The sequence below is a fragment of the Mytilus galloprovincialis genome, chromosome 7 (genome assembly GCF_965363235.1).
Source record: "Mytilus galloprovincialis chromosome 7, xbMytGall1.hap1.1, whole genome shotgun sequence".
NCBI classification, from domain to species: Eukaryota; Metazoa; Mollusca; class Bivalvia; order Mytilida; family Mytilidae; genus Mytilus; species Mytilus galloprovincialis.
The window spans coordinates 46,117,744-46,189,832 of record NC_134844.1 but is presented as its reverse complement, the minus strand read 5'-3'; the positions used below and the strand labels follow the sequence as shown (position 1 = coordinate 46,189,832).

General features: G+C 31.9%; 1 protein-coding gene across 2 annotated transcripts; it reads right to left on the bottom strand.

Annotated features, from left to right (window-relative positions):
- Positions 1 to 12,232: 12,232 nt before the first annotated feature.
- On the bottom strand, positions 12,233 to 64,708 carry LOC143083111 (uncharacterized). Of its 2 annotated transcripts, none has more exons than XM_076259343.1 (9): positions 64,435 to 64,708; positions 46,387 to 46,526; positions 26,246 to 26,370; positions 25,006 to 25,460; positions 23,877 to 23,930; positions 23,052 to 23,190; positions 15,071 to 15,186; positions 13,912 to 13,984; positions 12,233 to 13,457 (listed from the first exon to the last, which is right to left on the bottom strand). In XM_076259343.1, the coding sequence occupies exons 1-9, from the start codon at positions 64,495 to 64,497 to the stop codon at positions 12,880 to 12,882; spliced, it is 1,743 nt and encodes a 580-aa protein (XP_076115458.1). In that variant the 5' UTR covers positions 64,498 to 64,708; the 3' UTR covers positions 12,233 to 12,879. The 2 variants fall into 2 exon arrangements, with proteins under 2 accessions (XP_076115458.1, XP_076115459.1); XM_076259344.1 differs by lacking the exon at positions 64,435 to 64,708 and adding an exon at positions 46,797 to 46,972.
- Positions 64,709 to 72,089: the final 7,381 nt, after the last annotated feature.

Genomic DNA, 72,089 nt, shown 5'->3' with positions numbered 1-72,089 from the left:
TTCAACTCCCTCAGGCAAAGTTGGCTTTAGATGAATTTGGCTATTTATTTTATGTATTTTTGACATAAAGCTCTTCAACGATTTTCGGTACTTATACATCTTCGGATTTCAAATGTTTGGCTTTGAGCGTTCCTGATGAAGGTAAATCCAGAAAAGCGCTTCGGACGCAATAAATATAAAACGTGTTGTTTTCCATTTTTTACATCACTGGGTCGATACCTCTGCTGGTGGACTATCAGTCCCCGAGGGTATCATCAGCTCAGTAGTCAGTGCTTCGGTACTGACATGATTTAACAAACTTTACTGAAATTGTCTGTTTATAAATTTTGAAATTATTATGAAACTAAGGTTTCAACTCCCTCAGGCAAAGTTGGCTTTAGATGAATTTGGCTATTTATTTTATGTATTTTTGACATAAAGCTCTTCAACGATTTTCGGTACTTATACATCTTCGGATTTCAAATGTTTGGCTTTGAGCGTTCCTAATGAAGGTAAATCCAGAAAAGCGCTTCGGACGCAATAAATTATAAAACGTGTTGTTTTCCATTTTTTATATTAGGACTTTGGCTTGGAATTAAATTGTATAACTTAAATGTGTTGGATTTTCGTGAACTGCAACAACTGGTTCCTGATATTGGTGACCGTCAAAGTGCAATTGTTTTTCTAATGATTTTACAAATAAAATCATGACCCCGTACCACCCCTATTGGTTACATATGGTGGAAGACCCGCGGCATGTTGACTTCTATGCTCAACAACGATTCCAGTATCTTTAATAGCAGCAAGTGAGTGTTCCCTGTTTAAAGAACGACTAACAACATGGATATAAATTTAAGACCGTAATGGAGCCTTGGAACTCTCCTAGTCAAAGACCTGTATGTTTTAAATGTGGAATATTGCACAACAGAATTTGTTTTGCAAATTTTAAAACTTGTTATAAATGTGGGAAAAAGGGACATTATGCAAGAATGTGTTACAATCGTGTACCACCAATGAAAACGAGAGAACAACAAATAACAGAAAAGAAGAACAAAGTCAAAAGTAAGAATAGAACAGAAAGGGACAGATCCCGATTCATTCAACATATGGAGAGAACACAACCAATGTTTGAATTACCATTTTCAAATATCAGAAAAACAGTTTTAGTAAGTGTTTTAGAAACAAATAATTCAGCAAAAGTGGATTTATTAAAAGATTAAAGAAAAATTAAAGGAGAATAATATTGACCGTGAACATTTAAGACATCAGAACAGTCAAAAAGATGAAGAAATCAGCAATCTAAAAGAGCAACTGCACACAATGCGGGAAAGAGCACAATTATATGTTTAACAAAATGAAGAATTTCGTGAAGAATTGGATGAATTTAAATCAACAACAGAAAATCTGAATATTAATGATCTATACTGGCAGAATGAATTATTAAGGGCTGAAAATTTAAGGATAATAAATGAAAATAATAATTTAATAAAACAACAACATTTAGAGTACAATGACATAGTGAAAACCCATCCATTAAACATAAATCTTCAACTAGATTACGATCAGTTGCAAAAAACAGTAGATATATTTAAAGAATCAACAAAGGGTAGAAAAGAAGAAATAGAGAAATATGAATAAAATATTTTACAGCTTGAGGTGCAGAATAAACAATACCAACAACAATTGCAACAACAACAGCAGTCACAACAACTACAACCACAAAAGCAGATGTGGAATTAACCACCGAATGTTTATAACCAAAGACAATTGTTTAATTCTAGTTACTACAGTAGGGAAAAAGAGGACGATTTGATTATCTTTTATTAACACGAGGGCATGTTTTTTGTTGAGGAGGAGCCATTTGTTACCAGGTTTAATTGGACTTAATTCTTATTTTATAATTTACTTAGGAATTGGACTTTTAGAAAACATATTATTTTACAAATTTAAATATCTACATGTATAGACAAATAATGTGTTAATCTTAATTAGTGGCATTTGATGTTCAAATAATTGTGACAGATTTATTTATTGAGTTAAAGAAATTAATATGAAAGACATTAATTCACATTAAAGGTGTGAACATTATTGTAAAGGAAAATTGAAAGAATGAGATTATATGAGTATTAGAATTATCTTTTATATTAATTAATGTGAATGTTGTCACTAATAGCTTAAAGTTATGAAATGTCATTTTAATTTGAGTATTGTCATGTTAATTGAGTATTGTCTATTTTCAATATTCATTATAAAACAATTGAGAGTTAGTAGATGCTGGACAGTTCGTCAAAATATCGTCTAATGTTTCAAATTTAGAGAAAAATGTCGAATACGTGAAGTCACTGAAAGGGGTCAGGAACTTTTGTCAAAATTTCCAGTTATTGGAATTGATGACGACTTTTAAAGAGCTCCAGCAACTGCTAATAGCAGAGGATAAAATAGAACAAGACTGTACTAATTATCACTAGTTGTTGTCATGACATGTTAGGATGATATAATACTAAACCCTTAATGGAAGGGATTGTGCTTGATTTTCATAAGATGACGGCGTTATCTGTAATCAGATCAATTGCATGTCAGTAACTGCTAGTTGTCTTGTGTTATTTAAAGAAACATTTTCATTTTGCTAAGTTGATTTTATGATCTATACTAACATCGGACTCGGACTTCTTTTGAACTGAGTTTTACTGTGTGTATTGCTGTGTGTATGTTTATTCTTCATTGGCTAGAGGTATGGAATATAGGAAGAGTTTATATATCACAAACAAGTTTAGCCCGCTGTATTTTTGCGCCTTTCCCAAGTCAGGAGCCTGTGCCCTTTGTTAGTCTTGTAGGTTTTTTTTATCTAGTTCGTTTATATGTTTAGGAGTTTAGTGTGACGTCCATTTTTACTGAACTAGTTCACATTAGGGGTTAGCTGAAGCCCGCCCATTGGAGCGGGATTTTCTCGCTGTGTTGAAAACCCATTGGTATACTTCGGCAGTTTTCTGCCCTTTGGTCGGGTTGTTGTGTCTTTGACACACTTCCCATTTCCATTCTTAATTTTATCTAGATACTGGTACATGTAACCTTTCAACAGATATTCGACTGTCATAATCAAGCAACACGTACAAAAGACGATGTGAAAGAAGATGCCATACACACGAACGTTCAAATGGAACTAGATTCAGCACGAGTAATCCGGAAAAAGGCCGAGCTAAAGGCCACATTCAACCTTCTCGATGCACAAAGTGGAGGTCCTTATCCTGAATTACGACGACAGCAAAACGTTTGGCGATCTCCCTTACGAAACGGAAGACCCACTCTAACGTGTTCATTTCGTTGATATACATATTGACCACCCTGTCGTACTGGTATGGTATGCTACTATGGTAGTTAAACTAAGACATTCAACACCAGAGTTGGTGCCATCTGTAGCATTGAACTTGCAGTTACAAACACCTGCTATCTTGTCTGCAGACGTTAAGTCACTATAAATTTCTTTATTCCCATATCTGAACGGTCACTAGCATACGAAACAGGGTGTTTTAGAGTAAATCCCTGTTGCACACAAAAATAAAGGGCGTTTAAGAGGAGATCCCTGTTGCACACAAGTGTATCAACCCGACATCAAAGATAACAAAATTTCTCTAACGCAAGAATCTGCTGTTCTCCCGGTTAACAAACAAGCTGAGTCTTTTCATGAATGAAAATCCAGTTTCAAGAACGTCATAGATGAGTTACAAGTTTCAGACTTCGGAACAGATAGATCTACTGTTCAAGTGGCTTTTACTTGCCATACATGGAAATCTATACCTTATCAACATGCTCCGGCAGAGTAGTAACTTCCGAGAAAAGAGGAAGAAGTTTTGTTATGGAATCAATAATGACAAGTTTGACCTGCCTGTAATTATAGAATGGGATTATATTCCTACCTGAAGTTATAATGCGTCATCCTCATTAACATAAAGTGCGTCCCTCTTTAATAAACTGACAACGCCATGGCAAAAAAAATAAAGACAAACAGACAAATAATAGTACAGAAATAGTATCTTCTTTGGAAACGCCTAGTTTACAAGTCCATTCTCCAGATTTTCCTCTTCGCATCTTTGGTGCATGTAACATATTCCAAACACTTCTTCCATTTTCCTTTGTGCCGACAAGTGAGCCAGACTTGGGGTCAATTACATTGGAATGTAATTAATTAAATTACACATTACATTGCAAAAATGATCAATTCCATCAATTACACATTACACAGTTTTTGAAATGTAATTAATTAAATTACAATTACTTTACTAAAGTAATTAATTAAATTACAGATTACATTTCATCATGATATTTTTAACAATATTTTACATGTATATATAATGCATGTGTAAAATATTCATGTAAGCATAGTTCAAGCGTTGCATTTGATAATCATTTAATTTAGTTATTTTAATGTTTTGTCATTTAGTCTGAATCTGTCTGCTCTGAAAACAGTAATTGTAAATAGTCTTTCGACATGAGCTAATGTGCTAGATATAGCTTGATGAGAACATGGAAGTTTTATGATTAATAGAAAATCATCATATTGATAGGATTGAGAGGGAATTTGTTCCAATTAACTTGCCATTACATCAAGGGGTATTTTGATATCTCAGAAATGAACTCATTTGAATTTAACATAATATGAATAAACATATATAACTGAATTCAAAATATTTTTTTATTTTACTTTAAAAATATTAAAAAGTGTGCTTGTCACAATATTGAAAATAATTTTTAGTACATACAATGTATATAATTGGTCTAAATATTAGCAATATTTTGCTAATTAGATGAAAGACATGTAATAGTGGCATTGCCCCTGGACATTTTAATCTGATTAATTGCTGTTTGTTTTTACAGCTGTTAATTTTTATTTCTATAATCCTTTTGTGTATACTTATTTGACAAAATGATTTTAAATTCTAAACAAACTGTCTAAGAAAGATGTTTTACAGTGACACATTTTTTTTTGTTTATGTTTAACAAGGTGATTCATTACTTATCAACCGATATAGTTAAAAGATCTTTCTTAAAAACTGAAAAACACTTATACATTGTATATGATTCTCACATTTTTTAAATCATAAGACTATTAAAAAAAAATCTGTAAGTCAAATAAATGATAAAAAAACTTCAGAATAAATTACAGACTTCATATATTAAAAAAGCATGTTATATCAATATTTGAAAAATACATATAATTTTTCATTTTATATTATTAAACACAAATCCTTATCTTTAACACCATAAAAGTACATGTAATTGAAATGTAATTCAAAGTAATTGAGCATTACATGCTTTTTTCAATGTAATTAATTAAATTACCATTACATGTTATTTTAAAAATGCTCAATTACACATTACATTCAATTACATGGAAAATTGTAATGCATTACACTTAATTACCATTACATTTTTAATTACCCCATCCCTGAAGTGAGCCAAACGCTAAACTGTCAAATGAGCCTTTTAATCCTTTTGCCTTGTTAGTTGAGTTTGGAACTAAAATAAGAAAAAGATAAGTAATTTGGAATTGAAAATATATGTGTATTATCGATACATGCAGTAATAGTACATAAAACACATATCCATTATCTAAGAAATTGTTTATTATGGTGCTTCTCCTCTTACAGATTCAAGTTACAAATTATAAATTCAATACTCTACTTGTAGAACATAACGACAGCGTTCATTTATAGTTAAGAACTCTTCAATTGGAATATATTTTTCTATACACTGCAGACTTCTTAACGGTATTCTATTCATCATACCTTCAACGAGACATAGTTTTTCTAATTGTTCCTGAAATGATAAAACGATACAGTACAATTGTACTTGTAAAGAACATTATATCCTCGTAACTATCGTAGAACTATGAATATTAGATATGAAATGACTTAGTTATGCTATTTACATTCAATTTAGCTGAAAGGAAGGACAATGCAGTCTGGCAGGGTTTCCGTAACAGTTTTCGTTTTCCATTATGAACACTTAACAAAACACTTAACAAAATTGTCGTTCACTTTGTTTTCAACCATGAAATATGACTTATCTTACGCCAGCTCATCTATACCATCTATGTTATAAATGATAATGTATTGAATAATGTGTACATTAAATGTAATTATTATACCTCAGGTATCTTTATGAAATGAGTACACAATATTTTCACTATTTTTCAAAATTGCACGAGTTGAACTATTGGACCGGTCAATAGTTTTCAACTATTGGACCTCGATGAAACTATTTGACTCAAACGTTATTAGATCTCGCAGAATTTGAAATGAAGCTGCTGGAACAGAGAATTTTAAACGTACAGCGGCAGTTACGACGTAGCGTTTTACCTATTGTACCTAGAGTTGACGTCATTTCAGGATGTAGCCTTAGCATTTCATAATATTTATGAAGGAAACGATAAACAGGATGGCATGGTTACTGCTTTTTATATTACGATAGTTGATCTCCCCCTCGTTTGTTGTCTGTTGTCTTTTTCGATATAATAAAACAGTTACTGACTAGGTATTCGTGGACTAGTAAGTTTATCGTTCACTCGAATACAACTATTGACCTCGGCTACGCCACAGGGCAGAAGTTGTACTTCGGGGGCAATAAACTTACTATTCCACTTATACCAAGTCAATAAGTATACACAATGAAACGAGCAGTGACTTTGTTCTTATTTATTTACATGTAACTATTGTTTAATATACACCATATGTTTTTGCCGAATACGTATTATATGTAAACTTACAGATAAGAGATTGTATGAAGCCAAGTCAATGTTGATATTGTAGCATGATTTGGTTACAAACAAAAATCAAAAGATTGATTGGGTCATTGGAACGAAGACAGTAACAATCAAAACGAAGGAGTAAACAGAGACTCACAAAACCAAAGGACATTTACATCAACAGTTATAAATAATAATAAGAAACAACTCGAACTCCACTAATAACCGGGCTGAAATCAGGTGCTCCGGAAGGGTAAGCATTTCCTGCACCGTATACGGCACCCGTCGTGTTATTTCTTTTGTTCAGTTCGGTAATGATGGAAGGTTATTATGACTGAGGAAGAATATCAGATATGATTTCTGACACACTTTTGTCATAATGGCCAATCAGGTCATGACGGCGATCGTAAAATTTCTTGAGTGTTGACCTTAATTTGATTAATACATCGCCCTGTCTTAGCAACTTTTGAGAAAGCAGTATTCCTCGTTTAACAATATCAACGTACTTTGAGTTAGCTCTATAGAAAGTATCAATTGAGACACATATACTCCATATGCTGGTGCCGCTGAGATGTTGCTACCCAGAAATGGAAAGTTGACGATAGGAAATTAAAATCATTGCGTTTGACATAAATTTTGGTATTCAACCTACTATCAGTAGTCATTTCCAGGAAAAGGTCTAGATATGAAGCAGATTTATCTGTGTCGGTAGTATCTTTAATTTAAGTGATCACTCAATCTATTATTATTAAGAGACAGTACATCATTAATATACCGAAAGGTGAAATTAAAAGACTTGGCTAATTTCTTTTCTCCTTTCTGTACAAGCCCTTGGATAAATTCTGCTTCATAGGAATATAACAAGAGGCTGTCACAACGACAGCAAACCGGATTTATTAATATTTATTTGTGTCCTGGCAATATCACAAGAACCATTACTGATGAATGGTGAAAGTGAAAATCGTCAATATCAAATTTGACCTCCATTTTGTCATCAGTATCAACATATTTAAATTTGAAAAGCTTAGATTGAATAGTTCATGAGTAAATGCAACAACGTGAATGGAAACGCCATTTTACAATCTTTCAAGAACCATAATGCCTGAACGGTAAAAGTCAAAATCGTCATTATTGAACTTGACCTCTACTTTGTCATCAGTAACAACATATAAAAATTTCAAAAGCTTTGGTTGAATGGTTCATGAGAAAATGCACGGACACGACTGGAAAAACCATTTTTCAATCTTTCAAGAACCATAACTCATGAACGGTAAAAGTCAAAATCGTCATTATTTAACTTGACCTCTATTTTGTCATCAGTAACAACATATTAAAATTTGGGAAGCTTTGGTAGAACAGTTCATGCGTAAATGCACGGACACAACTGGAAACTCCATTTTTCAATCTTTCAAGAACCATAACTCCTGAACGGTAAAAGTCAAAATCGTCATTATTGACCTTGACCGCTATTTTGTCATCAGTAACAACATATTAAAATTTGGGAAGCTTTGGTAGAACAGTTCTTGCGTAAATGCACGGACACGACTGGAAAGTCCATTTTTCAATCTTTCAAGAACCATTTCTCCTGAACGGTAAAAGTCAAAATCGCCATCATTGAACTTGACCTTCATTTAGTTGTCAGTAACAATATATTAAAATTTTAAAAGCTTTGGTTGAACGGTTTATGAGTTAATGCACGGACAACATTTGATTGCCGCCCGCCCGACCGCCCGGTCGCCCGCCGTACATCCCCAAATCAATAACCGACATTTTTGTCACAAAAATCCGGTTAAAAACAAATCTGCAGAGGAGCGCAATTGGTACTCATTGGGATTCCAATAGTCTGTTGGAAGACCAAACCTACATATTCAACAAATATGTTGTCAATAAAAAAGTCCAGCATGGCAGTGATATCCTCTTCGGTGAAATGTCATTGCTTGGTAAAAATTGTATATTTCGCGTTTTTCCATTAAAATAAAAGAATCAGTGTGTGTGGCAAAGATTGAATGTTTTGTATCTGATAAATTGATGATTGATAAGTTATTTCATAGAATGCCGACAGCTTTTAGTGGATTTTCGGTTCGTTATACAGACTTACTCTTTTTGGTTTTAATGGATTCCTACCGAGCTCTCGTGTTTGGTATATCAGATATTGCAGGGACCAGTTTATTCTTGTTTACTAGACTTATAGATTTTATAGGTGTTGAAACAAATTTTAAGTTCCTTTTTAATAATACAACACAAGATATCCATAATAAAATAAGAATCTCCGTTGACAGGTTTCATGAGTTATCTAATTGCTATTTTTTTATAATGATAACAACTTAGAATTCAAAAAATTAATCTGACGGAATTGAGTAGTAATTTTGACCATTTTTTCCTTTATAACGAAATGTTTCGTACGTTTGATATCTAAATTATGCAGTCTATCCTTTCTCAGAATGTACTTATTAGGAGAGTGTTTTTCCTCCTCAAAAATGTATTCATTTTTTTGGTTGAGTGTAGCTAAATTTTAAATGTGTTCATACATAAAAATAAAACTCCTTAGCACTCTATAATCTGTCCTCATTCAATTTTTCAACTGAATATAGTGAAGCTACCTTTTTCACATAATCGCGTGCAATGTCAACAGATATTCTGTCTGGTTTATGGAGTGTTACATCTTATTTAATTATCGAAAAGCGCTAAGAAAGTTATGGTAGGTTTTTACATATTTCCAACATACTACGTATATAGCAAGATACTATCAGTGAAATTATTTGTTTTGGTCTAGATAAAATAAAAAAGGAGAGTCATTTTAGGTAACATTAAATTGAGTACCAATGATATATATGCATATTAATAGTGATTCAGAAGTTACAAATAACAGATGGAGATGTCCGAATACAATATTACTCATTTCGAGAATGGACAACATAACAAAATAGCAAACACAATTGTATAGAAATAAAACTAAAATTAGCCATAAAGAACAATACCGAAGATAACACAGAGGGGCGAAAAATACCAGAGGGACAGTCAAACACATAGATCGAAATTAAACTGACAATGCCATGGTTAAAAATGAAAAAGACAGACAAATAATGGTACACATAACACAACATAGAAAACTAGAAACTTAGCAACACGAACCCCACTAGAAATTAGGGGTGATCTCAGGTTTTCCATAATGGTAAGCAGATTCTACTCCACATGTGGTACCCGTCGTTTTGCTCATGTTATAACGAACACGGTAAATAGTCTAATTCTGTAGTTCACATTCATGAAAAGGGAAGGGGATTGTAGTTACGACGTTAAGAACATATCCGATATCATCTGTGAAACGGTTATTCCATAAAGGTCAACCAACTCGTGATGGCGTCCGTAAAGTTAAACGAAAGGACTATTCTATATTCACCATTTTGGAACTCTCGGTTTAAAAGCTTCCTTTTAAGCAGCAACCCTTTATCAGGGAAATCATGATAGAATATACAGGAATATTATATACAATGGGAGATATATACTCCGTATGCAGGCGCTGTTGGAATTTTGTTCCTTAGAAATGGAAAGTTCACAATTTGGAAGCTGAAATCATCTCTTTTTGTGATTTGAGAATATAGGAATAAAGAGCGGGGTTGTCTTTAATTAGAACATATCCATAACAGTCAACCAATTTGGATGACGCCCGTAAATCATTCGACGGGTTGACTTCAACTCTATCACTAGGAACACTTGGTTCCATAGTTTCCATATAGAAGCAATCCTTTATTCCGGAAATGATGATGGAAACGCAAGCTCTAAGGTAGTGTAGCAACGGGGAAATTCATACAATGTGTGTAATGGAGGTGGACAAAGAAATACTCATAAACAATTCTGATTGGAAGTAGTTTGGTTTACTTCAAAACGGACCCACAAAGTAGTACTCCATAAAATTACAAATCAACAAAAACACATATATCAAAACAATTAATAACAAATAGATCGTGGTAGATCCATTGCATATATTCTTCCTTTTATCTCGATAAATTTTGGTAGAAGGCAGACAACTCTAGTGGAAAAGGGTAACTTTCCAACGGAACAGTGGTATTTGCTTCTACGTCACAAACCATGAAAACAATAAAACTCTGCTGCTTATTGACAACTAAACATTTGGTGAAAATAACTCATATACAAATAAATCAACTTTGAAAATCTGTATAGTTTTATTTGCATATATATGTGCATAGAAACCCTTTGTCGCGGTCGATCAAGTGTGTAGATACTAACAATGTAATAAGAAAAATTACTGAAAAACGGAGCTCCGAAGAAAATTCTAAACGGAAAGTCACTACGGAAATGGCATAATCAAAAGCTCAAACACATCAAACGAATGGATAACAACTGTAATATTCCTGACTTTGTGCAGATGCTTTCTTATGTACAAATGGTAGATTAATAATGAAAGGCAACATGCAGTAGTATACCGCTATACGAAAGTCATAAATAGATTAAGAGAAAACGAATCCGGGTTAAAAACCAAATCAAAGGAAACACATCATCTAAACGAGGGAAAAACCGAAACAACAGAAACACTGAAGTGCATAAAAACAAACAAATGACAATGCAAGACACACAGAAACGAACAATAAGCTAACAATTCCATTTTCCTGACTTGGTAGATGATATTTTAAGCAAAAAATGGTTGGTTGAATCTGGTTTTGTGGCGAGCCAAACCTCGCGCTTTTATTACAATGTTACATTTAACACCAAATGACAACAATACATGACAGAACTACAGTACAAATAAATTCCAGAACATTTAGGAAAGAGAAATATACAAATAAACAATACAAAAGTACATTTCGACATGCTTATAGTTATCAAAGGTACCAACCAGGCTTATAATCTAATACACCAGAAGCAATTTCGTCTACATAAAACTCATCAATGACGCTCAGATCAAAATAGTAAGAAAGCCGAACTAGTACAAAATCGAAGAGCATTGATGATGCAAAAATCCAAGAAGTTGTTTCAAATACGACTCAGGTTATCTATGTCTGGGGAAAGAAAAAAATAAATGTTTCCCAAGACTTGAGTATCAAGTATAACGCATTCAACCGATAAATGTAAAGACATCATTAACAGTCTAAGAACTTTGAATTTGTGCAAAGCCAAAATATAAGTAAACCGTATCGACTTAATATAGACTCATGAGTTCTAATAACTGTTCTTTGAAGCAATACATATTTATATCAAAGATGTTTCTGTATATCTTTCTCTGAAATGCATGTCACTCAAGTTACGCATAGCCGTTTTGTTCTCTGTCAGTCTTTCAACCACTATTATTTTAGCCACTAATACTGAGGGTGAAAAACGACCTTGACTATCAATGAAAGTCTGGCAAAGGTTCAAGTTAGCAAAAGTTGACTGAAGACGTCTCTCACTTTTTTTTCGTCAGCTTTTAAGAAATAAGAGAATGGAAATGGGGAATGTGTCATAGAGACAACAACTCGACCATAGAGCAGACAACAACCGAAGGCATTTACAACTCTTTCCCTTACACTTTCTAGAATTTTCGCTTTCCAAGTTTTCGATTTCTAGCCTAACCAATGGAAATAGAATTTGTTCAATGAAGTATTAAATAACAAAGGATTTCATTGCAACATTTTTATATGAAATATTTGTTTTGAACATCTTACTGATACAATATTAAAATCTAAAAATACTTTTGTCAATTATGAACAAGCGGTTTGTTCATGATCGCAACTTACAACGCCATTATTATTTTTATTTTTTTTAAATTTCTTTAATCAGTACATTTAGTTCTTTTTCTAATAAACGAATTTCATGAACAAATTCAGATCTGTCAAAATCACACGTTCACCTTGCTGCATATGTTTCATATCTAATGTCTATAGACAATAGATCATAACATTTTGATTGACCAGAGATCATTATTAAAACAATGAAACCAAACTAGCAATCACCAGTTGCGTTGCAATTATAATTAAAACATTCAGAGATGTACTTGGAGAATGAAACAAGGTTGCATACAATAAGTTGATGAACATCTCTCTAACTGAATATCAGCAGTTCGCAAGATTGTAAAAATCACTCTTTGAGATCAATGTATATAGGTATGAATATGCTGCCGGCATTTCATTTTCCTTATCTATAACCAAATAATTTATTTTTGTCTTTTACACGTCTTCGTTATCATTTGTTTTTTGGGATTGGTAGTTTGTTTGATCAATAAATTCTGTTGTTTCGTTGAGTTCATCGTCAGAACGCTGTAATTCAAATCCGATATTAATACCACTAGGAATGGAAACTCCAACACTGTCATCGTCGATACTACAGGTAGGTGTATGATTTGACGATAATTTATCGATAGTATCGTTTGATGAATACGATGACACAGTCTCTTGCCGTTTAAGAAATCGTTTAATTGCTTTGAATCGCGATTTCTTCTCCGCTGTTCCTGGATCACTTTCAACAGTAAATTGATGTGATAACTGTTGAGTTATAACTTTGTTTTTCTTTAAATTTTGTGTACTTCCACTTATAGAATTTTTATGACAGTCTTTAAGTGAAATAGTATCTTCTTTTGAAACGCCTAGTTTACCAGTCCATTCTTCCGATTTTCCTCTTCGCATCTTTGGTGCGTGTAACATATTCCAAAAACTTCTTCCATTTTCTTTTGTGCCGACGAGTGAGCCAAATGCTAGACTGGCAAATGAGCCTTTTAATCCTCTTGCCTTATTAGTTGAGGTTGGAACTAAAAACGATAAAATTATACGTAATTTTGTATTGAAAATATATGTTTATAAAAAATATGCAGTATGAGTAAATAAAAGTCCCACCAAAACTGTTAGTTGTTATTCATACTGACACATTTGTTCCATTACTTGTTTGTAGATTTCAAGTTGTAAAACATGAGTTCAATACTTAACTTGTAAAACATAATGACAACATACATTTATGATTAAAAATAAGCATTTTTGCTAGACTTATTTCAAGTTTTAAAGTTTTTTTTATAGTTCATAACAGAATATTAGAACTAGTCCAATGGTTTCATATATCATTACGTTTCTGTGTTTAAGCCAATTCCTTGCTCACTGTAAAAACTGTTCCCCCTTAATTGGAATAGGAACTTTCTTTACACTACAGACAGACATCTTAATGTTTTCCTGTAAGCCAAATAATGCACTCTAAACATTTATTGCTCTTACCTAGATTTTGTTGGACTTTCCATTCATCTATGCCCTCAACGAGACATAGTTTTTTCAGCAACTCTATTTGTTCCTGAAAATGATAAAATGGTACATTACAATTTTACTATTAAATAACATTATATCCTCGTAACTATTGTCGAACTATGAATATCGAATATGAAATAACTTAGTTATGCTATTTACATTCAATTAAGCTGAAAGAAAGGACTATGCAGTCTGACAGGGTTTCCGTAACAGTTAGGATTTCAAATACTATTGTATAAATTCAAAATGAATGCATAGTCAGTACAAGTTACTTTATATTTCGTTTTCTATAATGAACACTTAACAAAACACTTAACACAAGTGTCATTCACTTTGTTTTCACCCATGAAATATGACTTATCTTACGCCAGCTCATCTACAACATCTTGTTATTAATGAGAATGTATTTAATAATGTGTACATTGATGTAACTATGAAACGAGCAGTGACTTTGTTCTTATTTATTTACATGTAACTATTGTTTAATATACACCATATGCTTTTTTGCCAAATTCCAGTTATATGTAGACTTACAGATAAGAGATTGTATAAAGCAACTTTCATGTTGATATTGTATTATTATTCTATTCCAACAAAAAACAAAAGATTGATTGGGTCATTGGCACGAAATGTCATTGCATAGTAAACATTGTATATTTCGTTTTTTTAAATTGAAATACAAGTATCAGTGTGTGTGGCAAAGATGGTAATTTTTGTATCTGATTAGTTTTTAACATTTTATTTACTCTTCGAAATGCGTTAAGATAATTATAGTATGGTTTTACTTATTTCCAATATATTAATATCGTATATTGCAAGATGTTTTCAGTGAAACTATTTGTTTTAGGTTTGGAATAAAATAAAAAGTTAGAAAAGCCATTTAATGTGAATCGAGTACCAATGATATTTATGCAAATTAATAATCAGTGATTCAGAAGTTACAAATAAGAGATGGAGGTGTCCGAATACAATATTACTTATTTCTTTGTTAGAACCGAGAATGACCAGTATAACAAAATCGCAAACACAATTTTATGAAAATAAAACATAAAATTATTAATAAAGACCAATGCTGACAAAAAAAGTGTTTTTTCATACTTATTTATGCATATATTTATGCATATATACTCACAAGTAATTTGGCCTTTTCCTGCCTTAGTCCGTTGTTTTCACCGTCAACTCGTTTCTTTTGAGTGAACAACAATTTAAGTCGAAAACATTCATGATCCCGAACAGCAACAACAAGACCTATAGAAAAACAAATATTGCTAGGTTATTACACTCGTATTATTTGTAAACAAAAAATAACAATCATATGAAGAATAATGCAGAAATGAGATCATTGTGACTATATTACACAAACAGGCTAGTGTTTTTTCCCTGACATTCTGATCGTTTTACTTCAGTTTTATAATCAGCTACATTTTATCTGATTCATCAAACGTAACATATACTAGATAATTATATTGCAACACTTTTTTCTTGAATAATCATATTCCTTCAACTTTCACCTGTCATGGGAGTTTAAAATAAAGAATATATTGATTTAGTTCAAAGTAATCGTAATAAAACATGCAGACGTGTAGTCTTCAAAACTAGACATATCTACCAGATGTAGCAACGCCTAAATTGTCCAATAAGAAATAAGGTTAAAAAATACAATAAAGGAATAATAAACGTATACCAAACACTTGAAAGACAAACACATTCGAATTCATAGACGACTAAAAACAACAACTGACATTGATATTGGACAGGTGCACGAACAAATGAAGTCCATTTATCTCTTTGATAATGGATCAAAAAGGTTTACCCTTAGCGCATGAACACAGTGTATGTGTAGCTGATACAACATGTTTACTTATTTCTCAATCCTAGATGTGTTTATCACTTGGACTGACCTTTTGTTATTCCTTTAAATATCAAATGCAAAATTTGTTAATGCCTTACAATAGTGTAAAAAGTGTGTTGCTGGTGAAATAGGTGAAAATGACAACCATCAATCTGAATCATGTTTGTTAAACGTCCAGTTTGCCGTCGTCAATATGTATCAAATGTATCAATGTAGAAAAAGACCACTTAAATAGACATTCTAAGATAAGAAAATGAATGTCAACGAGACAAATCACCACAAAAGACCAAATGACGCAGTAATTAACAAATGAAGGTAACTGTATTGCTTCAACAATGCGTAAAGTCTTACTTTAAGCTTTAATCTTAATTTCACTGGAATGTATGAGATGGAAGAACACGTTTTTATGCATACAGAAAGGGTCCTTGATATAATGACAAACTACAAATTTCTGCCTCTATTCTATTTCGCTTTTAGATCCAAGACATTTACAAGAAAAGATTATTTCGAATTAGCTTTGTTATTCTTACTATTTTGATTCGAGCATCTGACATACACAATTAGAATCCTGGTATCTATGGTGAGTTAAAAATATAGTTTACCAACTTTCATACTATTATTAGACATTTTGATTTTCAAATAATGAAAATAAAAATCTAGAATTATTATTTTTGGAAAGATTTGCATGTGATTTATGTTTGAACATTTCCTGTCTCATGTCTCAAGGACTGTATGGTAACACCAAAATTATCCTTTGATATAAATGGGTGCTAAAATGCGAAAAATGTGATGTAATTTTAAGGACAGTTGCAAGAGATATAGCATGAAACAAGTTTTATTATTTTCATATCTTGTCTTCGTAGCATGTTCATATTAAATTAAAACCATGTTCCGTAAATATTTTCGACTGTTTAAAGACACCTGCTACAAGTGAATCAACACCTATAATTTCTTCTTGTAAACATGAAAAAGAAAAAAGGAGCACGTGTAGGACATGTAATATGACTCCTGATTTTACTGGTGACACATTAAAACATATTATACTAAATCTTTCGAGCCTCTGGACTGTTCCATGGACAATGTCGTGTACGGAATCGAATGTACTTTGTGTGGACTACTTTATGTTGGTGAAACTCGTCAAACTGCGTGAAAGAATGAATCAACACCGGTCTGATAATAAAGATCCGCAATTTAGGGTTCTTTATAACCATTTTAATCAACCGGACCATGATCATTCTTTATCTATGAAAGTACGCATCATCAAGAAAATGTATCACCACACAAATAGCCCTGTACTAAGTACTCCTTTCCGCAAAGATAGAGAAAATTTCTGGATAAGGGAATTAGGGACTGCAATGTCATATGGTTGCAATGATAATATCAAAAGAGTAGGAAATTTGTCAAGTCCTGCCTGCAGTGATGTTAATGTAATGAGTTTATTTGATAGTACCTTACGACAAGAACGTAGTCATGGGCAAAAACATTACCATCGGCCTAATGTAATAAACAGCTGCGCCATGAGCGCATGATACGCCCGACGCCTTGTGTGGCAGTTTTATGCAATAATCATAAGTAGTTTCTGAGAAAGTTTTAAGCAATAACCACATATTGTTTTTGAGATACGGAGTGACATGTGAACCCCAACCCCCCCCCCCCACACACACACACCTCTTTTGTTTTTTTTTACAAAAAACAAAATATTACTAAAATAATTTTTTTAATCAAAACCAAAATATATACAGATCTTTAGATTAGTATAACAAAGAAGTGTGTAAAGTTTTAAGCAATAATCATAAATTGTTTTTGAGATACGATGTGACATGTAAAAAATACCTTCCCCTTTTTTACAAAATACTCAATAACTCAAAAAGAAAATTTTGAATAATAACCAAAAGGTATACAGATCTTCAGATTAATATAACAAAGAAGTGTGCAAAGTTTTAAGCAATAATCATAAATCGTTTTTGAGATACGGCGCGACATGTAAAAAAACTCTCCCCCTTTTTTACAATATACTCAATAACTCAAAAATGAAATCACCAAAAAGTATACAGATCTTAAAATTAATATGACTAAGAATTATGTAAAGTTTTAAGCAATAATCAAAAATCGTTTTTGAGATACAGTGCGACATGTGGAAAAAAAAACCACACTCCTGTTTTAGTTACAAAGTGCCGTAACTCAAAAAGTTTTAATCCTATTTTCACAAAAAAGTATACAGATCATTTGACCATCATAAGAAACAACTATAATAAGTTTCATGAATTTGGATAAGTCGTTCTCAAGTTACAGTGCGACATGTTTACGCCGGACAGACAGACGGACAGACAGACGGACGGACACAGGACATTTGTATACCATCAAAATTTTGGGCGTATAAAAAAAGTCTTCCAAATCTAGATCATCCTCTTGGAGCTTTGATGACCTTCTTTCACATCTTCATCATCCACTAGGGTTACATTACATTAGAACTATTCTCTTTTCACTGCCAGATAATTTCTAAAACGTTTGAGAGATTATTATGCACTTGCGAAGGAGGCATTTTCTGCATTATACAGACTAGTCAATATTATTTGTGATGTAGCTCTTTCCCGTCTTTTCCAACCAGTAAGATCGGAACCTTAACATGAGGAAAAGAGGAAATTACTTCCTGTTGACTTTGCCAATAGAGGAATTGATGCAATCAACATCTGCAACGTTCTACATCACAAGGAGGTAACATCTAAAATTCCTATTTATTTTCAAAATCAGTCTGTTCCTATTGTATCCTACAGTTACACTAAAACCATTGCACCTAAAATATTTAACTATAAACAAGCATTGCAGGACCTTGACTTAGAACAATACCTAAACAAACCTCTGACATGTGACTGTTCCCACTCGCCTTAAAATTACAGGCCCTCTGGTTATGTTATAACTGGGGATCTAAACATAATTCAACATGAAAATCTCCGAAAGGTGATTTCTCATGGTCCTATGTTTAGAGAACCCCAACACATCAATTGGAACCATAACTTCAAAATAATTATATATTCCATTGAGGACTACACCAAAGCATATGCTAAGCGGGAAGAAGTTGAACTGGACACTCTGTCAGAATAGGTTAAAACTATCAAGTCTCTGATAAAACGTCTCATTCACAAGTTGAAAAACTGTGTGAACGATCGACCAAACTCCGTTTTCAGAGACAAAGGGGCCATTAAATGTCAATCATCTCTTCATGATAAGTATGTTGTTGTTCCTGCGGACAAAGCTTCAAATAATATTGTCTTTGTATATTAATCGTATTACTACGAATGTCTTGTAAAAGAATTAGGTATAAATGAGCACTCGGGTAATTCCACATACAAAGACATATCATTTGACAAGGATGAGATTTTAGCAAATTAAAAGTCCTTCATGGCTTCAATAACATTACATTGAACACCAAATCGGAGGACTTACCTTGTTTGTATTGGATACCAAAGCTTCATAAAATTCCGTACAAACAACGGTATATTGCTGACTCATCTTCATGTTCAACTAAAGAATTGTCCATTAGATTGACTAAAATTCTGTCCGCATTGAAAGAGGGTCGTCAGAAATACTGTGAAACTGTTTACTCGCGTAATGGTATTAACCATATGTGGATTCTTAAAAATTCTAAAGAACTTCTAGACAATTTTTAATCTCGGTCTTTTTATGAAATTAGTTCTATCAAAACTTTTGATTTTTCAACCCTGTATACCACCATTTTCTATGTGAAATTAAAACATCGCATAAAAGATATAATCCACAATGCCTTTCAATATAAAAATGGTAGCACACGCTATAAATTTATTACTTTGGGATATCATAAGGCATATTTCGTTAATAGTGACAAACAAAATGTAAAACATGCTACACAGAAGAACAAGTAGTCAGTATGCTGGAGTTTCTTATCGACAACATATTTGTTGAGTTTGGAGGTAGGCTTTTCCAACACATTGTCGGCATTCCTATGGGTACAAACTGTGCGCCTCTTCTTGCCGACCTCTTCTTATTTTCATATGAATCGGAGTTCCTCCAGACACTTGTCAAAAACAAGAGGATCAAAGAAGCCAGATTATTTAATTTCATTTTCAGATATATTGACGATGTTCCCCCAGAACTAGAAATTAAAGAAACAACAGACACGGCTTCCTCCGCCTCATTTTTAGACTTATTTCTCGAATTTGACTTACACAGTCATCTCAGTACCAGAATCTTAACAAACGAGACGTCTTTAATTTTCAAATTATAAATTTCCCCAACCTTAGTAGCGATATACCAACTTCACCTGCATATGGGATATATATTACCCAACTTATTCGATATTCAAGAGCTTGCAGCTCCTACTCATACTTTGTAAAACGTCATCAGTGTCTGAGTAGAAAGTTGATGAACCAGGGGTATGTCCAAGAACGTCTCGTTCTTTTTCTAAAAAAGTTAATCGGAAGGTACCAAGACCTTGTTGATAAATATTCCGTATCAACTTCACAAATGATACATGATGCTCTTGATGTATATATTCTGCGTACTGATGTTGTTTATCATCTTAACTACGTGTTATATTGTTCTTTCATTTGTCTTTGTTCTATTATTAATATTACTTTTACTGTTGGATTGTTTTATGTGACATCCGTTTAACGTGGCTCGGTACTTAAACATCCCGTCAATGTGTTTGTATTATCTTTTATTTTTTGCTGGTGTGTTTTGTATATGCGACTTTTTGTGTTTCTTTGGTTCTTATAACGTGACTCTGTACTTTAAAAGATCATGTCAATATGATATTGTTCTATTATATGTCATTATGATATACTTCTATTATGAATTAGAAAATACGTTGAACCACAAACGTCAAAATTATTCAATAGTGTAGTGGAATGAACTATTTGTGAATTCTTATAAATTCTATATAACTTTGGGACTATTTTAAAGCTCGGTCTAATTTCTGAAATTAATTCTTTCATACTTTAATTTTTTAACCCTGTATGCTAACATTGTCCATGTGAAATTTTAAAATTGTTTGCATATACATTGAACGACAAATTTATGTGACGTATAAAATTTTCTGACGTCAGACACACGAATCAATGAATGTGTTTGTAGATAGATGTTTTTTTGTGTTCTGTTAAATTGTTCCTTTTAAAATTGTTACACGATGATGCCTGCTGTACCCATATTTTTACTATTTTATTAATATGTCTGTTTAGTTTACGCATCATTGTAAATATAACGGAATTTAATGAGACTGTCATCAAAGTAAGAGGTTTAGCGCTTTAAAACCAGGTTAAATCCACCATTTTCTACATTTGAAAATGCCTGTACCAAGTCAGGAATATGACAGTTCTTGTCCATTCGTTTTTGATGTGTTTTGTCATTTGATTTTGCCATGTGATTATGGACTTTCAGATTGGCTTTTCCTCTGAGTTCAGTATTTTTATGATTTTACTTTTTGCCTGTTATGATGATTGTGAATTTCACAGAACAATAGAAAAGTAATTTATTTGTCATAGCCTTTGTTCATTGTATGTTTAACATATCACAAATGCTTATTAAATAAATCGACGATAGTTAATGAGATTGGTAATGTCTTATTATGTGGTCAGTGATGTCATAGATTTTAAGATGGTTTATGAGTTTGGCGATGCCTTAGGAATATACAAAAGACACTTGCTAATCCTCACAATGCTATCCCAGGTTTTATGATTTGATTGACCCTGCTGCTGTCGTTTTTTTTAAAGAAACAAACATAATGAGCACACAAGTGTAGATGAGATATTTTCTGCTTCCTTTTTAAGAATACATCTTGACCATGGTAAGGAAGAACTTCTTTGCTACTGATACATCATGACCACATGTGGGTCCAGTTGAGTAGTTTCAGCTTTCTTACCATGTAATCATCATGGTCATATTAGTGTAGATTTAGAAGTTTCAGTTTCCTTTTCCATTTTTACTTCCATTACCTGATTAGCATTTTGTGATTTTGCCAGCTTATATAGCAGCTAATAACTTGACAACACTACATGGAGATTTTAAGAAGGAAATCGTCAATCATTCTACATTCAAGGCAGGCAGTTGAATTGTGCAGTAAATGGAAACTATAGAGACACACATTCAACTTCTCTGTGATATCAATGAATCAATTATGATTTAAAATAATTATGGAAATGTAATACGTCGGTCACAGCTACAATGGTAAATTGGGAATTCACAAGTTATCTATGATTTTTATTAAAACATATAAATGTCATTGATATATTTTTTTTAGATGATTAGATCATTTTCTTGACATTGATAATGACTAAGATAGACATCTAGTTAGATATTTGATTCATTTGGTTGTCTTTTGGGAATAAGTATGAAGCAATATGCATACACTTTTCAATTTGAATTCTCTTTAATAGCCTAAATTAATTTCGGCTTAAGGGAGGAATAAAATAATTATATAAACTGAAATTAAACCAAAAGATCAATTACAACATTCGATTTTAAAGGACCCGCTTTTGTCATAATGATTGTTTTAATTCAATGGTGTTTCCTCATTTCGTTATTCATTATAATAAGAAACTTTTTCCATTCCATGATTTGACAGAAGTTGTCTCTCTTTGAAAAAGGTGACGCAAGGAATTTTATAATGTTAATTCACATATGTATCTTTAATATAATATTTGTCGTATAGTTATTGTTATAATCACTTGCGTTAACCATATTAACGTATGTGCCATTTTGTGTGTGTTTAATCAAATTGAAAAAATCTAGTCTGAACCAATATTCTTAAAACGTCAATAGATATTGACAATCGTTACAGTACATGTGTATTATATTAAAATAGAAAGTGTGTTTTTGAGTGGTGTTCACCAACAACCAGCGGTAATCCTAATTGCAATACCAACACAAATTGGTAACATCTTATAACAAATCCCTTTACTTTACTTAACTATTGCCTTGTTTAATATAATATGCACCTATGAATGTACTATACTTCCTGTAATGCATGCACCAAGGACATCGAATAAAATTATGAAATAATGTTTGATTTAATGCAACTGAAAATCAAATCTATCATAAATCATTCATTTGTAACAAGCGCCTACAGTTCAATACAAGTTCACGTATATCTTACTAGATACTGTTTATTTATTCTGAAAAACAATCAGCAACAATTTGACTTGACACTCGCAACTTATACTACCGTATCAATCTTATATAATTAGATTTATCAGATTTATTGGAAATATAGAATACACAATTAACTTACTGTTAACTACTCGAATGACTCCCCATGGCAACATAAAGGCTAATATGAAAACAAATTCCTGAATAGTATACACGGACAGGCCTTTTAGGAAAACGAGATCAACCACAAAGGACAATGCAACAATACAGGCATCGAAAACCTACAACAGAAATGGAAAAATTACTTTATCACATTGTATCAATAACCCTGGTTAGTTCAATACGAATTGTGATTTATGTGCAAAGAATACATATTACTTAGAATCTACTGAATCATATTAGTTTTCTGAATGTTTATCGTCATTCGTTACAACTCGGCCGATTCCGTACCTTCATCATACAAGGAGAGTATGCTATATCTCTTAAAATCGGATTGCTGTCGTTCAAAAATCTGTTGTTAAAAGGAAAATATGAATAGAAGCTGGCATGTTTTAGACCAATTTAAACGATTTATAGACAGATAAAACTGTAAATGATATTCTGGACATTTTATGCAGAAATTAAAAACAAAAACGTAGCTTTGAAAGTTTCATTCAAATAATATTTGTCTGTCTAAGAACCAGTTTGTCGCAAAGATTTCAAATATTGCAGTTTTTTTTATATTAGACTTTAATGAAATTAATACGAATACTGCAAATGTAACTAGAATTTAGATTCCTTTGCAAGTATTTTAGTCAGTTGTATAACAGTTTTATTTCTAATTTTTCACACCTGTCCGTTTGATATCATTCCTCTATAATATTATAATAAAAATTATTTGATAAATCTACAAGTTTCTTATTTTTTATTACCAATTTCATTGATTTGTTTCTAAACAATTATATATAGGTATAAAAACCATGCATACCTCTAACTTTTTCTCAAAAAAGTGTTTTCCAAAACATATAACTTTGAATATTGTCTGAAAAATAAATATATATATATATATCTCTAACCTCTCACATACTTATTTGATCAATTTAAAAAACAATATATATTATAATCAATAAGAGAACATAATCTTATATGCAACTTATTCAAATATTACGTCCATCTAAATACTGCAGTTTAACAAATAATTCTGTTCCTATCAAACAAATAAAAAGAATCTATTAAAAAAAGATTGTTTCAACTAATAGTACACGTAGTAATAGACATAAATATGATTTAAACAACATCAAAAGAAAATGTCATAACAATATTGAAAAGTTATACTATTACTAACACCTTTAAAACAAAAACTGCGTAAAGGTAGATCGTTTCAACTAATAGTGCATGTAGTAATAGACATAAAAATGATTTAAACAGAAAATCACAAAAATACTGAACTCCGAGGAAAATTAATAAAGGAAAGTTCCTAATCAAATGGCAAAATCAAAAGCTTAAACACATCAAGCGATTGGATAACAAATGTCCTATTCTTGACTTGGGACAGGTATTTCCTTATATATAAAATGATGGATTAAACAGGAATTTATAGCTAGCTGAACCTCTCACTTGTATGGCAGTCGCATACAATTCCAAACTAAACAAGACCAAAAGAAAATGTCAAATCAAATATGGAGACTAAAAAGAGGACTATTTGAATAGTTCAATAAACCCTATTATGATACTTTGAACTTTTAAAATACCGGTTCCTATTTTTATATGCTTTCTTTTGTATGAAATGTTTTATCCTGAAGCGCTAATATGTACTGCAATACATTTTATCAGGTTTTTTAAAGGAAAATAAATTCATTCAATCTCAACCATAATGTTACCAGATGACGAGTATTTACAAATGTTATAAAAACATTAAATGCACTGTGACATTAGTAGTCTTGTCTGTTCAATTTTACTGCACCAGATGCGCATTTAAAAAATTAATGACTCTTCATTGATGCTCCTACACAAAACAAAATTGAACATGATGTCTTCTAAATTACAATAACGTGTCCGTTTACTATATCTCATCAAGATTATTACAGACTATTTTATTAATTTCGAATTTATCACACCTCTGTTAATAAGATGAGCACAATACCAATACTAGTTGCATGGAAACCACGAGCAATTTGTTCTTCTGTGCTCTCAGGAGTACTATGTTTGTGGTCTTTGTCCTTTGATGAATTAATATTATCACTTCCAGACGACCTCTTTGGCCTATGTTGTCCGGAGTAATAGTGACCTCTATGTCCTTTGTATAACCTTTCATTTTTGGTTCCAACTTCATTGGTAATTTTGATATCTTCGAAAACAAATCGCCTGACTTTGTATCCAATGTAATCTTGCTTGACAGCTTTCGGAACAGGGTCACTTGATGTGTCATTTTTCCATTCAATATCCGCCTTAGATAATTTTGAGTATATTTCTCCAAGATAAGAAAGATCAGTATATTCTATTTCATTTGGATATTTATTTTGTAGGTTTTCAAGGAATGTTGCGGAAGATTGTTCAACATTTGTCAGTATATCTGAAATAAAATTAAAACTACAATACAATATATTGTGTATGCCGTATACCCTTCCATCACTCACTTCTAAGTGACATTCCGTTATGAATTGTACTTGGAGTTAAGTATTTTTGTTATTTTACATTTTTTCAATATACCACGAAAGAGCACACGTAATGCGAAAAGGAAAACACTGTCACAAACTTTCGTTCTCTTTGTTTTGGTTTTTTAGTTCCCTTAATTTTCGCCTTCATGTCTTAATCTTTTCATACTAGACATTTCTGCATTGTAAAAATAAAAAAGAACACTTGGCTGATTTTTCTTCATTTTAAGTACAGAAAAAGTAATACGTAATTACTGACGTCATCTTAACAAAAGTTATATTTTAAACATATTTTGAGCAAAAACAAATTTCAATGAGAGTAAACAATAATGAATAAATTTTGTGTGGTATGAAATCAGATCAGATTTTTTTTTAATTTTGTTGTTACCATTACAATATCGTTCATGTTTGTAGTAAACAATAATGGTAAATTGTTATGTGTGATAAGGACACATTGTTATTTTAATTGGAATTATTTTGATCGTTCCTATCATGTACTGGCTGCCAAACATACCCAAACATTAATTTATTACACTAATAAACAGAGTAAGCACATTATTAATTAGTAGATACAATGTGTAATGTTTCAGATTGAAAGGCAGAGCAACATAATCACACAAATTAAACGTTAAAGAATCTGATGTACTTAAACTATGTTGCAATTTATAAACAATGAACATTCCCTTAAATAAATATTTATAACCTTTCACATGATGAAGATCAAGTATGAGTTCACCAAGAACTAGTCCGCAGTCAATTACGTTGAGTATCACAATCATCATTAAAACATTTTTGCTGCGGAGCAACTTCCGGCCTTTATGGAGAAACCTGTCGAAGAAAAGGAAGAACTAATATTCCAAGTGCATCTGTTAATGGAAGAGGTTATTTATTTTACAGAAACATTGAGTGCATACCAAACAAACTAAGACGTTTTCAATTTCATTTTCCCTGGCTTAATAACTAGACGAAATAAGCCTGTACTTTCTAGTTATACAACACTACCAGATACCTTACATGTCTTATAAATAGAAAGCAATGTTAAACTCTCGTTCAGACATTTTACTGCTTCTGAAGTTAGTTATGATCGAGTTGAAGGATAAAAAAGAATTAGACGAAAGTGAACAAAACTAAAATGTATTATGAAACTTTTGTTTGTTTTTTTACTTAATTTGAATAGCAATTCCAATAAAATATTTACATCTTAGACTGTTTTTGTAATGCTGTCAAGATGAAATGTGAAATTGAAAATGTTCTACTTTTTATTACAGTTCATGTCAAGGATGTTTTTCTGTCCTGTGTAGATCATCGCAAAATGAGACGGTTGTCCCTTTTAAACGGAAAATTTATTTCTATTCCTAACCAGTGAAGTACATGACCTTTTTGTTTAATGTGATTATGTAAAACTCTTTGTACTGTTATGTTTTCTATTGTGTGTCTGGCCGTTTTCTTTTATACATTTTATTGCTTGCCACTTTTCTCTAAAAATCAACCGTTACTCGCGTGATGTCTCCTCCTTCCCTTTCATGAATGTGACCTACCGAATTAGACTATTTACCGGATTTGTTATCACATAAGCAACACGACGGGTGCCACATGTGTAGCAGGATCTGCTTACCCTTCCGGAGCACCTCAGATCACCCCTAGTTTTTTTGGGGGTTCGTGTTGCTTATTCTTTAGTTTTCTATGTTGTGTCATGTGTACTATTGTTTGTCTGTTTGTCTTTTTTCATTTTTAGCCATGGTGTTGTCAGTTTATTTTCGATTTATGAGTTTGACTGTCCCTCTGGTATCTTTCGTCCCTCTTTTTTGATATTGCACTGCAATGTAAAATTGTTGTGTGGTATCCAGAACTATAAAATTGATTGTATCAATAGGTATTAAATGATGTATGTTTACTTTATGAACGTGATCGCCAACATATGTAATTTATTACATTACAACTGATAAAGCTTATCATCACGTGCAATATTCGTCCATTTACTTTCTAAACATAACAACGAATTTTAATTAATGTTTCTTGTATCTGTATATAATCTCAATTTACCTACATCAGAACAATAACCTGATGATACAGCACGATTTCATGTTTTCTAAGGCTACATTGCGCATTTTAAGTCTAAATATTCTACGTGTTCCATAGTCAAAATACCTAAAACTTTATAAGCAAGATAGTAAATGACAATGAAATAGTATAATATTTAAAACCAAATGAAATAAGACAAACGTTTGGAGAGTGAAAGTAGTTCTAAAACACTGCACACAATTGGGCTGCGTCGAAAAGAAATCGAATTTATGCAAATGCTATACATGTACATGTATAAGACTTTCATTCATTTTCGGAACATTCAAATACGAAATTAAAGATGATTTTGGTCTGTTTTGTAGGGTTCTTATATCAACCCAATTATCAAACGGTTAAACTGCGTAGAGATATTTCAAATTGAAAAAGGTTAACAGACGTATTGATATTCATTCGCATATGGTTGATTTCTGTCCTAAGCAGCTCAATATATTATAAACTAAACACCTACATATCGTGTATAAACCATTTCTTAATATATACCATGACGATTTTAAGTGCATGTCAATATTTTGACGATTTATTATCGCGATAACTATAATGACTAATCTCCGTAACTGACATTGACATGTTTGTTCTGCACAAATACCATAAAATCACATTAAACTAAATTCATTTAAAATTGTAAGTGTTATTAGACTGTGCGTGATGTTCGGTTTGCTTGACTTTGAACGAATTCTATGGGGAATAATATAGACAGATATTTCGCGGTTGTGTTTTGCCATGGCTTTGTTTGGACTTTTTTGTTTGCTTTGTGGCCTTGTATGTTTGTCCTTAATGTTTTATTAACTGTGCATTTGCATTCAGGTATCGCAGATCAAATTTATTCGTTCATAGTGTGTTAATTTACGTTTTTTGATTGAGTTAAGCCTTCCAATTGATATTTTATCGTGTGGTTTTATATGTTGTGATGTTATGCTATTGTTTCAGAAAAAGGGAGAAGGTTTGGTACCATTAAAACGTTTAATCCCGCTGCAAATGTTTGCACCTGTCCTAAGTCAGGAATCTGACGTACAGTAGTTGTCGTTTGTTTATGTAATTTATACGTGTTTCTCGTTTCTCGTTTCTTGTTTTTTATATAGATTAGACCGTTGGTTTTCCCGTTTGAATGGTTTTACGCTAGTAATTCTGGGGTCCTTTATAGCTTTTTGTTCGGTGTGAGCCAAGGCTCCGTGTTGAAGGCCGTACATTGACCTATAATGGTTTACGTTTATAAATTGTTATTTGGATGGAGAGTTGTTTCATTGGCACTCACACCACATCTTCATATATCTAAGTACCAATTACTTCCGAGTGTTTTTGGCAATCAGATGTAAAAAAAAAATGATATACCAAATCCATTTGTTGTAAATTAATTTTTTTTCTTTAATGGTAATCTTATACATAAATAAATATTTGTCCATATATCATGCCATCAAGATTAATCTTTCCGTACCCCTCCACCTTTTTCAGTCATTCTAAATTTATGTTCCAGTTGTTCACATTCAAATTCTTATCCGAGACAGTAATACGGCTATACTTCGTCGGCTTCAGTCCTTTTGTGCTAATTTCTACTTTAAGATATATCATTTGCAGCAATTTAATTTATATTCTATTCGTTCTGCTTATTTCTCGAACTTTTCAGTTTTGTTTCAAGAAACTATTTATTGGGTTGTATACTTCGAAAACTCATTCTACACTTGTGGCTCTTCTGAGCTTCATTAATGTAATGTAATTATAACACATGTACAAGTTAATGTATACTTGAGTCATTATTTAAGTTTTTAAGAACATTTTCTTTTTTGAATGGAAATATAAGATACAGATATCTAACAATGATGTGACATTCTGTGTGTTATTTGTTCTGTTCATTACATACAATGGAATGTTCCTCATAATGACGGCATTATTGTTACAGTTAACAAAAGTAAAGTAGCAAAATGAATAACTACTTGGTAGTCAAAAACATCATAAACGATAATATTTGATATTTGTATTTGTTACCAACATATGACTAAGAACTCCTGTGCAGAAACTAAGGTCAAATAATAGAACAGTGATCTGATAAATCTTATGGTATGAAGATCTAATTTGCATACTTCAGGTATCGGTAAAAACTCATTACTTCAGGTATCGGTAAAAACTCATTAAAGATTTTATTACACCAATAGACGCGTCTCGTCTACATAGGCGTAGTGTATATTGCATGAATTGAATCCGTTAAAGTGGGACAAACACATAGTTGCAAAGCGTTCAAACACTAAACATGACGAGCCAATTTAGGTTAGAACATCTATATAAAAATAATTATCGGTCGTCCAACTGTCTATATCAATCTGCTCAGCTCTTAATAAAACTCCATATCACGGGTTTGTGACGTCAAATACGTTGACCTGGCCTTAATAACTTTGACCCGGACATATCAGTGACGTCATAATGTTTGAACCAACGTTGATAAGTTTGACCCGAACTTATCAAGTCAACTTCCGGTTGCTGGTGAAATAAGACAATACTTCCAAAAGACGCAAATACAGCCCGATAAATCGATTATCAGGTTATCGGCATATTAATATTGTAAAATATCAGCTGCTCGACATAATATGAAGGCTTTTTGATCTCGTTCGCTGCGCTTACTCGACAAAAAGCTTCATATTATGTCTCGCAGCTGATATTTTACGATATCAACATGCAGACAACCTGATAATCGGTACGAAAATGTGGTTTGCCTCGACATAGAAAAACTGTAGTGTTTTGAAATTCGATTTTTACATTTTATGAACTGTAAATTACCGAGAGGTTTAATCATAAATTCAAGATAGCATATGTACAGTATTTCTGATTACTGGTTAGGTGATGCCCTTGGTTAGAAAACATCAATAAACAGTGGCATGAACACACTGTTCGTCAACAAAAATACCGGGCTAAAAATTAAATACGCCAGACAACATATTGGTAACTGACTCATCAGTGGCACTCGAATCGGAACAGTTGGAAAGGACACCAAGTTGACTAATAATCATAAATATTAACAACCCAAAAAGTGTGCCTATATACTAAGGTAATGTTTGCCTTGAGAAAAGTAACCTTACCATAGTTTCGAACTATTTGAAAATCTAATGAAATCTAATACTATAGAAATGAAAGAGCGCCAAAATTAGACCTGGGCTTGTGAAATATAGGAGACGAAATTCAACCATCGGTGGTTTCAAGTTATTTTTTTGTCAAAATTACCAGGCTTATATTTTTTGATTACATCAAACATATGTATTGTTTACATAATACACATATATTGTTTAAATACTTGTCCTACGTCTTTTGTTTACTTCATTATCTCGACAAATGAACCTCAGTTTGTCGTTTGTTTGTAATTAGCATTGATCACAGTTATTGCACGAAGAAAGACCAAACTATATGAACACGAAAACGAAAGAAAAGGAGCCAACCAAGCATAGTATGATAGATTTATGATACCAACGACATGATGACAAATGATACAGTTAATCTGAAATGCCATAATGTTATTCATGTTAACTTGAATGAAACGGTGAGCAATAGTATGATAGTGTGTAGACGATTGCAAGCAAGATATTTATCATCTTTACCCTAAATAAAAATGTAAATGCTATGTTATCCAGCACAAAGTCTATCGTCGATTAATGGAATATTATCTATTGAACGCAAATTACATAATATATGATGGTAAACACAGACTAAGATGGGTCATTTTTGTGACTATTTCTTATGATATATTTTTTAATATCGGACAAGTACTTTTACAGATAATAATCTTTGTGACAAGCCAATAGTTCCGAATTCATCAATATAGATTGCATAAAGAGTATAATGGTCTTATTTGCTCATGATTCATTTCACAAGATAAAGGCCTTGTCTAAAATTAATAAGATCACTACCACAAGTTACACTTTGAGATAATGGTAGAACTACGTCACAATTCTGAACATAAAATCAAGTAATTATAAGTTATATAATTCGCTACTGGCCCCTACGGATTCATAGAGGGTGAGTAAAATCCGTAGAGGGTAAGTCAAATGCCTAATATCCTATTGATTTACTAATCCTATGAAAGTACGGTGACCGAGTAAGGAAAAGTCGCTTATTTAATGAGTTTAATTGGCATTCGGACTATACGGCTATAAATCACAGTATTGGTAGTTCAAAGGTTAAACTTTACATATTGACTTGTCGTCAAAAAATCGTACGGTCCATTTTTGTAAAATGGGCTTTGAAGTACGTTACACTACAAACTCCTCAGAGTCTGAATTGACCAGTTTTTGTGCTCGACCAGTAAAATCGAGCACACATTTTACTCGACTAGTCTCGACATTGTCTCGACTGTACTTAACTGTACTGAAGTGTACTCGACTAGGTCTCGACTTTACTTAATTAGTCTGATTCAGTACTTGATGATCTTTGTGTAGTCTGAAATGGTCTTGACCAAGGCTCGACCTGTCTCGACCTGTCTTGACTAGTCTCGACCTGTCTCGACTAGTCTCGACTCAGTCTCAACCAGTCTCGACCTGTCTCGACTAGTCTTGACCTTCAAATTTAGGTTTGACTGGTGTAAATCAGCCCATCTAACTAAATTAAATATTGATCTTACAAAATTCAAGCTTATTAGGTAGTTTGATTTATTGCTGTGAAATGAAAGAATTTAATTTTACAATATGTAAAAAAAAAAATTATTATATAAAAATTCAGATAGGCATCTTTAATTTTTTTTATAACTTTTTCAAATCAACTTGGATTTTCATCAAACTATGCAGATATCTTAGATATATATTAAGCTTACTGAATCCCATTTCATTTAGTTTTTTGTTGTATTGCTGTAAAATTTAAGAATTAAAGTAATTTTGGTAAAAAAAGGCTAGGATTTGCAATTCGGACAAAATAGAGATATTACACTTTAATTTTTTTAATAACTTTTTCAAATCAACTTGGATTTTCATCAAACTATGCAGCTATCTTACATATATATCAAGCTTACTGAATCCCATTTCATTTAGTTTTTTGTTGTATTGCTGTAAAATTTAAGAATTAAAGTAATCTTGGTATAAAAAGTTAAAATTTGCAATTCGGACAAAATAGAGATAGTACACTTTAATTTTTTTAATAACTTTATCAAATCAACTTAGATTTTCATCAAACTATGCAGCTATCTTACATATATATCAAGCTTACTGAATCCCATTTCATTTAGTTTTTTGTTGTATTGCTGTAAAATTTAAGAATTAAAGTAATCTTGGTATAAAAAGCTAGGATTTGCAATTCGGACAAAATAGAGATAGTACACTTTAATTTTTTTAATAACTTTTTCAAATCAACTTGGATTTTCATCAAACTATGCAGCTATCTTACATATATATCAAGCTTACTAAATCCCATTTCATTTAATTTTTTGTTGCATTGCTGTAAAAATTTAAGAATTAAAGTAATCTTGGTATAAAAAGCTAGGATTTGCAATTCGGACAAAATAGAGATAGTACATTTTAATTTTTTTAATAACTTTTTCAAATCAACTTGGATTTGCATCAACCTATGCAGCTATCTTACATATATATCAAGCTTACTGAATCCCATTTCATTTAGTTTTTTGTTGTATTGCTGTAAAATTTAAGAATTAAAGTAATCTTGGTATAAAAAGCTAGGATTTGCGATTCGGACAAAATAGAGATAGTACACTTTAATTTTTTTAATAACTTTTTCAAATCAACTTGGATTTTCATCAAACTATGCAGCTATGTTACATATATATCAAGCTTACTGAATCCCATTTCATTTAGTTTTTTGTTGTATTGCTGTAAAAATTTAAGAATTAAAGTAATCTTGGTATAAAAAGCTAGGATTTGCAATTCGGACAAAATAGAGATAATACACTTTAATTTTTTTAATAACTTTTTCAAATCAACTTGGATTTTCATCAAACTATGCAGCTATCTTAAATGTATACTAAGCTTACTAAATCCCAGGTCATTTTGTTTTTTGTTGTATTGTTGTCAAATTTAAGAATTAAATTAATCTAGGTCAAAAAAGCTAGAATTTGCAGTTCGAACAAAATAGAGATAGTACACTTTAATTTTTTTTATAACTTTTTAAATTCAACTTGGATTTTATTGAAACTATATAGCTATCTTGGTGATGTATTCTTCTTACTGAATCCCAGGTTGTTATAAAGTTTGTTGTATTGCTGTCAAATTTAAGAATTAATTTAATCTAGGTAAAAAAAAGCTAGGATTTGCAGTTTTGACAAAATAGAGATGGTACACTTTAATTTTTTTCATAACTCTTTCGAATCAACTTAGATTTTCATCAAACTCTACAAATATCTTTGCAATATATTGATCTTACTGAATCATAGGTTGTTATTTTGTTTGGTTTATTTCTGTCAAATTTAAGAATTTAATTAACCTAGGTCAAAAAGCTACGATATTAGAAATATATCTTTTCTCATAATTTGGGAAAAAGTATATATAAAATATTAATATAATTCCTTTAATGTTTTATTCCTGTTGATATACACTATATAAATATATCAAAAAGGGATGAAACATTAGAAATTATTAAAATAGTTCTTCTGATTTGTGGTGATTTATAAAGCAATACCTTCTGCTTGGGGCAAACTTATTAAAAAGATCACATCTACCAGAGAGTTTTAAATTCTAAATAACATTTATTCAAAGTTGCAACATCCTGTTAAATCTAAATCGCAGGGCTTTTAATTCACTAGATAAGTAATACACGAGTTTAAGAAAAGTAGGGCTTTCTTTTTACCTGTAAAACTCACGTGTACTGATGTAATTAAATCATGTATAGTGTCATGTCATTAAATTTGACAAAAAAATATTTTAAAACTCCATAACAACCTGGGATTTAGTAAGATCACCAAGGTAGCTAAATAGTTTTAATAAAATCCAAGTTGATTTGAAAAAGTTATTAAAAAGCTTAAAGTGTACTATCTCTATTTTGTTCAAACTGCAAATTCTAGCTTTTTTTACCTAGATTAATTTAATTCTTAAATTTGACAGCAATACAACAAAAAACTAAATGAAATGGGATTCAGTAAGCTATATATATATGTAAGATAGCTGCATAGTTTGATGCAAATCCAAGTTGATTTGAAAAAGTTATTAAAAAAATTAAAGTGTACTATCTCTATTTTGTCCTAATTGCAAATCCTAACGTTTTATACCAAGATTACTTTAATTCTTAAATTTTACAGCAATACAACAAAAAACTAAATGAAATGGGATTCAGTAAGCTTGATATATATGTAAGATAGCTGCATAGTTTGATGCAAATCCAAGTTGATTTGAAAAAGTTATTAAAAAAATTAAAGTGTACAGTACTATCTCTATTTTGTCCTAATTGCAAATCCTAACGTTTTATACCAAGATTACTTTAATTCTTAAATTTTACAGCAATACAACAAAAAACTAAATGAAATGGGATTCAGTAAGCTTGATATATATGTAAGATAACTGCATAGTTTGATACAAGTCCAAGTTGATTCGAAAAAGTTATTAAAAAAATTAAAGTGTACTATCTCTATTTTGTCCGAATTGCAAATTCTAGCTTTTTATACCAAGATTACTTTAATTCTTAAATTTTACAGCAATACAACAAAAAACTAAATGAAATGGGATTTAGTAAGCTTGATATATATCTAAGATATCTGCATAGTTTGATGAAAATCCAAGTTGATTTGAAAAAGTTATAAAAAAAATTAAAGATGCCTATCTGAATTTTTATATAATAATTTTTTTTTTACATATTGTAAAATTAAATTCTTTCATTTCACAGCAATAAATCAAACTACCTAATAAGCTTGAATTTTGTAAGATCAATATTTAATTTAGTTAGATGGGCTGATTTACACCAGTCAAACCTAAATTTGAAGATCAAGACTAGTCGAGACAGGTCGAGACTGGTTGAGACTGAGTCGAGACTAGTCGAGACAGGTCGAGACTAGTCAAGACAGGTCGAGACAGGTCGAGCCTTGGTCAAGACCATTTCAGACTACACAAAGATCATCAAGTACTGAATCAGACTAATTAAGTAAAGTCGAGACCTAGTCGAGTACACTTAAGTATAGTTAAGTACAGTCGAGACAATGTCGAGACTAGTCGAGTAAAATGTGTGCTCGATTTTACTGGTCGAGCACAAAAACTGGTCAATTCAGACTCTGAGGAGTTTGTAGTGTTAGTTCACTTGAACGAAAATTCGACTTAGAAAAGTTTTGAGGTCTACACTATAAAATAACATCTGTGATATGATTTATGTTAATATACATTGTTATTTCACCTTATTTTAACGATTTTGAATAAAGTTTAGCAAAATTAATCCGTTATTAAAAAAATTATGTAAAAGATTAACACTACGAATATTTTGCATTTAATAGAGCACGTTTCCATTCAATTTCATCAATTTCTTTTAACGCAAAATGTAAAATAATTAACATTGATATGCTATTATATATATATTAACCTCTATTAATCAGTAATATCAAATTCCTTTATCTCAGAAGTATTATTTCAGCAATTCATGCCAGACACAAGTCCTAACGCTCATATGACAATGCATGACGGAGCTATTCGAAGCTCATATACAGCCTCTTATAGATACATATACGCAATGGGGATGTGCTGTACCACTTACGTTAAAATACTGGGATATGTTCCATGAAGCAGTAGGCATTTTGCTGCCAAATGTAAGAGCAGAGCGAGAAGGAAATTGGTCACTTCCTTGAGATCGTAATCTCAAATGTAACCTTATACTTTTGTAACCAACCGTATCAATTACTAAAGGTGGTTGCCAGTTAACATACTCGATATCCTTCAACTTTCTGAGAATATTCGATCACCTTTTATAGATGGCTACTTTGCTTTTAGACAGACTCCTGGACATTTTAACAGTACATGGACCGACATGGCAATAGAAAAGACCGTTATAAAAGCCTCAAGGGGACCATGTGGCACTGTAGGCATTACAAATCAAAAGGCGCTTGTTAGGTGGACCCTTACTAGACATTTCCTAGAATCCATTAGTCGTGTAATGCTGAAAAGGGCGGAAATTGCTGCAAATTATTCAAATTCACAAGAGGAAACAAAACCAACAGCAATGAAAAGAAATGAAGAACATGTTATTGCCATTGTGAACCATCTGAATGATCCGTGACTGATCCCTTTGGTGTGGAATCCCATCCTCTATGTCTTATCAATATATCTCCAAGAATGCATGCTACAAGAGATATTTGAGGTTCTTTGCTCAGAGCTGTCGAGGAAGGCTTGAACATGTCTAAACATTTTATCCCTAGTGCTATTTCTTTAGACCAGTCAAGGAGTTTTTATAGTCCAATATAAAAGTCGACACTAAAAACATGACCACAAAAACAAACCTTGAATATAAATCGGGGGGAAATACTTTCAGGTCACATAAATCCATAACTTGTATTTAGACATGCACTGATTTTTGCAAAGATGACGGCATCATGAGAAAATCATGAAGTTGGATTTGGTGAGGCATTAGAATCTGAAGTCTCTTGTGCACTTGCCCTACCTTCCTTTGTACCAATGCTCACAACTTAGAGAGGGTATGGTATTGGTTCAATATATTGATGTTAAGAAAGGTAAAACATTCGGTGACCTTGCAGCTGACTATTAAAAAGATATGTTCCAATAATTTCTATAGCGCACATACTAGCAGATGTTTTTGTCCGCTACATGAACAACTCTATAAAGTCTTCCGAAAGGGAACGCCACACAAAGACAGCAGCTTCCACCAAAGTTTATCGGATTATTGAGGGGAGAAGTGTTCGTGACTGGAAAACTTTGCAAAATCCCTAGGATTCCACCTCATGTGAGCCTTACATAGACAGAACTTTGTAAATTTCAAAATTGTTAAAGTTATTTACTAGTATACCAACACTGTTAATGGCTGTCGTCACTTGTTTAGCACTCAAGAGGAGGCTGATACTCAATGCCTTAAACTTTGACACGTAGTTAAGGGAAATGTGAAAATGCGGAAGAACAATATACGGACCTCTTATACAAATGTGATTGCTCTGTGTGTTCGCTACTATAAATATATGACACATACAAGTGAGTGCAGATGAAGACAATTAGCAGTGTAAAGGATGGGCGAATATTTTCAACCATTCACTATGTGTCTGTGCATGCACTTACCGGATGCGACACGACTTCGTCTTTGTTTGGAGTAGGAAAACAAACTGTCTACAAGACTTCGAAGGACACACACGGCTATTTCCGTGGTTTGTAGAGTTTCGGTAATATTGACAAAGATGAAGCCCTTGTTTGGGTATGAAAGTTATTTTCAAAGATTTATGATAAAACAAAAATCTCTTTAAAACCATTCCATCATAATAATTATTCAAGCTTGCCACCAGTACAAATGTAAGTTTAGTCAGGTTACCTCCTTGTGAGACGGCACTGAAATAGCATGTTTTACGTACTCCGTTTCAAACTTAAAATAATATTTGGACCGCATTACACATTGCTAAACCCCTATCCGATCACCTTAAGAAAACGGTTGAGTTAAATGATTCATTACACCAAGTGTATTTTAAAGGGCATATGTCAACAGAATTCTTGTAGGATCTTGTGTTTTCATTGAAGGGAAAATCTTCATGGGAAACAGACATGTGTTTGTTCTAAACAAAACCTAACATGTTCGGAGCTTTGCTCCTGTAAATGATCAGAATTATGTAGAAATTTCAAATCATGTTCCTTGACAGAGGAACCAGAAGATACCCCTGGCATATTTCTGTTGTGTGGATTTCTTTGATTGGATATTTGAATTGTAACTGTTTTCGAGGTATTGAGTGTTTTTTTAGTTTTAATAAATTACATGAATGAGCGTATGCAAAATATGCCTTCATGATAGTTGGCTCAGGTAAAAATATTAGTTATCATTTATTGATGAGGTTGCATGTCAGCCGGCAAGGTAACTACTGTAACTATAACAGAATGTGCGTTGATCTTGTATAATAGAACAAATGTTTGAAAAACACCAATTTCCAAAATAAATCGATTTCTTACTTTTTTTTTTATATTTTCGAGATAATTCATTGTTTATTTATTTGAAAAAATGTCTGTATCTGAAATTTAACCTAAATGGTTGTATATATCTTCAAATTTTGAAGGTATGGAAGAAAACAAATCAAAACAGAATTTAATCTTTGACCTTATTTTATGTAAAACTGTTACCACATTTCTTTTTGACGATATTTCAATAGTACTCATTTTTCTGAATCCAATGATATATAATATAGCCATATAGTATGTTTGACGATTAAATCTAAAAAATATTGGGTCTGGTCACCTTTCTATAAGTACCAAGAAAGTTCATTTCAGTTTAAAGTCATAATTTTGTCTATAAACATCAACAGTAGCATGGTATGAATACCATAATATAAGTGTCGGTATTTTACGTATTCTGATTTTCATTATAATGGTTTATGAGATGTTAAATACATTTCTAGTTGTAAAGATTGTTTAGTTTTGCTCAAAAAAGAATTTGACATATGATTAACTAAAAGGTTATCGTAAATAATGTTTCATCAAATCGACTAAGTGTTACAAGGATCATATATATGACTAGTTATAACCTATTACTAGTAGGTGACGTCATCAGCTGATTACGTATTAAGCTTTTGTCTGCAGGAATGACGTAGATTATATCATAATGTTCGATTTAATCAATGTAAGTGTGATTTAATCGCCGAAAGTGCTGTATATTCGCTTATCTAATCAGATTATAACAAGTAGAAACCATTTGTTTTGATTGGTATCGAATTGTTTTAAATCATTTCGTTAGTCTCTTAAGACTCTTTTAAGTTGTTGTTTTCTTCTGGTCTGTTATCTTTTAATACTACTGTATCATTTAAATCACTTTTTAGTAGCCATGTTAATTTAATTACTTGAGGGCAACATATATAATATTGCAACCTTGCTTTTTGAACCATTTTCCGTTATATAAGCCAATCTCCAACCAATGTTATTCATTTAAGAAATTCATGGAACACGTCATTTCAGAAATTTAAGTTCGACGACACATTGAGTGTGTCTAGGAAAATAAATGATGAAGTGGTAATTCATTTTTTCTGTACAAATGTTCTTATTTCAGAACATTTTATTAGAAAACTTAATTCTTTTAATAATAGAGTATATTCTCTCTTTCATGTGCCCTGCTACAACATTTAAAAAAAACACAAATAATGATGTTTGGAAGATAAAATGAACATTTAAATGTCTGGAACGGATGTTTTGTCTCTTTTTCTTACAAACCAAATCAATCAATAGATAACCATTGACAGAAAGGCAAACGATCGGAGAACGACTTACAGTATTTAGTGTATTATTTAGCCTGTCAACGAATCAGGTCATGCACTTCTTGTAGTTCATACGATTCCCGCAGATTTTACTATTGTTCTACCTTGATTGGAATCTTCTTAATTGATTTATGAGATTGGAATATTTTTAAACTATTGTTGCATCTAATTTATGCATTATCTACATCCATATATGTTCACGTGTACTGTATGGTTAGTGGTGATTTAGTTGACTAGTGGCGATTTTAAATACGTTAGGTGCATGGGGTGTAAAGTTTTATGTAAAGTTTTATGTAAAGTTTTATGTAATACAATGCATGATAACATGTATTTAATCGCTGTGTTTGATTGATTAACACAATCATAAAAAGACGAAATAGATACTCCGTCTAGACAAATCGACATGTGAACAAGAGATACTACCAAGATATCTCAATAAAGTTGACTTAACAAGTCCAAAAGTTGGAGATACAGTTATTGAATATTTTCCTACAAAAAAAATAAATCTGTTCGAAATAAATTCGTTTGAATCGACAGAAATACTTCTTCCCCTAGTCCAACATGTTCTTATTTTATAGAAGCAGTCAAAATTCTACCCTTTACCCCGGCTAAATTTAAAATGTGTGTTTGTCAGAAATATACATAAGCAATCAATGTTGCAAGTAACCAAATAACAATCAATCAATCAATAAATAAATCTCATGAAAATAGGCGTTATAGTTTATTTATATCGAATTCTTTTTACTTTGAAATACTAATGTTCACATGTTTCTAAAGTCTTGAAAACAATTAGAATGCAACTAAAAGGAGAAATACTGATAAACTCAGTACACCGATTGGAAACAGAAATCTTCATTCGACATAAACAATATTGTGAAATGTTTCCTTGTTTTTATTTATCTACCTGCATCATTTTCAACCTACAAAATCTAGCAATATAACGATTTCAACGAATTGGGAGTGATATCAAAATCATTAATCTTTTAGTACATTGGGGACTTTCAGTTTTGTATATTCCTCAGAGTTTAGTATTTTTGTGATTTTTTTTTTTTTGTAACTTATGTTTTATTTCAGATCTTTTTTTTAATTTAGATTCAATTGCATTTATTGAACAAAGTTCTGTAACCATCTATCTTATCTAAATTTATGATCAGATCTATGAAATCATATCTTTGAGTAACCACAAAATAACTGAACTGAAAAATATTGTTTTGATATTTTCTATGTTTTTCAAATCAACTATTTCATAAAGTGAAGGAGATAGCAATAAAACTGTTTTATGTTTTACTATACGACCTTAATACTGTATTCATGGGCGTTAATAATATAATCAATTTTTGAATTGAACCGACATAAACATGAAATATGTTTTAGCTATTGAAAGTTGCTGCCTTTGTACTCAAAATAAATAAAATACACACAGTTAAAAATCATGAATTAATGAATATTTAAATTCATCTCATGTGAGATAAAATAAAATTCCTGAAACAAATTCATTTAACTAATTATACAGTTTTTCTAATGCTTCAATCAAATGAAATCAAGTCCAATGTTTTTTTCCTCCGTGGCAGAATCACAACATTTATTTAGAATAGATATCAAGATACAAAATGTATACAAAAGCAATAATTTTGATCTAAAAATGTAGTTATCTGTTTTGAACATGTTGAAATTGAGCAGTTTCTCTTTATCCATTAGTGGTTCGAAGATAATTGTCATGAGTAAATTTCATACAAATAGCCATTAGATGTCAACAGCTCACGTAAGGAGACCGTGGACAATTTCGATTGAATTTACAGTATATCTTGACCTTCAGATCATTTTTTTGTCTGTCAAATTTCACCAATCTTCTACACTTTTGAAGCTATAAAACAATCATTTAGATTATATTTCTAAATGTTTTAAATATTGAAATAGTCATGCTGATCAAATTGATTGGATCATAGACATATGTCTGTGGTTGAATGACAGAAGTGTATTTAAGAAGCTAAAATGACCATTTGTGTCAAGTTATATAAATTGCCTCTAAGTCAGTTTGTTTTAGAAACCAGAATGTCAAAAAACAGTCGTATAACAGCAATGACAATCTTGGTCATGTGACTTATTTGTAGATCTTCTTTTAATTATCATTTTGTTCTGTTTATCGCTTCTATCCATCTATATTAAACTTTATAGTTAAAAGACAATAATCAAAAACGTTGTTTACCCTTCCGGAGCACCTGAGATCACCCCTAGTTTTTTGGGGGGTTAGTGTTGTTTATTCTTTAGTTTTCTATGTTGTGTCGTGTGTGCTGTTTTTTGTTTGTCTTTTTCATTTTTGATCATGGCGTTGTCAGTTTGTTTTAGATTTGTGAGTTTGACTGTCCCTTTGGTATCTTTCGTCCCTCTTTTTTAAATTGAGAGGATTTGTCTCTTCAGTGAAATAACTGTTATAAACTGTGAAATGATTAGATTCCTTGTAGATCTACTATCGCTGATAACTGTGAAAAAGTTTTTGGGAAACCACAAAATAATCATGCACTTAAAAACTTATAAATATTTGATATCTTTTTAAATTAACCATTTTATAAAGTGAAGGGGTAGCAATATAATTGTAACTGTTTTATTATACAACCTCAATACTGTATGCATGGGCGTTAATGGTATAACCAATAAATGAAATGAACCGATATAAACATGAAATATGTTTTAGGTTTTGAAAATTATTGCATTTGTACAAAACAAAAAATATAAAACACACACAGAAGAATGCTGAATCAATGAATATTTATTTTCATCTCCACTGCAATGATGACGACAAAGTCCGAAAACAAAATTGTTTATCTAAATATACAGTTTTTTCTTACGCTTCAATCAAATAAAATCAAATCCAATGATATGTTTTCTTTCGTAGCAAAATCACAACATTTTTTTTTAAAATAAATATCAGGATACACAATGTAAATAGAATCTTCAATTTTTATCTGTTGTGGTCAAGGTCAAATGGTCATCAATTTTAAGGAAGCATCGCAATAATAACGACCAATCCAATGATCTTGATATAAAATTGTAGTTTATCTGTTTTGATATTGAGCAGATTCTCTTTATCCATTAGTGGTTCCAAGATGATAATAAAATAATGAGTAAAGGTTCATACAAACAATCATTAAGGTAGCACAATACAAAGATTTTTTCACTCCCAATCAGACAACTTTTAACTGATGTAATTCATTTCATCCTTCTTTATATTTTATAAATGAGGTATCAAAAGAAGGAAGAAAGATTAATCTTTCAAATTGTGATAATTTCATTATGACATAATTTATTACATAATTAATTATTATGTAATTAGTCGCTATATTGTGATGTCCACACTTGAATGAATTTAGCGTCTTTGTTTTTCATAGCATACCAAAATATTTTATAGATTCTTGTACAACACAGCTTGACCTCCAAAACTGTGTCTCAGATTTCCAAAAACATCAATAGAACAAATTTTATACTCAATTGAACTTAGTGGTCTCTAATGAATTGATGTTGCAAACTTCATTGGAGATTTATGAGAGAATGAAATAAAATAGGAAAAATCTGAGACACGGTTTTGGAGGTCAAACTGTGTTGTGCAAGAATCTATAAAAATTTTTAGGATGCTATGAAGAACAAAGAAGCTAAATTCATTCAAGTATGGACATCACAGAATAGCAACTAATTACATAGCAATTAATTATGTAATAATTATGTCATAATGACATTATCACAATTTGAAAGATTAATCCTTCTTCTTTCTTTTGGTACCTCATTTATAAAATTTAAAGAAAGATGAGTGGAATTACATCAGTTTAAAGATGTCTGATTGGGGATGAAAAATCTTTGTATTGTGCTACCTTAAATGGCAACAACTCCAATAAGGAGACACTGGACAATTTCGATTGATTTTACAGTATATCGTGACGTTACAATCATTATTTTTATTTGCTCGATTTTCAAAGTCTTCTCCACTTCTCAATGTATAAGTGAAATCATTTTCATTTTATCTGAAATTGGTTGAATGACCGAAATGAATTTCACAAACTATAATCTCCAAACAAATTACCATTTTGTCAAGTTATATAAATTGTCGCAGTAGTTTTAAAAAGAAGAATGCAAATAATTGGTAAAAACAGTCCTTTACCAGCAATGGCAGTCTTGTTCCTGTGACTAACTTGTAGATCTTCATTTGATTATATTTTTCTGTTTATTGCTTTCGAAGTTATGACATTATGGCTTTTGAACACCGATATACTGATGTTGCCTTTATCTATCCATCTATATTTACAGTTTTAAAGACAATAATCAAAAACTCTAAAATTGAGAAAATTGTCTCTGCAGTGAAATATCTGTTATAAATTGTAAAATGAGTGGAGTTCTTTTGTGCATTATTTTTCAATAGCTTTAGCAATTTGTAGATCTTTAATTGCTGATAATTTTGCATACTACAGTTTCCGGCTTTCATTTAATATATAATAACAAACCGATAACATAAATACGAGTTATTTATTTTTTATGTTTACGCAATAAAGGCAACAGTAGTATACCGCTGTTCAAAACTCATAAATCCATGGACAAAACACAAAATCAGGGTAACAAACTAAAACTGAGGGAAACGCATTAAACATAAGAGGAGAACAACGAAACAACATTAAAATGTAACACACACACACACACAGAAACGGACTAAGCATTAGACAAAATCCTATGAGAATAACAAATATAACATCAAAACCAAATACATGAATTTGGGATAATAACTTCAATTTCTTAGAAACATATTCAAGTAAATCAGTAACTTGTGAAAAGAAAATATTATAACAATCGTGGCATTTTAGTCAGATGGTCGGCGGGAACTTTATATACTATGTACTGTGAAGAAAAATCTATGGTAGGTTTGCAGAAAGTGGTTCAAGATATTCGATGGACGGCAAGGGACATCGACTGAGTACAACTAATTTTATAGACCACATGTACAATTTGAACCTCTAGAGTTTGAGAATAAACCTCCTTTCGAATGCAAAAATACGTAGACAAAAAATTCTTTTTCATCCAAGTGCTGATTTGCCAAAATGATCTGTGTTGCTGTTAAATTACTGACTCATTGACGTATACCAAGTTTTACCGATCAGCAATATTTAAACTTATAAATCCAAAATTAAAGATAGCAATTTCTTAAGTAACTGCGCACAATCCGTTTTTCTGATATAATATTCATCCTGAGCATCTGATGTCAACGCGTGTCTTACGTTACCGGACGAGAAAGTACTACCACTTTCGAGTTGGAATCAAACACAAATATTACAAATCTATCTTCTTTAAATGAGATCAGATAGCCATACCATGTCTAGACAGATTCTACAGCATCAGAAAACAGTTCTGTCTTATGTCAACTTTTAATGTCTAAATATCAGACGTACTTATACGTCTTTTATATCCCCTTATTATTGTTTACTTTTTAGTCGCAACATAGTAATTTTCCTGTGGCACTGTTAATAATTTTCTGTAAGTAATATAGGTATTTCTCCCCGTTCCAATATATGAAGATGTAAATGATTTAGCTAAGATGTAATTATTGATTTCCATTTTTTTATACTATTGAATAATGGGACTGGATCATATAAGAGATTTTTGAAGCACGAATGAAGAAAATAGAACTGATTTATAGAATTTAAAAAAAAAATTACAAGTATTTGGAAATTGTACTTGTATCCATTCAGAACAAATAAGGTCTTTAATATTTTTACTTGCTATTGGGTAATAACAACACTAAGCTGGTGAGTAAAGCTAATGTCAATTTGTTGTTAGTGTTTGTACGTATGCTGTGCTTTACATCATTGTCTCAGAAAAGGGTAGGATTTAGCGCTAACAAACCTGTTACCCTGCCACATTCTTTATGTGTATATCCAAGCCTGCAAATCAATGGTTGTGGTGGGATGCTGTCTATAGATATAGGAAGAAGTGGTATGAGTGCCAATGAGACAACTCTCCATCCAAAAAACAATTTATAAAAGTAAACCATTATAAGTCAATGTACAGCCTTAAACACGGAGCCTTGGCTTACACCGAACCTGCAAGCTATAAAGGGCCCGAAAAATTACTAGTGTAAAACCATTCAAACGGGAAAACCACCGGTCTAATCTATATCAAAACAAGAAACACGTATGAACTACATAAACAGACGACAACTTCTGTACATCAGATTTAGCATATTTGTTATTCGTTTATTAAAATATTTTGTTATACTTAATCATTTATAGCTAACTTTTTTTCATTGTTGGAGGCATTAAGGTTGCCAATAGTTGATAGCATTCACATACTTTAGTATCTGTTGAACAGTTCTCTTATTGGCAATTATTTCACATCCGATTATTATTATAATAAGAAAAAACAACTTAGCGTCATTTGCAAGTTACCTTGCTACTTTTGTGTCGGGTACTGATTTAGTGTCCCTTTTAATCTCTTCTTCAAGTTCCTGTTCAAGGTGATCGATTTGCGACTTGGCTTCTCCATTGGAATATGCTTTGGCAAATGTAAGTGAACCAGCTGCTAGTTTCTGCAATAGAAAAATAAATATCATTGAAATTTCATTCGACGAATGTTTATTTAAAAGCAAAAAAATCTTGTTTTTTTTTTTAAATTTATTACAAATGTTATGTTTACATTTAAATCTTTTGGAATTCCTTCGTATTTGAGAACACTTATTTTAAACCACCTTACACCAATGTGTGTGCCTCCCCCTTCCCCGAATAAGACGATGAATTCGTTCATTAATAGTGCACTTAAGAGCACAAAAAAATAATAAACAAACACAATAAAACTATACCTGGACAGATTTAAACATAGTTCCAGGCATTTTAGTATATCAAACTTCACCAGGCGAAAATATGTCAAATAAAAGTTCTTCAAATATTCCTGACTATAATAGAGCTAATAACCAATCTTAATGTTTCGACTACAACATACGTCAAATACATCACAATACCAAGACAATCAAATTCCATCTTGTGCTCTATCTTTACATTATTTATTGAATACTAGTTTTAAAAATGACATCGTATTATGTAATTTTGATTTAGAGGATCGAATGTTTCCCACCTCCCACCAAAGAGAACGGGCATCGGAATGTTAATTTATTTGACAACTTTGTCTCTTGAGGACTTGTTTCATCACTTCACAACGTTAAATGCCGTAAACACGTCAATGCCGTAATTGAAATTTTCCATTGTTATGAGAAATTATATATAAATGGTCAATAATTAAGTCTATTGAGAAATTGATTATTTGAGAAGTAGGTCAAGGTCAACAAGGTCAATTTATGTTGGGGAATTACTGAATGTAATATGCCTGTACCCCGGATGTTGTTGTTGTGGCGCAATGCCGTACTAAATGATACGATCCAACTTACAATGCAGCAGCATACAACACAACAATAGTATTCCTATACGTATGTAACTATATTGTGGCTTGCCGACCGTACAAGGGATGTATAGCCAGTCAATGTAGTTAAAAACTTACATCGTCGTCGCTTGAAACAATTACTTAGGTGTCGAAAAAAGTTTGAATTAAAAACAAGGTAAATTCACCTGAAGTCCATGTCCATAAAAATATACATAGCAAACTGCCTTGATACATTGTGCAAAAAAATTCAACTGCAATGTATAACTGAGTACAGTAATGAAATGAGATTTTGTTTGAATAAATAAATTCATTCAAAATTTATTCACAAGTTGCACAAACACAAAAATAAGACAAAAACCACGATCCACTACAAAAAAAGATATCTTCTCGAAGATACAAGATTATTTATAAAGAACAAAACCTTATATTTTTTTTTTTTTTTTAGGAAAATGAATGTTTGCCTAACAGACAAACATATGTCATTTCACAATTTTCCGAACACGTTGTCATCATTTGTAACGTGTATGACTTGGATTATAAAGTTTAATTTGATTAAGTTTGCCATATGCCAATGACACAGGAACTTAAAATTAAGAGTATCATAAAACCAAAAATATTTTGAAATTAAAAATCAATTGTATCGAATACACAAGTGCCTATATCATTATTCTATTTGTTTTCTTCTTTTTTCATTCGTTTTGCATTGATTCATTTCTTGATATGTTGGTTATATTTCTTTCTTTGTTTGTTTTCATTATTCTACATATATTTTCAAGGACACAACCGTGCAGATCTTCAGGAACAAGTGTATCAGGATTGACGCCATAAGTGAGGTTATAAACCACAATATACCATTTAATAATAAACCTACATTGTATATTAATATAATGAATCACGAGGGTGACCGTTATATATGTCAATGAAAGGGAAACTCGTACTTTAGTGAATGAACCTTTGAATGTAAACTCTTAATTTTGTGAATAATTTATTTTGTAACAACTTCAATATAGATTTTCGACGTAAAATTTCTTTAAATAGAAAATGTCATTTCTTTAGCTTTTAATTAAACTTAACTCATATGTCTACGAAAAGAACAGTGTTTGGCTCAACAATATATAAATTGCTAACTTCTAACCGCATTAATAGTCTAACAATTGACAAGCAAATGCTATTTTATTACAATTCTTACTGTATTTCATTTGATCTAATTCGGTAACAACGAGGTCTTATCAAGATAACATTTAATTCACTTAGATGTATTGATCATCGAACAATGAATGGCAACTAAGATGATCCTGTCCCCTTGTACGCCCTGATGTCAAATACTAGTCAAATAATTTACACAAAGTCAATAACAATATTTGTATATCGACTTGACTGCACTCCTATTTCAAACAGAAGGATGTTTAAGTCAGACTATTTGTACGGTACACATGGTCACTTTACGTTATTAATTAATTAAATTGACGAACGTATATATACGATGATCAGTGTGACTCGGGGACGGATCCAGCCATTTTAAATAGGGGGTTCCCAACTCAGGATAAAAGGGGGGTCCAACCATATGTCCCCATTCAAAAGTATTGATCGGCCATTAAAAAGGGGCCAAACCCCGTAACCCTCCCCCTAGATTCGCCACTGTGACTAAGCTTCACTTGATCAACCTCATAAAATGAAATTCAAAACAGTGTGGCTGTGGCCATTGATTGACACATTAAATTCACCCATTGACTGGGACAATTTACGTGAACGTTTGTCTGTAACGACCACTGTTCACGACGTACCTACGATAGACCTTTAAACTGTGGGGTCACCAAAGGTTTCTTAACGCCTTTAATTATAAAATAATTCGAAAAAATAATCAGGAATAACCTTTATGTTTTGATTTATATAATTGATATAAATCAAAACATCGTGTTATTTCTGATTAATTTTTCGAATTACTTTATTAAGGTGTTGAGAACCTTTGGTGACCCCATAGTTTAAGTGTCTTTAAAAAGTACATAGTGAGCAGTGGTCGTTACATACAAACGTTCACCTAAATTGTCCCAGTCAATGGATGAATTTAATGTGTCAATCAATGGCCACAGCCACACTGTTTTGAATTTCATTCTAGTTGTGTTCTTATGACTGTATTAGACAGACAAATAAAATGGCATTAACGGATACAATTCAAATGAAACCAATACTACATTCAGGACAGTCATAAAAACCATCTAAGGTGTCGAAAATAGCAGAAAAGTGTTTCAATATTCAACAATAACCAGTCAATAAACAATCAACAAAACACTTCAAAAACTAAAATAATCTTATTGGTAATAATCTATAAATCTAATATATTATCTTTAAGTTTTCTTATGTAGAAAATGGTGGATTAAACCTGGTTTTAAAGCTAGCTTAACCTCTTACTTGCATGACAGTCACATCAAATTCCATTATATAAACAACGATGTGTGAACAAAAAAACAGACACAATAGGTAAAAACGTCACGAACAAGGGAACAACAGCAACATCAAAAACTGGGGGTGATCTCAGGTGCTCCGGAAAGGGTAAACTCGACTGCAATACACATTCAAATTTCTATTATCTGATTAGGCTAGTGTATTGTTTTGTTTTATCGGTTGTTTACGCAGTTGTTTTGTCATTTTCGAGGGTTTTTTGCCGTGGCTTTGTCAGTTTCTCTTCAACTAATGAGTTCCGAATGTTTTTTCAGTACCTTCTGCCTCTGGTTTCATTTGTCTGCAAAATCGGACATGTGAAAGGCTTAAATGATGAAAAACAAAAACAATAATTATGTATTTATATATGGTTGTGTTTGGTAACCTTTGTTTGAAAAATAATTATCTTCAGTGCATTTAGGGAATCAATCAGAATAATTGTATTAATATTCCTCTCATGAAATACATATTTTGATAAACAGTCCCACGAGTCTCACAACTGCAGTATTATTTAATTATTTCATCAATGAAAATCATCGACAACTTACTTGAGTTTCACATGTTATAGTTTAATAGAAATAAATGCTTGTCAACATGCTTAGAATGATTAGTTTTATTTATTTAATTCGAAAAACAGATTTTCTCTCGTGGTTTCAAATTTACAAAATAATTATAACAGATGCATCATATTCATCGGTGATCTTACAAAAGATGGGTTATCATCATTTATCAATGTTTCTCGTCGCTTTGTTCTCGTGGTACTGATTTCGCTTCGAAAACGGGGGGTGGGGGGTTGAACTCCCGTCAACTCAATCCACAGACTTAAAAGGTTGATTCTTATCAGGTACTATACTTGAATTGACATTTAGGACAAGACTGAATAATTACTTAATTAAAAAAAAAACAATATCCCATAAAACTAAACATATGTTGTACTGTCTGCGAAAAATGATAGATTTAAAGATAATCTTAATCTAATCCATTTCAAATGATTTAGAAATTATACAAAAAAAAAAATGAAACACCAGGCAAGTTCTGTTTTTACCTGAACGAACACCCAACAAGTGATATTCATACGACCATTTTATTCAGACTTATACGACAATCGTAAGACACAAAATCCTGCACCCAGAGGCGGTATTCAACTGGCCCCCAAAAAATGATGTACTAAGTCTGAATTGTTATTCTCATAAGAAAATGTCAGAGTCACCATTATGGATTGGTCCAGTTACCTTGAGAGTTAGGAATAACTAATCAAGAGTAAAGAATGATACAAAATAAATGATAAATCTGAAGTTTAGAACAGTTGTGCATCCTGTCATGGTGTTGTTTATATTGTCTTTTATTTTCACTTGTGTGCTTTGTCCGTTTGACATTTTATGTTTCTTTGATACATATGATGGTAGCTCTGTACTTTTAAACATCCCGCCATTGTGTTATTGTTCTATTAAAGTGTTTGCATACTTTGAACGACAAATCTACCTGTGTGACGTGATAGGTGAGCAATGTTAATGTGATATAATTATGCTTTTTGTGCTTCTCTGTAAAATATTTGTTTGTTTTTGTTTTGATTAAGATTGTGACACGGTGTTGACTGCTGTACCCCTATTTTGGCAATTTTAACTATTATGTCTGTTTGTTTTATTCGCACATCGTTGTCAGTACAATGTAATTTGATGCGACTGCCATACACGTGAGAATTTTAGCGCTATAAAACCAGGTACAATCCACGAATTTTCTATATAAGAAAATCCCTGTACCAAGTGAGGAATATGTCAGTTGCTGTCACTTTGTTTGATGTGTTTGTGCTTTTGATATTGCCGTTTGATTAGGTACTTTCCGTTTTCAATAGTCCTCGGAGTTCAGTAATTTTTGTGATTTTACTTTGTCTTACGTCGAGGAACTACATCATTTCGAAGGGTCTGACATAATTATAACAATTGACTGGATCGGAATAAATGGTTGTAGGTGTAAATTAATTAAAGTTACTGTCTTTATTGTCTATAATCATGAAATAATAACTTGATTGATTAATAATTATGTTCTTCGTTATCTATACACAAATCTGTCACTATCTTACATAAAAATAATAATGGTCACAGTTTATCTGTGAAGAATAAGATAATGACGATATAGGATAAAAAAAACAAGAATGTGTCCATAGTAAACAGATGCACCACTCGCAACATCATTTTCTATGTTTAGTGGGCCGTGAAATTGGGGAAAAAACTATAATTTTTATTCAGAAAAATCATATCATAAGGAACATGTATACTAAGTTTGATCAAGTTTCAAGTTGATTGGACTTCAACTTCATCAAAAACTACCTTGACCAACAACGTTAACCTGAAACGGGACAGACGGACGAACAGACAGAAGGACGAACGAACGGACACACAGACCAGAAAGCATAATGCCCCTCTACTACCGTAGGTGGGTCATAACAATGTGCTTCGGCTGTTGTCTGCTTTCTGGTCGGGTTGTTGTCTCTTTGACACATTCCCCATTTTCATTCTCAATGTTAGTTCAAGAAAACCCTAGACACTCGGTACAGTAGAGTAAATGATTGTCTTCTAGTGTTGTATTGTTATATGTCAATATCTGGGTTTAATACAATTGATTTCAGTTTAAACATTGTACAAAGGCTTGTCATTCCGTGATTAATCTTAGAATCCTTGAACTTAATGTATAAACAAGTGTTATTACGGATTCCAATTATAAGGCAGATTATCAACAGAATGATAAAGACACTCATATCAACTTAGAATTATAGTATTATTATTTTTCAAAGTATTTTCTTCGAACGCAGATCAGTAATTGTTTACCCCAGTGCTGTGCACTTAATATCTAGACAAGAATATTTACTATGAAAAACACGGAGGAATATAATAAAATTATAAACGCAAATTCAATTGTTGAAGGCAAATTGCGAAAGCTTATATTCCACAGAGCTTGTAATACAAATATAGCAATATAGGGAAGTGTTCTTTAATTTACGTCCTTCCGCTTTATAATGGAAGCTCTCGTTTAGGGTCTTAATTCAACTTAGACGTTTTTACTAGAGAAAGTTTCAACTCTTTAATATAAATCAACTCTAATGGTTCTTCAAGACGATGGACCATTCCAATCTTCTTGTAATTATTTCAAACCTGTCTTACCAGAACCATCTTCCGATACAATTGAGAATGCAAATGGGAAATGTGTCAAAGGGACAACAGCAGATAACAGCCGAATTCACAAATGGGTCTTCAACACAGCGAGAAAATCCCGCATCCGGAGGCGGTCTTTAGCTGTTCCCTAACAAAATGTGTACTAGTTCGTTGAAAATAAACATCATACTAAATTCCAAAATATATAAATGAACTAAAATTCAAAAACATACAAGACTTGCAAAGACCAGAGTCTCCTGACTTGGGACGGTCACGAGAATGTTGAAAAGTTAAACATGTTCTATTTCCTATTGTTAATTTTCCCTTTTTAGATTGGCGATGTGCCTTTGGCTCCCTCATACGGTGTTTATATATCCCAACTCGTTCGGTATGCCCGTGTGTGTTCTGATGTCATAGATTTTAACGAACGTAATCAATGCATCACTAGGAAATTGTTGTGTCAGGGATTTCGATACCATAAATTACTTAAAAGCTTTTACTAAATTCTTTCATATATACAAAGATTTCATTAGTGAATTTGGCTGTACCTGTAGAAAACTTATTAAAAAATTCTTAATTTTACGGTAATATTGTACTTTAAGCGAGAAAATCACTATGTGATCCATGTAAACTCATCGAACCTTTAAACAAACTTATAAGTAAGGGTTATCGTACCAATATTGTAATTAGATCTCTGAATATAGTTTACATTGGCATATCGATTTTGTCATTAGAAAATTAAAACATAACTAAATAGTATCTTCTTTTGAGGCGGGATGTATAGAGACACAAACACGTAAATGTTTATCTCTAAAGAAGTCGCTCCTCACTATCCTACTACCTGTCGATTCATTCATTTTTGGCATTGCATAAGTCATATCTTTTCTGACTGTTCATGACGTTAAAATACTAAATCCCTTGGATGTGTTTTAGTTGATTTTAGTCTCTGATTCATGATTTTTTATTATTGTTTTTGGCTTTTAACTAGCTGTCAGTAACTGCGAGTACTCTCAAATTGTATTTTCTCGTTAAGGTAGCACAATACAAAGATTTTTCATCCCCAACCAGACATCTTTAAACTGATGTAATTCCACTCATCTTTCTTTAAATTTTATAAATGAGGTACCAAAAGAAAGAAGAAGGATTAATCTTCCATAATCTTCCAAATTGTGCTAATTTCATTATGACATAATTATTACATAATTAATTGTTATGTAATTAGTTGCCATATTGTGATGTCCATACTTGAATGAATTTAGCTTCTTTGTTATTCATAGCATCCCAAAATATTTTATAGATTCTTGCACAACACAGTTTGACCTCCAAAACTGTGTCTCAGATTTTTCCTATTGCATTTCATTCTCTCATAAATCTACAATGAAATTTGCAACAATAATTCATAAGAGACCACTAAATTCAATTGGGTATAAAATTTGTTCTATTGATGTTTTTGGAAATCTGAGACACAGTTTTGGAGGTCAACCTGTGTTGTACCAGAATCTATTAAATATTTTGGGATGCTGTGAAGAACAAAGACGCTAAATTCATTCAAGTGTGGACATCACAATATAGCAACTTATTACATAATAATTAATTATGTAATAATTATGTCATATTGAAATTATCACAATTTGAAAGATGAATCTTTCTTCTTTCTTTTGGTACCTCATTTATAATATATAAAGAAGGATTAAATGAATTACATCAGTTTAAAGTTGTCTGATTGGGAGTGAACAAATCTTTGTATTGTGCTACCTTAATTCGATCTGTTGATACTTTTAATAATGTTTTTGTTATTTTACATTAATATGGATCTCGTCTCTATACCAGCTTTGATTATTTGGAATATCTACTAATTTTCACTTCGTCGTACTACATTTGTATGAACATCAAAATTATTCTCCTTAAATCTGTACAGGGAAGTCTTATGAAGACGAAATGCGCGTCTGGCGTACTAAATTATAATCCTGGTACCTTTGATAACTATTAGCTAGCTCTAATTGTATAGTTTTATTGTTGATATTCACCTCAATTTGTATCTAGTGTTAAATTATGTATTTATATGACATAACTTTCTTGGTATTCCTAAAGAATTTTATACACATAAGTAGTATACCTAAAACGACAAAGTTATTTTTCATTTACCTGTAGATATTATAAAAACAGTTTTTTTTTTTCTAAAGTGATTATTTTCGAAGGGTTAAATATTTCGCGATGGTGTTTTGCCATGGCTTTGTTTGGACTTTTTTGTTTGCTTTTTTGGCCTTGTATGTTTGTCCCTAATATTTTATTAACTGTGCATAAAATTTGCATTCAGGTATCACAGATCAAATTTATTCGTTCATAGGGTGTTAATTTACGTGTTTTTTTTTTTATTGAATTAAGCCTTCCAATTAATATTTTATCGTGTGGTTTTCTATGTTGTGATGTTATGCTATTGTTTCAGAAAAAGGGAGAAGGTTTGGTACCATTAAAACGTTTAATCCCGATGCAAATGTTTGCACCTGTCCTAAGTCAGGAATCTGATGTACAGTAGTTGTCGTTTTTTTATGAAATTTATACGTGTTTCTCGTTTCTCGTTTTTTATATAGATTAGACCGTTGGTTTTCCAGTTTGAATGGTTTTACACTAGTAATTTTGGGGCCCTTTATAGCTTTTTGTTCGGTGTGAGACAAGGCTCCATGTTGAAGGCCGTACATTGACCTGTAATGGTTTACTTTTATAATTTGTTATTTGGGTGGAGAGTTGTCTCATTGGCACTCACACGACATCCTCCTATATCTATTTTGAGATCTCAATCCTCCCCCATCTAGCTGTACTTGAATGTTTAATCTCTACTAAAATTCACTTTGTTACAATTCAATGTGTTTTACAATTTTATGGATTATAATAAATAGATGACCATATATCAAATGCATGCATTTACAGGTCTAAAACCTAGGTGGGTTTTTTTTGGAAGAATTTGGCATATTTCCGTTGTTTAGCCATAAATATACGATAAGGAAATTATAAATCAGTTATTATTTTTTGGTAAAACCTCTTCCTTTTTTTCAAATTGATTTTCTAAAGAAGATAAAAGCTTTATTTTCTTTATATTAAAACTAATAAAACTAGTACAAGTTTAAATAGTGCATTAATTTGCTTACGCGTTTGCAATTAAGTTAATGCTTTTGGTCAGTTTATTTTGAAGTTCAGTATAAAAGAAGAACGCAGCATGAATGTAGGCGAATGAATGATTTAGGTACTTCAGGAACTTATTATTCATCCAAATCGAGGTTAATTACTGTCACTCGGAAACAGGAAAAAGTTCTATTGTCGCATGGTTTGATATAAAAATGTATTGCCAAACTAAACTTTGTAATGCTTTCTGAGACGTTTACCGTGATTAGTAAAAGCCAGAGTAAATCGTTTGCAGTGCTGACAATGAAAACTTAACAGTTATTTACGAGTTCACTACTTTCGGCCTTATTGACTGAAAGATCAAGAAGCAGATAATTTACCACAAAAAAATCGTTGACTGAGATATTTTATTATTATATAATGAATGGAATACAAAATATAAAATTTTGAAACAAAAACTTTTTCAAAGTAAGATTTCCTTGATTCCGCACAATTATATATCATTTATATTATTGTAAAACTTGAAAGAGGGATAGTTAAGACCGACATTCAAAATAAATTGACAATTACAATTTATTACAAATATAAGTCTTTGATTGATTGATTGATTGATTGATTGATTGATTGATTGATGACAAATAACAGATATTACATTCAAATGAAGGACATGAAGAAAATAATTAAAAAAAAATCCATGATAGGTTGGTTCTAAAAGGTGGGAAGAACAGAAGAATAAGAGGATTATTTATTGAGCAGAGAAAGGATACTGGATAAGAGATATTCTAACTGGCCACGCATCCTTTGTGAGCAGTTTGTTGTATTTATCTAGCTAAATACTTGGCATTCTCACAATACGAGGCATCGGAATAAACACCATCATTTAGATTGGACAATGTTTCGAATAGATTTTGTTAACTACACTCAGTAAGAGGATGCCATTCCCAACCCTCGTCAAATAAATTCAACATCTCAGAATATCTTCACTTCTCTTTATGTTTGATTTGAATAGACGTCTAGGATTTAAAGAAAGTATTATTTCATTAAAAGGACACATGAATAAAACTTATATAGTATTGCAAAAAAAAAAATACCGATGTCAAAGAATATAAAAATAAGGAGATGTGGTATGATTGCCATTGAGACATCCATCCACCAGAGTTTTGTAATAAAACGAACTAATAAAGTGTTGAGTAGATACAATCAATTTATAGGCCACCGTACGGCCTTCAACAATGAGAAAGATCTATACGTTAAAGTTGGTTAAAAAAGTCCCCGACATAAAAATGTGAAGTAATTCAAACAAGAAAACTAACGGCCTAATTTGTAATAAAACAATTTACAAATCCCTCACATCTGACTTGTAATAGATTACCACAGAAGTTGCAGCACATAAAGAAACTCTTTAGCGATTTAAGAACGTATTTCTAACTCGTGTCATTTTCGTTTATATCTAGCTGTGAAAAAAATACATATCTGATCGAAATATATATCTTTCCGCAAAACCTGGAAATTCTTTTGTAACACTTAACAATGGTAAATGCAAGTTCCGACAGAAGAAAATCCCATCTCAGTAATTAATCACCAAAATATTTATATCAGCACGAACATTCTAGATGAAAACTAATCCTTCAAATATTTTTTAAAATGTATTAATTGATAATTATAGTACATGGAATATATTGTTGAAAAGGACATCGGCATTATTTGTAAATACTAGACTACCCGGCGCTTATATATAAGGTAGGGCATCGTCAGGAATGGTCACAAATGATGCGATCACACCAATACAAAACCCATTCTTCAATTAAAAGTACTTCATATAAGCAGCGTAGGGAATTTAGTTTTAAAGACGGGAACACAATGAATGAGGAAACTGTTCTTATTATGAGACAATCACCTTTTAAATGATATTATGTAAATAACTCGAATAATTCAGCGCCCACTATCCACTACTTTTCTCGAGGAGTGATCGTAGTGATTGTAATATAACGACTGGAGTATTCGGGTTAACATGTAACGTGAAAAAAAAGTCAATTTAAAGCCTCATTTGTCATTATAGGTTTCTTGTCTTGGAAGTAGTACATGATAATAATTCGAAAAAAGAGATCGTTTTATTTTTTATTTTTCGGAGTTAGGATGGTTATTTTTTCCCAATTTAAACAAAACCGAACATTTTTTTAAAAGAAAAAATAAGCAACAATATGTTGTTTTTTCTTTGTTCTTACAAATATGCATTCATCTTACTTAGAACAATGTATACATAACCATCATAACAATAATAGATCTATAAAGTTAGTTCAAAGTAACTTGTTTATAAAATCCTCTCAAAACTAGATTCTTCCTCTTTAAATTAAGTAACCAGAATACAAAAACTATTGAGAGTTTTCAAGTTAAGCTGTATGTGTTATGTTTATTGCCATTTCTGATAAACAAAATGAATGAGTTTACAAAAACTGAATGAAGTAGAGGATTAAGTATATTCAATGAAGAGGAGGATTAAGTGTATTCAATGCATCAAGTGCTGGCTGCTTATTCATTATCATTTACTTTCATATACATGTGTACTTTAATTTCAGAAAGGGCGGCGGAACAGTTGGCCGAGGGGAACGGACAAATGGACTCAACAAAAAGGGAAACAGATTTGGGTATGCCCCTTTTATGCTATCAATGTTTTGTTTTTAAGATAAATATTCATCTTGTAAATTATCTAAAGTGCTTACAGTTGAAACTGACATTTGTATTTGTTTATGTATTAAAGTTTTTGTCTGATTTCTCATTTGTTTGTTATTCTTTCTTTTGGTGTCTTCTTCTTGGTATTTTTCAAGATGCATATTTTTTCTTTTTTTCGAAAAGGAATTCTTGTCTTGTAACTCTCCCGTTCCTTCATCACCCACAACACAAAGTCACCTTCCAAGTATTCCACAAAGTCACCTTCCAAATCTGTCATCAACATTTTGTGAGTTAGATTAGATTTTCGAGTATGTTAAGTATTATATGCACAAAAATATGTATTAAGTGGGCATACATTAGACTTCTTTCTGGTGTTTATGAAGGGGTTTATGAATACTTCATCACAACAGATCACTGACATTTGCTAAGAGTCTGTATCAAGGGTAAATTGTTTCATTGCCAGTCATTGAGAATAAATATAGTCATCATAGATACAAGGATTGAAGTTTTGTATCTGCGCCAGACGCGCGTTTCGTCTACAAAAGACTCATCAGTGACGCTCGAATCAAATCAAGTTAAAAAAGCCAAATAAAGTACGAAATTGAAGAACATTGAGGACCAATAAATTCTAGAATAAATGGTTGATATTTTTCTCTCGCGAAACTATCCAGTTTATAAGGACAAGGTTGGTTTTGGTTTTTCTTCAAATAACATGTTTCCTGTTGATATATATTTTTCAAACTATTTTCCAACGAATCTTTAGCGTAATTATTTAGACACAACTTGTCGCTTTAATATACTGTCAATATATACATTATCTTACCTTCAAATAGATATTTATTTTTCACATACATTTTGTGGCATTCGTACACAACTATCGGTCTAAATCAAATATATCTTACTTTCACATTCTACTTTGTTTGCCTGATACATTTACAACAACTAAAGTAAATCTCCCTCCCCCACCCTACCCCCGTCTCTAAATCCAATAGGAAACATGCGAGATTGGTGCAAGCAATGTCTCAATGTTTCCTTTTATTTAGTGTTTTTAGCATAAATCATACCGGTTTTTTTTCTTCTTTTAATTTGTTTCACATAATTCGTTATGCCGTGACCCCCAAGGATGACAAGGGAAACGAAATATGGTCACTTGGTCTTCTCCCGATCGGCAGTAAAACGCTTGCCAAAGTCAGGGATGTATCAAGTACGCAGTTACGTCAGGTCAGAATGGGAACGTTAAATCCGATGCATCGTGTAAAGAGAGTGTCATGCTCTTTGCACGTTAAGAACCCGTGCAGCAACTCTTTGAAGGGCCCGTATGTGGCCTGTTAAGAGACCAAATTACTGTCCAGATCCAATATGCCCTCATTTTCCAGTTGCAGTCCAAATGTACCCGTCCATTATCCCGGATGTCCTCTATTACAAGACCTATTGTATTTATTGTTAACTTGTTCTCGTCCTGAACATGCATGAAATATTTGCCACTTGACGTTAAGCAACCAACAATCAATCAATCGTTATGACGTGGGCTATTTTATAGGTTACTGTACAAATACGGTTTTGCTGAATTTCAAAGCCATACAGTGCTCTATAGCTGTTTACATGACTGTTCTATGTACTCTGGTGGATAGTGGTCTCATTTGGCAGGCAGCCCATACCCCTTTTTGTATTGTATATACATAGTAAAGGAAAAGCTAAAGTGGCATCTTCAAGTTTAATAAATTAATATATAAGTATATATGTTTTAAATTCCACTGTCCAAATGCAGATTTCACAGAAATAAATGTATGAAGATATAACATATATGCCATAAATCAAGTATCATAAGATATACGTGATCTCCAATTTTACATGAACAAATCCAGTATAGATATAACGAAAAAGGAATACATTTTGAGTATAAACGTAATCTCAAACCCAAAATATCAAAAATCATAAAAATATGACATTCAAACACTTACAAAAGGATCGTTACTTTGAAATGTTTAATGATAACCGTTATAAATCTAGAAAAAAACGTTCATTCATATTTTTCATTGTATTTTGCCAATTTAAGAAATAAAAAACTCTTTCAAATCGAATGTAAAAGATTAGAAGTAAAGTCATCGATTAAACAAGAGAACCTGTTTAAACATATTAACACAATTTCAAATTGCTCGCCTAACTTGTCTGCTAACAGAAAAAAAATCTTTCTTTTTATTCATTTGATTCTTTTCCCTAAATTAAATGGATGCCACGGAAATGAAGAAAGACTTGTTTCTAAGTTGATTATCACTCGAAGTCAGACTAATATATCGACCAAGAAATCACAAAATGAATTACAAAAATGTAAATGGTTCTTAATCTGGTCAAAAAGCTGACCTATAACTGCTACGATGGCCGTTACTAATGCAAAGGTGAAATCAATACGTATACTTTACTTTCAAATTTACACACAAACTTTAAAACGTAATATTAACTGATAGAATACTTTGGCTACATCTAACTAAGGAGATGTTTTGAATTAGTTAGAAAGACCCTTTCCTTTAATGGTATTGTATTAAATTCTCCCTCGCTCTGCTCGTCCGAATTTAAAGTATTTAATATCTAAATTCAATAGGCTATAAACAAAACAAACACAGATATAGGATTAGTTGCTCGCAGTAACATATCATTTTCTCTTGCGATACAATATTTTATTTTACTTTCTTGTACATATTTCTTCGATTCAAACCACTGACAAATCCATGACATATAACATTGTTTCTCATTCGCATCTTTTCTTTTTCCTGGGTTAATACCTCCAACGCCTGTACGTATGTAATAAACATAGCAGCAACTGTCAATATACCAATGTGACCAACTTCAATTCGACGCAACTGCGAGCACCTTCGATAATATTACATTTAAATGCCAAACTTTATATAGTACCATTAAATCCCACCCGTAGAAACCGCCAAACTTTCCTCGTGCATTACACCCGACATCAAACTCTATAAATAGTACATACTGTTGCAGAACTAGTTATACTAGTTCCCATCTATAAATAATTACCACTAATAGCAAACGAAATAAAATATATTTATGTTATGACCTGATTTTTTAGCGTTTTGATGCCATGCACGTACGTGAACACTTCAGATTATGCAGCGTAGTAATTTAGAGGACGGAAGCTGAATATATGAATTTGTTTATTCTTTGCTACAGCGGACAATCATATTCTGCATTAAATATCACTAGGCTTAGTAGAGTGCAATGTTTCTACAGACTTTGTTGTTGTTGTTAACTATGACAGTATAATACACTTTTAATATTTGTTTTAGTATACTGTGACTTTTACATGGCAATTAAAAGAACATAAAAATGAAACTGCAAACGCGGCATTTTTTTTTACACTTACATGTTGAAAATTCGCATAAACTTTATTCGTTACCTGGATAAAGAAGGACCTTCTATAATCTATCAAAATAAAAAAATTAAAACTACTTGCAACTCGCCTTTTTTTAGAAAAAAAATACTTTTGGTTTATTTTATGAGCTCTTAGTGTAAATTCATTTTGAAAACTATAATTTCCTGTTAATGAGACTGGTTCTGATGCTTGGTCCGTTTCTGTGTGTGTTACATTGTAGTGTTGTGTCGTTGTTCTCCTCTTATATTTAATACGTTTTCCTCAGTTTTAGTTTGTTACCCCGATTTTGTTTTTTGTCCATGGATTTATGAGTTTGAACAGCGGTATACTACTGTTGCCTTTATTTAGATGAGGGATAGATCGGTAGATTAACCAAGAAATTCCGAATGTTTTTGAAAACATCAGGGTATAATATAAGCATCGGCTTTTTTCAATCACTTGATACTTAAAGGCCAAAAATGGGAATGGTATTGCATTATCAAAAACTATGTTGTGAAGTTCTGTGTTGTTCTTATCCTGTTGCATGCACGTGTTGACGTCAGAGAGCGCACCTGTCTATTGTTGATGACTACACATTACCCTCTAGATGTTTTTGTTATTTTTATCGTAATCATGTACGATAATTGAACGGGAAAATTTGATTATTAAATATGAAGAGTAGATACAATGATATACTAGTAATTTCCGTACACTTAAACGCACTTCAAGGCACTATATATATGCACACCTTACTGACGCACGACATTTTTTCTCAAAAATGTCAACACTTATGATTTTGTACATGGTCCACTAAAACCTTATCCGCTTACGAATTAAGCATATCTAAAGATGGAACTTCTATGTTTTATAATGGAATTAGATACTTATCATACAGGCCAACTTTTGAAGAAAAATACTTTTGCCAAGTAATAAATATTTCAAGAAGCTTACCCGGCCGGTCTCTCTATGCCTTTCCCAGATTTTGCTATATATTATAAATGTATAAATTTACGAGATAGGAACATCGGTAAACTACGATTGCCTTTAATTAATGAAGTATATGCGTTGTGAGAACCAATTAAACAATTTACCACTTGATTAGATAGCGATAACATTAACGATACTTAAACTTGCACCAGATGCACATTTCGACAATCTGTGTCTTCCAATTGAATCTTGAAACCAAATTTTTGAAAATTCAAAACTGCATGTACAAAATGTCTGTAATATAGAGAGAACTTTGTATGATGCAATACCACTCCAAAAAGTGGACGAAAAGTTCTTGCACGAACCAAAAGATGGCATTTTCTCCAAATACGAGACAAGATTTTAAGTCTTAATCTCGACAAATTATAACACTCGAACAGAATATGGAAGTTCTAGTCCTCTTATTTCTATACCACTTTTCAAATTGAGATTTTTGGAAAAAATACCTTCACTCTATTATTATTTATAATTTACATAATTTCAAGAAATTTACGATTACCTGTCTTATTCTCTTTAATTCGACAAACTTTAATTCGACAAACTACTTTTTCATGGTCTGTTTATGATTATTAATTTCCTCCTTTTTATTATATGCGAGTTAATCGTTTGACTTTTCTAATCTAATTGTAAAAAGACAAAAAAAAACAACAACAAAAAAACAACAAAAAACACAACTTAGTTAATAATGCATGTAATAATATAAAGAACAAAGAACCTGGTTATCTAAATAATGAGAATTACAGACCATCTCAAAACTACGGATGAGTGAAGGGATGCATTTACTAACAAATTACAAGCGATGAAAAGTAAAAAAAAGTTTGAAAACAAAAGACGTGATACGCGTACTACCCATTATGTTTTGTAGATATGTGCTTCTGTTGTGAATGATAAAAGGAATCATCTCAAAACATTCTTTGTTTTGGTTAAAATAGAGGGGTTTTGTTAAATTTTATATTTTGAAAATTGTTGAAATATCCAATTCACAAAACAGAAATTGCAACATGGTGAGTTTAGTTGTTTAGTGATCAAACGAGGCATGGTGTAATTATCGTTTGTTTTTGTGTTTTTAATCAAATATTACGTAAACTTAATTCCTAAAATTAAATTAAAAACTATACGCAAAAAAATATTCATACTTGCTACAGGATTTGCATGTCATACCCGAAAAATGTCAGAATGAAAAGTTTAACGTAATTCAAATACAGATAGGAAAAATATATGTATCAATTCATGCTAATACCAAACAATCATAAAATCTTAATATTTTAAGATGGAGAAAAAAAAATCAAATGTAAAACAATCATACAAAAATAATGAATTGTATTCCTCACCTTTAAGCTGCTGGATTCAGAATTATTTGCTTTACGTTTAATAGATAACCACCTTCTGCTCATTTTCACATCAATTATTAATTATCCTTTAAAATATTTAAAAAAAGTAATGTTTCTCTTTTGAAAAATCCGTCTTAGAATTCAGCAGATTTTCATTCAATCCTATCGCCTCTGCAGAGCTATTGGAATAATAATGATACACGTGGAAGACGTAAACATTGAGCTTTATCAAATCAGTTATCACTTGCTGCAATCAACAATTTGATAAATCAGATTCCATTCGAAATTGATGTTCGTATTTGTGTTAGATTGTACGTACCGATTAATTGGTAACGGACAACTTGTAAACAAATTTAACATAATTTAATAAAGGAGTGAAAATGATTACACAAGCACGTGGATATCTGCATCATCGATTTTCACAATTCTTGGCTTGATCTTAATCATTTCTTACAGAATCTTCAATTCGGTAATGATTTTTTAGGTCTTTATCACGAATATTGATGATTTATTTTTTACACATTTAATACGCAGGGAAATATATTTTTCAAGGACGAAGTCATAATAAATGTATCATAAAGTGACACATTTGTTGAAAACAGAAACCATATAAAGAAGAAGTGAAAAGACAATAAATTGAAAACCTAGTAATTGTAGAAAAAGAAAACAAGATGGAATTGAAACACAGGAATGGGTCTTGATTTTTTTCAAAATCATTTTTGTTAACTTCAAAAGTCTATGTCCATGTATTTAGTTTTTTTCATGAACGTATATATATTACGAATTTTGCAGAACTTTGAAAAGATAAAGGTCCCATTTTCCCCCTTATCTTACGATTACGAACTTTTGGTTCATTGATGTATAAGAAATTGTGGTATAATTGCAAGTGAGACACCTCTCAACCGGAGACCATGACGTAGACCTAAGCAAATAGACACAGTACGGTCTTCAGCAATGAGCAAAAACTGTACCGTATAGTTAAAAACTCAGTTATGTTTTTAAATTGTATAAGCTTAAGGTGGTGCAAAGCCACAGTCGTTTCAATAACAAAAATATGATGGACATGAATTCATGAGCATCCAAGTGGCATTCTATGTGTTTACAACAAAAAGGTTTAAGCTTATAACCCTCTACCTTGTATTTCGAATGTTCGTTGAAATGCCAAGAATTAGTAAAATAAATTGAAATGTTTTGTAAATAAATATGAACTTCAAGGAAAAAAGTCAATGGTCACGTTCCTGATTGAATAATTATGAAAAAGGAGATGTGTATGATTGACAACAACACAACTATCCACCGAGACCAAAAGAACAAGAATGTAAAGACCTTTAGGATACAATGCGGAGTAAAATCAGTACAGTCTAATATTAAAGGGGTGCATTTAGTGCCTTTTTATTACAGAAGAAGGCTTAGCAGAAGTAATAATAAACTTGCAATCAGAATTATACTTTAAAAGAAACACTTGATTAAACAAGAATAGTTCTATTTGATCAGATGGTATAATTGAGTTATAACAGTTGAGTGGTGAGTTGAAAAGTAAGTATTGTCAACCGAATCGAAATGACCGTCAAAAGAACGGACTTTATTTAATTCACGCAAAAAGTCTTAAATACTAGTAAAATATATTTTAATTATTTGCATATCCATGCTCTTACTACAAAATTAATAAAAGAACAGAGTTCCAATCTCCACTGCGTTGCACTTATCTTATATTTCTAAGAGGCATAACTTTTTTTTTTAAAAGTCGATCGTCCACCATTATAGAACTTGTCCGAGATATTTTTGATATTAACCTATAGTATAGTTTTACAAAAATCTGGCAAGAATTGTACCCGAGAGAGCGCTAACAACGCTCGACGGACGGATGTACGGTACGACGAAAAGACGGACAGACGCCCGGTGTTTCTATTACCCCAGCAACCCCTTACGTGGAGGGACAATAATAATTTTCTTGAAATGTAGTTATGGAACTAGTTATAAGGATAAACCAATGGTTGAAGAACACTTACTTGTATTTTAAGCTGAGATTTAACGATGTGTGTGATATTTTTGTTAACAACTAAGGTATCATTACACAGAAGGATATCGTTAGAATATTTCGAAGATACACAACATGAACTAACACATACACACAATCACGCAAGGAGAGGGAGGGGGAGGGGGAGAGGATACTATATTGGAGGAGTAACCATGTAACAATAAAATAAAAGAATCTTAAATAGCATATTACAATTTACTGCAAAAGGATTGGTAATTGAATTCATGTCGTATCTGAAAGAAAATAGCTTCAGTAGTTTAATTTTCTTTTATGTGTTAATGAAACTCAATCTAATGCCAGTCATGATTGGAAAATAAATGCTTTGATTTTTCAATGTGCTATATAGATTACATATGATGAAAGCTGTTAAGTTTCAGTCTGTTTTATCGTTAAAATTTATATTTCTTGTAATTTCAATTTTAAATTAGATATATAAACTTGTCACAAATTTTATCAAATAGCATTTTATAATTGCATGTCTGGCTTTAAAAGCTGCACTTTATTGTTGTACTCATGCCGAAAACACAGACGCCCAATCCAAACCTAACTTTAACCTAAAGTGCAAAATGTAAAAACCTTGTTTTGATCTAAATAAAAAAAAAACGTTAAAAAAAAACACCAAAAAAACCCTGTTGACACAGAGATATGTCTCTCCTATCGGCTTAAAATTAAAAAAAAAAAAATCTTCGTCAAACTAAACTGATTGGTACTGATAGTAATGCAACTTTGAATAAAATATCTACGACCTATCAAACAAACTTCATCAGAAAACTGCAACAATTGTTGACGACGTAAAGTCATCGTCGCGGTTGTAGGACGACGTAAAGTCATCGTCGCGGTTGTAGGACGACATAAAGTCATCGTCGCGGTTGTAGGACGACGTAATATAGTCGTCGTGGTTGTAGGGAAAACAAACCATATGTCTCGCTTTCCTCTTCTTGCGATACAGTCGTGACAAAAACAACCTCAATGCAAAATCTGTCAATGTTCTACAAGAACCATTAATATGGGTTTATAGTAGCATTATACTTGCATGTCAAAACATACTGTTCTAGTGTTCTTGTTCATGTCTTTAAGCTCTTTGGTTTATGATTTAAGTTGGATCTGAAGAAGCAACAGGCATTTAGAGGATGCTTTGTAAAGATTATTGTGATTATTTCTTGTTAAAAAGTCTCGGCAGTAGCAGCGTGTAACTCGTGTAGGTTCATGCATGGGTGTATTGGTTACTTGTGCAATAGAGAGACGTAAGAACGAATTTAAGGAGTGCGTGTGATACATATAGTTTTCTGTTCTTATGACTTGTAAATGTAATCTTTGACTTTATGGCGTAATACTGTTGTTTTTATTTTTTTAGTTGTCATAGTTTTTGACAATGTCACACGCTTCTGTTTTACGTTGTTTAAATATACACCATTATATTAAAATACTAATGCAGTTACTCCCTCACCTCCAAAAAAAATAAATCTTCCGGCTTTAGAAAAAATCTCTTTATAATTTACTTAATCCACGAATTTAAGTTCACATTCATAAATTGATAAAACCCAAAGTATGTTACTAGGTTAAAGATTTAATTATATTTGTAATTCATAATACCCACGACAATTTACGTCATAAAGCAATGTTGTTTTCTCATGACTTTCGGTATCTAAACTTGTAACTTTGAACTAGAAATGTACCAGTTTCAATATAGTCTCTGTATGAGATTATTTCCATTAGAAAATCCATCAATAAAGTAGGTTACGTTTCTTGTAACAAGGCGAAAAAAAAACCTGATTATTCAATCAAACATCAAAACACAAAGCGGATTAAATATAATGAAGTGAATTTGGGAGGAACACTTTAGAATATAATTATACGTGCACCTTGTGTTCTGTTTAATCGTATATAGTGCAATCAGTAGCAACGATTGATATGCATATTGGAAGACGTTTCATGTCACGTTAGATTGACAAGGAAATGATAGGCTTCATAATTATATAGAGGTGGTTCAAATACTTATTGCATGTGAAAGATCACGGGGTTAATCCCTGCAGCATCTCCACTCCTTATTTTTGAATAAAGATAAAAAAAAAACTATGGAAAGGGGAAACATATAAATATGATAAATTAGGAGTCAAAACAAAGAAATAGACAACACAATTACAAAATGAAAGAGACTAACAAACAAACATCAGTTTACATACAACTATGCATAAAACTATAATGCTTGAGCTGTTGAGTATTAGGATGCCACCAAAAGCTAGATATAAGGTGAAAGTTACTTTGCTCTTTGGTCGCCGGTTACTGTCTCTTTGACATATTCCCCATTTCCATTCTCAATTTTGTTCAAACTTGCCTTCATGGTGATATCAGAGATGTACATGTCTCTGGTGACATAGAAGTCATATAATTGGACGGAATATCTTATATATGTGTTCTTCACATCAGTGTGAATGGTCAAATATTCAAACGTCATCAAAAATGATTGAATATAAAGATAGTAAAATATCACATGTTTTTATTAGTTTAAAACGATCTGTGAATCGATTTCAAAAAGAGCAACAATTTATTCCGTCTAGATTGTGTTAAATTCAATTACAAAGTCCCATAATTCATTATTACGCACATTATACGAAACAATCGATTTAGGATCAGTCTCTGTATCTCTCATAGCTTAACACAAATCGTACTGAAATCTGTCTTTATGAACTAGGAATAGACAAAAATACTATCTGTTTTTCATTCATGTCTTTGATGAATGAACATTCAGATTTATGAATGAAAGGAAAGCAACAGTCTATTTTTGTCTCAATTAAGATGCATTAGGTCAGAAATGGGATATACATATCTGGATAAGTGTGTCCGGTTTAAGATGTTAATTGCATATCGGCTATACTTTACGGTCAATTACCAGTATGCTTTCAAACATAAGATGAACATATATGGGTACTTTATACGTTTGAATGTTCATATTTATGAATGGGGTTCAAGAGGGAATATATTGCTTGAATGGTGGAACCAATTGTTTGTCAGTTTCACTTTTTTTTGGCAAGTCAATACCGGATCCAGAACTTTTCATAAAAAGGAGGGCCCGATCCAGTCATGCGTCAGTGATTCCCTTTATAATCAACAAAATTTTCCCCACGAAAAGGGGGACAGGCCGCCCCTGGATCCGCCATTGCAAGTGAGCAAGAAAGCTGGTGCAATATATCCACTTGATTGCTCCTGTGTATCGTCTTTATGACTCCTAAAAAAGTGGGTGTAATAGCCCCAAAACATATATTATATATTTTGAGTGTTTTTAATTTCACAGATTTCAAGAAATTTAGAGTGGGTCAGAGACAAAGATCGTGAGGAATTGCTTTCTGTTCACTTCTCTCTCTCTTGTGAAGGAATCATAAAATAAGTTAACGAGCATTGTCATAAAAAAAAACATGAAGGTTGCAGCAATGGTGGTTGCAGGCATATCTAGAAGGTGTTTTTTTTTGTATAGAAACTAATATCATATTCTGTCAGAATCTTAAGTGTTTTGGATGCTAATGGAATAACATCAATGGTTTGTCATTACCACAAAAACTTCTCCATATCAATTTAATCGTGACGAGACAAAATTAAACAGTCTGAAAGATATATTGGTATCTTGTTACTTGCATAATACAGATATAGTAAAAACCACAGTTATTTAAAAACTGGTATTGTATTCTGCCTATATAACTAATGTATAATGTTAGAGTTTAGATTATTACTGTTAAAATGACATAGCGACAGCAACTGCTTGACCTAGCCACAAACTCAATTCGTAATTTAGACGAGAAGAATGGAACAGAACGTCACAAAAGCAAAACAAAAACTATTATTTCTTATGGAGCAAAAATACTGCAATCTGATTGGTTAATTACTCCGGTGTAAATAACACCCCACCCTTGTTCACCCGGGGATAAATAAAATTTCGCCAAAAAAAAATTTAAAAACATAATCTTGCCAAAAATTTTACCAAAAAAATAAAAAAAAAAAATATTAAAATTTTGCCAAATAAAAAAAAATAAAAGTTTCCCCCCCTCCCCCACAACCCCCCCCCCCCAAAAAAAAATTGAAAAAATTTTAATATTACTTTGCTTTCGTCTTCTATTTATAATCTTAAACGGTCTTTTATTTTTGTGACACACTTTGCTTACATCGTCTATAAACAACTAGAGGCTCTTAAGAGCCTGTGTCGCTCACCTTGGTCTATATGAATACCAAACAAAGAACACAGATCGTCAGATGGATTCATGACAAAATTGTGTTTTTGTGATGGTGATGTGTTTGGAGATCTTGCTTTACTGAACAATCTTGTTACTTACAATTTTGTCTATCTATAATGCACTTGGCCCTTTAGTTCCAGAGGAAAATATTTTGTAAAAACTAATGAAAATTGTTAAAAATTGACTATAAAGGGCAATAACTCCTTAAGATGTCAACTGAACATTTTGATCATGTTTGACTTCTTTGTAGATCTTACTTTGCTGAACTTACAGTTTATCTCTATCTATAATAGTATTCAAGATAATAACCAAAAACGGCAAAACTTCCTTAAAAATTACCAATGGGGGGGGGGGGGCAGCAACACAACAACCAGTTGTCAAATTCATCTGAAAATTTCAGGGCAGATAGATATTGACTTGATAAACAATTTAACACCGTGTCAGATTTGCTCTAAATGCTTTGGTTTCAAAGTTAAAAGCCAAAATCTACATTTTGTCCAAATGTTCTATTTATAGCCATGGCAGCCGTCTTGGTTGGTTGGCCAGGTCACGCCACACATTTTTTAAACTAGATACCCTTATAATGATTGTGGCTAAGTTTGGTTAAACTTGGCCCAGTAGTTTCAGAGAAGAAGATTTTCGTAAAAGATTACAAAAATTTACGAAAAATAAGTAAAAAATCACTATAAAGGGCAATAACTCCTTCAGGGGTCAACTGACCATTTTGATCATGTTGACTTATTTGTAGATCTTACTTTGCTGAACATTATTGCTGTTTACAGTTTATCTCTATCTATAATAATATTCAAGATAATAGCCAAAAAACAGTATAAATTCCTTAAAATTGCCAATTCAGGGGCAGCAACCCAACAACCGGTTGTCCGATTCGTCTGAAAATTTCAGGACAGATAGATCTTCACCTGATATACAATTTTACCATTTGCTCTAAATGCTTTGATTTCAGAGTTATAAGCCAAAATCTACATTTTACCCCTATGTTCTATTTTTAGTCATGGCGGACATCTTGGTTGGTTGGCCGGGTCACGCCAAACATTTTTAAAACTAGATACCCCAATGATGATTGTGGCCAATGTTTGGTTTAATTTGGCCCAGTAGTTTCAGAGGAGAAGATTTTTGTAAAAGCTAACGACGTACGACGACGACGATGACGACGGACGCCAAGTGATGAGATAAGCTCACTTGGCCCGTTGGGCCAGGTGAGCTAAAAATGTGGTGAGACACACTTAATGTGCTTTTGTCGTGTAAGATTTTCGTCAGAATTTTACAACATAGTATAAAAATAAGGAAAGGAATATTTCAAAAGAAAAAAAAAATCGTTATCTTCGTGTAATCAGGGGTGTACGGAATTTTACACCGTTGTTGAAAATTCATAC

Bases quoted from the DNA above. Each gene is read 5' to 3' on its own strand.
- LOC143083111 (XM_076259343.1), bottom strand. From the start codon at position 64,497: ATGAGCAGAAGGTGGTTATCTATTAAACGTAAAGCAAATAATTCTGAA. The intron at 15,187-23,051 runs GTAAGTTAATTG...GTTTTTCTATAG, and splicing joins AGTCATTCGAGTAGTTAACA to GTCTTGTTGTTGCTGTTCGG. The intron at 13,458-13,911 runs GTAAGAGCAATA...TATCGTTTTTAG, and splicing joins GAAAGTCCAACAAAATCTAG to TTCCAACCTCAACTAATAAG.